Source organism: Prunus avium, chromosome 8 (assembly GCF_965620075.1).
Source record: "Prunus avium chromosome 8, drPruAviu1.hap1.1, whole genome shotgun sequence".
Lineage (NCBI taxonomy): Eukaryota > Viridiplantae > Streptophyta > Magnoliopsida > Rosales > Rosaceae > Prunus > Prunus avium.
The window spans coordinates 1976762-2033237 of NC_142291.1; the positions used below are offsets into that span (position 1 = coordinate 1976762).

At 41.0% G+C, this 56476-nt stretch overlaps 4 protein-coding genes and 1 long non-coding RNA gene across 5 annotated transcripts; 2 read left to right on the forward strand and 3 right to left on the reverse strand.

Annotated features, from left to right (window-relative positions):
* Positions 1–18465: 18465 nt before the first annotated feature.
* LOC110749883 (uncharacterized) lies at positions 18466–19959 on the reverse strand. Its single transcript, XM_021950085.2, has 2 exons — positions 19546–19959; positions 18466–19428 (listed from the first exon to the last, which is right to left on the reverse strand). The coding sequence occupies exons 1-2, from the start codon at positions 19957–19959 to the stop codon at positions 18466–18468; spliced, it is 1377 nt and encodes a 458-aa protein (XP_021805777.2).
* A 2031-nt stretch (positions 19960–21990) lies between these two features.
* On the forward strand, positions 21991–24190 carry LOC110749794 (Pentatricopeptide repeat (PPR-like) superfamily protein). The gene has a single exon (XM_021949978.2). The coding sequence runs from the start codon at positions 22237–22239 to the stop codon at positions 23863–23865; it is 1629 nt and encodes a 542-aa protein (XP_021805670.1). The 5' UTR covers positions 21991–22236; the 3' UTR covers positions 23866–24190.
* A 32-nt stretch (positions 24191–24222) lies between these two features.
* On the reverse strand, positions 24223–26135 carry LOC110749795 (thylakoid lumenal protein (Mog1/PsbP/DUF1795-like photosystem II reaction center PsbP family protein)). Its single transcript, XM_021949979.2, has 5 exons — positions 25718–26135; positions 25268–25371; positions 24992–25103; positions 24643–24870; positions 24223–24535 (listed from the first exon to the last, which is right to left on the reverse strand). The coding sequence occupies exons 1-5, from the start codon at positions 26025–26027 to the stop codon at positions 24471–24473; spliced, it is 819 nt and encodes a 272-aa protein (XP_021805671.1). The 5' UTR covers positions 26028–26135; the 3' UTR covers positions 24223–24470.
* An 8070-nt stretch (positions 26136–34205) lies between these two features.
* LOC110749790 (Exostosin family protein) lies at positions 34206–41174 on the reverse strand. The gene is made up of 8 exons (XM_021949974.2): positions 40573–41174; positions 40058–40204; positions 39846–39910; positions 37024–37093; positions 35741–35959; positions 34958–35101; positions 34724–34859; positions 34206–34605 (listed from the first exon to the last, which is right to left on the reverse strand). Exons 1-8 carry the CDS (start codon positions 40948–40950, stop codon positions 34376–34378), a joined length of 1389 nt encoding a protein of 462 aa, XP_021805666.1. The 5' UTR covers positions 40951–41174; the 3' UTR covers positions 34206–34375.
* Positions 41175–42047: 873 nt separating this feature from the next.
* Positions 42048–43429, forward strand: LOC110749793 (uncharacterized). Its single transcript, XR_002525639.2, has 2 exons — positions 42048–42535; positions 42712–43429. It is a non-coding gene; the product is annotated as an uncharacterized LOC110749793 (long non-coding RNA).
* The last annotated feature ends 13047 nt before the right edge of the window (positions 43430–56476 follow it).

Consider the following 56476-nt stretch of genomic DNA (forward strand, 5'->3'; position numbering starts at 1 on the left):
TAACAATCTTTTAAGTTTTCTAATTACCTTGTTTTACAGAGTCAGTAAAACGTTTGTGGGTATCGTATCTGTTAAACCCTCAGGAGACACAACTCCTCCTACTAGGGATGCCTAGAGGTTTAAAGGCTTGTTGCATATGCTCAATGCAATCGAGTTACCTACGAAAGTGGTCTAGTTAACTTCTTGTTTGTTTTTATCTTTGTTTTCCTTTTGTTTTGCTCGAGGACTAGCAAAATCTAGGTTTGGGGGTATTTGATCGGTGCATATTTACATATCATTTTGTACCCTTCTAGCTTATGATTTGGTTATGTTTTTGAGTTAAACTTGTGCTTTTAATCCTTTTTGTGTTTATCTTTCAGTTCATTGAGCTTTAGGTAATAATGAGGGCTTTGGATAGTAAATGATGCAATCCATGCATGTTAGGGCCTAATTTGGATGAATGGATGAAGAGCTTAAAGACAAACTCAATTTTGGCTACAGTCCCCTGCCAGCTCAGTTTCGTAGGTCATATTGCAAGCTTTGTTTCAGCAACCTACATAGCTCGGATGAGGCCACATTCTTCATGAAAGTTGTTCCAATGGGTGTGTAATATAACATATCCAAAATTCAGCCCCATTGGATAACTATGGAGTCTGTTACCTAGCAAACACAGAGCCATGCTCAGGATGGATTTTATCAGCGCGCAAAATGAGTTAGCAATTTGTTTTGGCCTTAACTTCTTCATCCGAGCTTGGATTAGGCCAATACTTGTGTGGTTGGATCAGACACATTCTGAAATTCAATTTGGAGTGCTTAAAGTCATCATTTGCTTAAGAGAAGCCCAATTTGTAAGCCCTTGAAGTTGCTGGTCATGCTGACCTCAGGATGAGCTATTGTTTCTGGTTGGAAGCTTAGTCATGGTGACATGAAGATGAGCTAGGGCTGCTGGTGGGATTTATTGGTGAAGTGCATCAACCAATTCTGATTTTCTAATACAAGTGCATCAACCAATTCAAATTTTCTAATACAAGTGCATCAACCAATTCAAGATTTTATAATACAAGTGTTGTATGCATTAGCCATATTGAATTCAGATTTTCACTTCCCCTAGGCCTATAAATAGGGATGTTCTCTAAGCTTGTAAACACACCCCAAGGGGGGGAGCTCTCAAACACTTCTCTAGAGCTCCCTTCCCTTCTCTCCCTCAAATTCTCTTAATTTTGCTCTCTAGTTCTCAATTCTAGCTTTCCTTTTGCTTCTTAGTTGTAATTTATTTTTATTTGTAATGTACATTCTTTCTTAAGTATTCAAGTTTAATTAGTTTCCAAGTTTCAATTATGGTTTTTGTTCTTATTCATTATGCTTATAAGTTAATATGCTAGTTTGAATGATTGATCACCACTTAGGCTTCCATGTTAGCTATCTTGGTTTGAATTAACAGTATACACCATGCTTTAATTCGAATTGAACTATGAATAAGAAGAGTATGTATGGACATTCGACAACAGGGATTAGATACATGCTTGGTTGTTTAAATTGTTCTTCTATGCTTAATGGGTTCCTAATGCTTAATTTTAGGTTAGACAACAAATGATCAAATTAGGGAATTAGGAACACAAGGTTAGGACCAAACACCATGGCCTAATCATACATTAGCTAGAATCAATCCATTAATCTAAATTGAACTTGGGAACTTATCTGCTTGAGTTAGTTATTTTCTTTCTTTCTTGTTGTATTTATTTCCTTTTTTTTTCATTTCTATTTTGTGTAGGGAAATGAATTGGATCATTCAATCACCAATCCTCGTGGGATCGACCTCGCACTTACATACGCTATACTACCGAACGGCTCGTGCACTTGCGAGTATCACAAGTTGAGGATGCAACTGAATCCATTTTGGTGCAGCTGTATCTACGCAACAGACAACAAATGATCAAATTAGGGAATTAGGAACACAAGGTTAGGACCAAACATCATGGCTTAATCATACTTTAGCTAGAATCAATCCGTTAATCTAATTGAACTTGGGAACTTATCTACTTGAGTTATTTTCTTTTCTTTCTTTCTTGTTTTATTTATTTTCTTTCTTGTTTTTCTGTTTTGTGTAGGAAAACTGAATTGGATTATTCAATCACCAATCCCTGTGGAATCGACCTCGTACTTACATATGTTATACTACCGAACGGCTCGTGCACTTGCGAGTATCACAAGTTGAAGATGCAGTTGAATCCATTTTGGTGCAGCTGAATCGACGCAACAGTTAACTAGCTTCGCACAGGCAGTTGGACTTGACAAGAAGCCTGTTTTAAGCATATTAGACACGGACTCACCCCCAGCAGGGTTACCACCAATTTCCAGACCAGCAGTTCGCACAGCTGAAGGACTCTTTGCTCGAGCAGACGACTCTTTAGCTCTCTTGGCTGCAACTTGCAACATCGAGTCAGCTCCGCGCTTGAGTGTTCGTGGCATTGCAAACGAGTCATGGTTTCTAGGTAGAGGTACAATCCTCTCAGTTTGATCTCCGGATCGGCCCAGACGCCTCAAACCTTGCTTCTCAGCAGCCTGCTTACAAGGCAAATCATGAGTTTTGGGTAGCACGGGCGGAAACTTGAACAGAATATCCCGAACCTCCTGCATGCCACTGACTGGTTTGCTGTTCGAGCTGACAAGGCGTTTGGTCCCAGCAGACGAAGTATGAGCAACTCCCACATGGAACTTCTCAACAGGCGAGACCCCCTTTGAGGAAGACTTGCTCATGGCAGAAGAAAGTCTCGGCTGCTTTCATTGTGGAGACGTGTCCCTTGATCGTGAGATTGTGGCTTCATCGCAGGCAGATCTGCTGCTAGCCTTCCTCTCCTCGGGAAACTCGGTCGAGGACTCTTCCTGCTCGACTGGCAGATCACCTAAGTTAGAGCCATGCAGCTTCCATCTTTCAATATCCTCCACAGGGGGCAGACCGCCGACCTCCTTCCGGTGTTCGCTCAGCAACCAACGCCATTCACTAAACCGAACAGGGATGTTCAGAGCTTGCTGAACCTTAGACATGTTCGGGTCAAGATCGAGCTTCTTGCAAATTTTATTCTCTGCAAGCAGTAGATGGAAGTCAATCAGATACACAGCAAAGTTTCAGAAAGGCTATAGCAGATCAAAGAAGTACAACTTACCATTACAATAGATGTGAGGAACGAGCGGACCATCGCTGACCTCCCATTCCCATCTGCCGATAACTTCCAGCACATCCGTATGCCACACATGATCGCCTTGACTTAGACTATCCCTAAGTTCGTGGCACAAAAAATTGAAGCAGTTTGGACCAACCCCAGTAACTAAGCTGGCCTGAACTGCCACCCGCTCTAGCAGCAGACCAGCGCACCTCTAGCCCAGTTACAACTAGACTGCCCAAGTCAAAGTCCAATTGGCAAGTCAAAAACCTCCTCCACTCAGGAGCCCAAGTCACAGAAGGAAACCCAATTACAGTTGAACAGCCCAACATCTAATTCACACCTCCTCCATGCCGCCACGCGCCATGCAGAAGCTAGGGGGCATTTGTGGAAGCAAAATATCTCATTCTAGGTCAAATAATTAGGCTAATCAATTTGGGAATTATTTGACCTAATTTGGGGTTACCAAACCTAATTGGGAGTTATCTGAATTAATTAGGAGGTTATTTGATTTAAATTAGATGTCTTTGATTTTTGTCTTAATTAGGGATTTGATTAAATCCCAAACCCCTAAATACACCAACCCCACCAACCACACCAACCCCACCAACCTCGCCAAATTAAAGCCTCTGAGACCCTCTATAAATATTGGCTACACACGAGGATTGAGGTACATCTGAATTCCTACTAAAACTCTGCATAAATTATTTCTCATAAACCCTTCTCCCTTCCTATTCTTTCTCTCTCTCACACAAGGCTCCGGCCACCACACACGGCTCCGGCCACCCGGTTTTCCTTGAAACACCCAACCTAACTTAGGCATCAGATGGTCTTTGGCCAACACCCCCCGGGTGTGGTTCTTTCACTCCAATTTATTTTGCAGGGAGAAAGAAAAGCGGAGAAGACGAAGGAATCTTGGGCGAATATTCTCGTGGGAGGAAATTTGCTCCCACAGCTCCCAAGAACAAAACTTTACAAGAATGAGAGTGAATTGTTGGACAATCCTTCTCTTTATAGAAGTATTGTCGGAGCTCTTCAATATCTTACTTTCAGCAGACCAGACATAGCATATGTAGTTAATTATGCTTGTCAATTCTTGCAACAAACTACGATCACACATCTCATTGTATTGAAAAGAATTTTGAGATATATACAAGGAACTCTTGACCATGGGATTCAATTTACTTCAGGATTCCTAGAGTTACAGGCCTATACAGATGCTGATTGGGCAAGTGACCCTAATGATTGCAGATCAACATCAGGTTATGTAGTCTTCTTAGGGAGAAATCCCATTTCTTGGGGAGCAAGGAAACAAATGACAGTATCAAGGTCTTCCACAAAGGCAGAGTATTGATCTCTTGCAAATTCAACTTGTGAGTTGGTTTGGCTCAAACAGTTATTGCAGGAACTCCACATCACTCTTCGCAAACCACCAGTTATCTGGTGTGACAATATTTCTGCAATTGCTCTTACTCATATTCCAGTCTTTCATAGTATGACTCGACATATGGAAATTGATGTTCATTTCGTTCGATAGAGAGTTCAAAGGAAGGAAATGCAAGTCTGTCATCTCTCTAGTACTGAGCAACTTGGAGATATTCTGACCAAAAGCTTAGCTGCTCCTCAATTTCAATATCTGCCCAACAACGTCATGCTTGGTAAACCTCGCATGAGTTTGCAGGGGGGGTAATAGCTGACCTGCCTCATCAACAATAGTTTGGGGTTAATTATTGTTTTATTGTTAGTTAGCTGTCATTGAGTTGCTATAAATAGCACTCCCCTTGTAATCACATTCATTACGAATAGAATCTAATTCTATTTCATCTATCTCTGATCTTTCTTCTCTCGTTTCTCTCACTCTTAAAATCTAGCTTTCTTAGCTATGCAATCCTCTCTCATGGATTCTAACATCTCTCACATCAATTTTTAACAATAAATGATATTTTCATAGCTTACCAAATGGGTTGGACTTCCCAAAAAATTTTAAAAATCATTTATCACCTAAAATAATCAATGTCAAATGGGCACTTTTGTTACGCCGAATCCCAACCAAGAAAGATGGAGGGTATTCAATCCACATCCTTGATAACAATATTAGTTAGTTTGTATTCAGTTAAGCTGTCACGTGTGTGCTCACGTGTTGTTAGTTAGTATTAGCTGTAATTAGTTAGGTTGTTAAGTCTCGGTTATAGAGATATATGACACGGTTGACACACAATTGTAATTCATTCTGGAAAATCAATATACAGAGCATATCATTTTTCTTGAATCTTCTTCTTCCTTCTCAACTTTCTCTATTCTTAAGCTTCCTCTTCTAAACTGTTAACATGGTATCAGAGCCCTCAGTGGCTATCACCAATTCGATCCTCATTCTCTAATTTTCTCCTTCTCATTCTCGATCCCCAATTTTTCTCTTCCGTTCTTCAGATTTTTCTGACTTCCATGGCGTCTCCTTCATAGTCTCTTTGATTTCTTCGTAATTTCTTCGTTCTTTCTTCCTACTTTCTTTGAATTCTGTGGTCTATTTCACTGTGTTTCTTCTTTCTTCCTGAATCTTTGTTCTCAATTTCTCTTATTTTTCTTCTCCCGGTTGATTTCCTATTTTCGATTGTTCTTCACTTGCTCTATCATGGCGTCTTCTCTCAAAATTGAAAGTCTCCTTGGTCTGCTCACCATTCGATTGAACGATGGAAATTATCTCAAGTGGAGCTATTAGCTCGAACTTTGCTTAAAGGTTATGACCTATTTGGGCATTTTGATGGATCAGTGGTTTCTCCTCCAAAATTCGCCATCTTGGATGAGGAAGGTGTTACTTCTAAGATTACTGAGGCTTACAAGGCGTGGTTGCGTACTGATAAAGCCTTATTAAGCTTGCTTATTGCCTCTCTCTCTGACGAGGCAATTGAGTATGTGATCGGTAGTCGCACAACACGAGAGGCATGGCTCAATCTTACAGATCGTTATGCGTCCGTTTCTAGGGCTCGCATCAATCACTTGAATACTAAGCTGCAGACGGCTCAGAAAGGCAGAGATTCCATAGAACGTTATCTCCTTCGTCTGAAACATGTGCGCGATCAATTGCAAGCTGCTGGTGTGAAGCTTTCGGACGATGATTTCATCATTGCAGCACTGAATGGTTTACCACCGGAATACGATATGATCAAGACGATATTGATCGCTCGTGATACCCCGATTTCTTTCAAGGATTTCAGAGCACAACTTCTTGCGGCTGAACAGACTGCTGAGGCGAGAATTGTTACTCATTCTGCGTTTACTCCACATTCCATATCCAATGCTTCTAATGCATTTGCCTTTGGGAGCTATGGCGATGCTTCTTCCTCTTCTATTCATCCTAGTCAAGGTTTGCTTGCTACACCAGTTCAAGGACCAATTGGCTATATTGGGAGTGCTCCTTCGAACTTCTCTGGTTCTCGTTCTAATTTCAATGGCAATTATGCCCGTGGTAAGGGTGCCTATGGCAGAACTGGTTCCTCCTCCACTAGTTTTCGTGGTGGTTTTTCATCAAATAAATCTGCTATTCCGGAGTGTCAAATTTGTAGTAAGCATGGACATATAGCTGCTAATTGCTATTTTCGCAATTCTTCTCCATCTAATGCTGCCTTTGCTTCTGTGCTTGAGTGTCAGATTTGTGGTAAGAAGGGTCATGGAGCGTTAGACTGTTTCCATCGGTCTAACTATGCCTTTCAAGGTCAGCGTCTTCCTCCCTCCTTGACTGCTATGACTGCTCAGACAACCTATAATCCAGATCAAATGTGGATCACAGACAGTGGTGCTACACATCATATGGTGTCTAATTTGGATCAGCTGACCAATGTGACTGCTTGTGATTCTGCTGAGAATATTACTGTGGGCAATGGGGAAGGTTTGCATATAAGTCATATAGGCAATGCTAAACTTCATTGTGCTGATTCTTCTTTACGCCTTCCCTCTGTCTTTCATGTGCCGCAACTCAAAGCCAATTTATTATCTGTATACCAATTATGCCAAGATAACAACTGTAATGTTGTATTTGATGTGTCTGGATTTTATATACAGGACAAGTTCACCAAGCAAATCCTCTTCCAAGGAAAGAGTAGTCACGGTCTATATCCCATCCCTAATTCTGTGAGGTCGTCTCTGCAGAAGTCAAAGCATTCAAATTCTGGTTCAAGTGCAGTCGCAGCTTTTCTTGGTCAGCGGGTTAAGTCTTCTCTATGGCATCAACAGTTGGGGCATCCAACTAATGAAGTGGTGCAACGTATGCTCAAGGATTACAACATCTCATACAGTGATGATTGTCAGTCTTTTGTTTGTCCTGCTTGTCTTCATGGGAAAATGCACAAACTTCCCTTTCCTACTACTCATGTAAGAGTCTCTATCCCTTTTCAGAAAATACATAGCGAAGTGTGGGGGCCGTCTAGGGTGAAGTCTGTGGATGGCTATAGATTCTATGTAATCTTTGTTGATGAGTGTACTGGTTATATGTGGTTATATCCACTCTATCATAAATCAGAAGTATTTCCTATGTTTCTCAAATTTTATGCCCTGCTTGGTAATCAGTTTAATGCCAATATCAAGTGTTTTCAAAGTGATGGAGGTGGAGAGTTTGTTAGTAAGGCTTTTACTGATTTTTTGGCTTCTAAGGGCATTGAACATAAGTTTTCTTGTCCATATACTCCTCAGCAAAATGGATTGGCTGAGAGAAAGAATAGGCACTTGATTGAAACTGCTATCACTCTTTTAACTGCTGCACATCTGTCTAGTTCATTTTGGTTTCATGCCACTGCTCATGCTGCTTATTTGATAAATCGAATGCCTAGTTAGAGCTTGTCTTCTCAGTCTCCTTATTATCGACTTTATGGTAGTGTTCCTGATATTACACATATTAAGGTGTTTGGGACTGCAGTATATCCGTATTTGAGACCTTACAATGTACATAAACTTGAACCTAGGACTGCTTCGTGTGTTTTTCTTGGTTATGCTCAAGGATATAAAGGAGTTATATGTTACAATATTCATACTGGAAAATTTGTGATATCTAGACATGTAGTCCACGATGAGACCTGCTATCCTTTTCACGATTTTCCAGAATCCAGTTCCATGTCGTCGTCTATGTCTTCATCTACTACAGCTCCACTAGTGATTTCTATGCCCAATTTAGTCTCTAGTGATTCTCATAGTTCACTGTCTCAAGCGCATTCAATGCCTCAGGATATTGGTACAATTGATTCCATGCAGCATGATATTGGTACATATGTTGTTTCTAATACTCTAACTGATCAGCAATTACAAGCTATTCTGCCTATTGCTTCATCTAGTGATGATAATTCTTCTACATCTAGTGTATCATCTACTCCTCAGTCTACTAATGTTCATCCTATGCAGACTAGGGCTAAGAGTGGTCTTAGTCAACAAAAGACTTTTCCTGATTATCATTGTTATCATACCAGCTTACCTATTATTCATGAAGAGACTAAACCCCTTTCTTATAAAGTAGCATCTCAGTCTCTTGCTTGGCTTCTAGCAATGCAAGAAGAGATTGATGCATTACAGATGCAAGGTACGTGGTCTTTGGTCCCTTGTCCTCAACAGAAAAACATTGTTGGTAGCAAATGGATTTACAAAATCAAGAGACATGAAAATGGTTATGTTGCAAGGTATAAGGCTCGACTGGTAGCTCAAGGGTTTAGTCAAGAACCAGGCTTAGACTTCATTGAAACATTCAGTCCTGTGGTAAGGCATACAACAGTGAGGTTAATTCTCAGTCTCGAAGCTATGCACAAGTGGTCTTTGAGACAATTGGATGTTAAGAACGCGTTCTTACATGGGGAGCTTGAAGAAGAAGTTTTTATAAGGCAACCTCAAGGTTTTGAAGATGCCAAGCATCCTGAGTTTGTGTGTAAGTTGAATAAGTCTCTGTATGGACTTAAGCAAGCTCCACGGGCATGGAATGCCAAATTTACAGGATGTTTGCCAGCTATAGGGTTCAAATCATCTCATTCTGATCCCAGCTTATTTGTCAAGCATGAAGGCACTGATATTGTCATTTTATTATTATATGTTGATGATATCATCTTGACAGGTTCCAATGCATAGTTAGTGCAGACAGTGATTGATAATTTAGGAGCTGTGTTTGAGATGAAGGACATGGGACGACTTACCTATTTCCTTGGCCTTCAGATATCTTACAATTCTACAGGTGACATTTTTGTACATCAGCACAAGTATGCTAAAGATCTGTTGAAAAAGGCTGGTCTGAGTAATTGTAGGGCTTGTCCTACTCCTTGCAAGCCACATAATCAAGTTTTAATGTCTGAAGGAGAACCACTGCAGGATCCTACATTTTATAGAAGTATTGTTGGTGCCTTGCAATACTTAACTTTCACAAGACCTGACTTATCCTATGCTGTCAATACTGTGTGTCAGTATATGATTGCTCCCACTGAGATACATTTCAACCTGGTCAAAAGAATTTTGAGATACATTCAAGGTACTATGAATTATGGGATTCAATTTACTCATGGTCCTTGGCAATTACAAGCTTATAATGATGCTGACTGGGCAGGGGACATAAATACTAGGAGATCAACTACAGGTTTTGTGGTTTTACTTGGACATAATCCTATCTCGTGGCAGTCTAAGAAGCAAGGGTCTGTATCCAGAAGTTCAACAGAGGCCGAGTATAGGGCATTGGCTAATACAGCTGCAGATTTGGCTTGGATTCGACAGGTTTTGCTAGATTTGAAAGTGTGCTTGCCTCAACCTCCTACCATTTTTTGTGACAATCTATCTGCTTTGGCACTTAGTAGTAATCCTGTTTATCATTCATGAATCAAACACTTGGATACAGATTTTCACTTTGTTCGTGAAAGGGTTCAAAGGAATGATCTGGTGGTTCAATATGTTCCTACTCAAGAGCAAATTGCAGATGTGTTTACTAAAGGATTGCATAGTCCTATTTTCTTAAGTCACTGTATTAGTATGCGACTTGGAAATCCAGAGCAGGATCCAGAGTTGGGTTTGAGGGCGAATGATAACAATATTAGTTAGTTTGTATTCAATTAAGCTGTCACGTGTGTGCTCACGTGTTGTTAGTTAGTATTAGCTGTAATTAGTTAGGTTGCTAAGTCTCGGTTATAGAGATATATGACACGGTTGACACACAATTGTAATTCATTCTGGAAAATCAATATACAGAGCATATCATTTTTCTTGAATCTTCTTCTTCCTTCTCAGCTTTCTCTATTCTCAAGCTTCCTCTTCTAAACTGTTAACATCGGTGTGGGAGCAAATTTCCTCCCACGGGAATATTCGCCTAAAGATTCCTTCGTCTTCTCCGCACCTCTCTCTCCCTGCAAAACAGATCGGAGTAAAAGGACCACACCCGGGGGGTGTTGGCCAAAGGCCATCCGATGCCTAAGTTAGGATGGGTGTTTCAAGGAAAACCAGGTGGCCGGAGCCGTGTGTGGAGGCCGGAGCCTTGTGTGAGAGAGAGAGAGAAAGAAGATGGTGGCTAGGGTTTGTGAAGGATAATTTCTGCAGAGTTTCAGTAGGAATTTAGACGTACCTTAACCCTTGTGTGTAGCTAGGTATTTATAGGAGCCTCGGAGGCTAGGGTTTTAGAGGAATAATTCTGTAGATGGAAAGGAATTATTCCTCCCCGATTAGGTGAGATTTGATTAATTAGGGATTTGATTTATCTGATTTAAATCAAATCCCTAATTAGGGTAGGAATCAAATCAATCCCCAATTTAATTGGGTAACTCCCAATTAAATTGAGTAACTCCCAATTAGGTCAAATAATCCCCAAATGGAAGGAATTATTTGACCTATGGTGATTTAATTCGGTTCCCACAAATGCCCCCCAGCTTCTGCATGGCACGTGGTGGCATGTAGGAGATGTGAATTATCTGTTGGGCTGTCCAGCTGTAACTGGGCTTCCTTCTTGGATTTGGGCTCCTGAGTTGAGGAGGTATTTGACTTGCCAATTGGACTTTGGCTTGGGCAGTCTAGCTGTAGATCTGCCCACGATGAAGTCGCAGTCTCACGATCAAGGAATACGTCTCCACAGCCAAAGCAGCCGAGACCTTCTTCTGCCACGAGCAAATCTTCCTCAAGGAGGGTCTCGTCTGCTGAGAATGTCCTTATGGGAGTTGCTCCTGCCTCGTTTGCTAGGATCAAGCGCCTCGTCAGCGTGAATAGTAAGCATGTCAATAGCATACAGGAGGTTCGGGATATTCTGCTCAAGTCTCCGGTCGAACTGCCCAAAACCAGTGATCTGCCTTATAAAGAGGCTGCATAGAAGCAAGGTTTGGGTTGCCTGCACTGATCCGGGGATCAAACTGAGAGGATTGTGCCTCTGTTCAGCAGTCACGACTCGTCTGCAAAGCCACGAACAGTCAAGCGTGGAGCTAACTCAATGTTGCAAGTTGTAGCCAAGAGAGGTAAAAAGTCGTCTGCTCGAGCAAAAAGCCCTTCAGTTGCGCAAACTACCGATCCGGGAGTCGGTGAGAGCTCTGCTGGTCAAGTTTGACACTCATGTTGAAGCCACGGAGACATCCAAGCATGAAATTGCTGCTAATGCATACAAGCTGGGATACTTGGACTGCAGGAACGGTGCTCCTCCTTGCTGCCCTCTCGAACATGAAGATGGTGAGCAGCTCTATCTTGACTTTCCCCCTGCTCAAAGTTAGCAGTTCAGTGCTGTGGATGTAGAAGCAGTTGAAGAGCAGGTAGCTGATGAAGCTGCAATGCAGGAAGACGACGCCAAAGGTGGTGCGGCTGATGAGATTAGGGCAGATGTGGAGGAGCAGGTAGCTGGGGCTGCTGAGCAGATGATGCCGGCTGAGCGGAATCAGGCTCATTTCTTATTGAACTTGGCTGGTTGGCAGCTTTGTAATGAAATTTTCAGTTGTCTTTCAAACTTCAATTCTCATTGTATCTTGTAAGTGTATGTCCGGAGACATAGCGCTTGAAAGAGACTCCATTGAATTTGTACCCGAGAAGTAGCTTGCCTACAATGGAGGTAAGGCTTGTAGCCTGTGTGCGTATATCGGGGACATAGCGCTTGTAAAAGGCTCCATTGAGTTCGTGCTTCGAGGAGCAGCTTGTCTGCAATGGAGGTGAGGCTTGTCGCCTACGAGCGTATGTCGGGGACATAACACTCGAAAAATGCTCCATTGAGTTCGTGCTTCGAGGAGCAGCTTGTCTGCAATGGAGGTGGGGCTCGTCGCCTGCGAGCGTATGTCGGGGGCATAACACTCAAAAATTTCTCCATTGAGTTCGTGCTTCGAGGAGCAGCTTGTCTGCAATGGAGGTGGGGCTTGTCGCCTGCGAGCGTATGTTGGTGACATAACACTCGAAAAGTGCTCCATTGAGTTCATACTTCGAGGAGCAGCTTGTCTGCAATGGAGGTGAGGCTTGTCGCCTGCGAGCGTATGTCGGGGACATAACACTCGAAAAATGCTCCATTGAGTTCGTGCTTCGAGGAGCAGCTTGTCTGCAATGGAGGTGGGGCTTGTCGCCTGCGAGCATATGTCGGGGACATAATACTCAAAAAATGCTCCATTGAGTTCGTGCTTGATCGGTTCATAATTATATATCATTTTGTACCCTTCTAGCTTATGATTTGGTTATGTTTTTGAGTTAAACTTGTGCTTTTAATCCTTTTTGTGTTTATCTTTCAGTTCATTGAGCTTTAGGTAATAATGATGGCTTTAGAGAGCATAATTCATGCAATTCAAGCATGTTAAGGCCTAATTTGGATGAATGGATGAAGAGCTTAAAAACAAACTCATTTTGGCTACAGCCCCCTGCCAGTCCAGTTCCGTAGGTCATATTGCAAGCTTTGTTTCAACAACCTACATAGCTCGAATGAGGCCACATTCTTCATGAAAGTTGTTCCAATTGGTGTGTACTATAACATATCCAAAATTAAGCCCCATTGGATAAATCTGGAGTCCGTTACCTAGCAAACACAGAACCATGCTCAGGATGGATCTTATCAGCGCGGAAAATGAGTTAGCACTTTGTTTCGGCCTTAACTTCTTCCTCCGACCTTGGATTCGCCCAAATAACATATGGCTGGAAAGAAGACATTCTGAACTTCAATTTCGAGTGCTTAAAGTCCTAATTTGATTAAGAGAAGCCCAAGTTGTAAGCCCTTGAAGTTGCTGGTCATGCTGACCTCAGCATGTGCTGGTTGGATGCTTGGTCATGGTGAGCTAGGTATGAGCTATCATTTCTGGTTGGAAGCTTGGTCATGGTGACATGAAGATGAGCTAGGGCTGCTGGTGGGATCTATTGGTGAAGTGAATCAACCAATTCAAGATTTTCTAATACAAGTGCATCACCCAATTTAGATTTTCTAATACAAGTGCATCAACCATTTCAGATTTTATAAAACAAGTGTTGTATGCATTAGCCATATTGAATTCAGATTTTCACTTCCCCTAGGCCTATAAATAGGGAAGTTCTCTAAGCTTGTAAACACACCCCAAGGGGGGGAGCTCTCAAACACTTCTCTAGAGCTCCCTTTCCTTCTCTCCCTCAAATTCTCTTAGTTTCTCTTTCTAGTTTTCAATTGTTATAATGAGATCTTTGTGCTGAAATTCTCCTTAAGTTTTTCTAAGTTCTACTTAATTTTCATTGTTATGTAAATTCTTTTCTTTAGTTTCAAGTTTGATTAGTTTCCAAGTTTCAATTATGATTTTTGTTCTTATTCATTATGCTTATAAGTTAATATGCTAGTTTGAATGATTGATCACCATTTAGGCCTGCATGTTAGCTATCTTGGTTTGAATTAAGAGTAGACACCATGCTTTAATTCGAATTGAACTATGAATAGGAAGAGTATGTATGGACATTCGACAACAGGGATTAGATACATGCTTGGTTGTTTAAATTGTTCTTCTATGCTTAATGGGTTCCTAATGCTTAATTTTAGGTTAGACAACAAATGATCAAATTAGGGAATTAGGAACACAAGGTTATGACCAAACACCATGGCTTAATCATACATTAGCTAGAATCAATCCGTTAGTCTAATTGAACTTGGGAACTTATCTACTTGAGTTAGTTATTTTCTTTCTTCCTTGTTTTATTTATTTCCTTTCTTTTTTCATTTCTGTTTTGTGTAGGGAAAATGAATTGGATCATTCAATCACCAATCCTCGTGGGATCGACCTCGCACTTACATATGCTATACTACCAAACGGCTCGTGCACTTGCGAGTATCACAAGTTGAGGATGCAACTGAATCCATTTTGGTACAGCTGTATCTACGCAACAGTGCTTCGAGGAGCAGCTTGTCTGCAATGGAGGTTCCATTGAGTTTGTGCTTCGAGGAGCAGCTTGTCTGCAGTGGAGGTGGGGCTTGTCGCCTGCGAGCATATGTCGGGGACATAATACTCAAAAAATGCTCAATTGAGTTCGTGCTTCGAGGAGCAGCTTGTCTGCAATGGAGGTTCCATTGAGTTCGTGCTTCGAGGAGCAGCCTGTCTGCAATGGAGGTGGGGCTTGTCGCCTGCGAGCATATGTCGGGGACATAATACTCAAAAAAATGCTCCATTGAGTTCGTGCTTCGAGGAGCAGCTTGTCTGCAATGGAGGTTCCATTGAGTTCGTGCTTCGAGGAGCAGCTTGTTTGCAATGGAGATAAGGCTTGTAGCCTGTGTGCGTATGTCGGGGACATAGCGCTTGAAAAAGGGGCTCCATGAAGTTTGTACTCGAGAAGTAGCCTGCCTTCAGTGGAGATAAGGCTTGTAGCCTGTGTGCGTATGTCGGGGACATAGCGCTAGAAAAAGGCTCCATGAAGTTTGTACTCGAGAAGTAGCTTGCCTTCAGTGGAGGTAAGGCTTGTCGCCTGTGGGCGTATATCGGGGACATAGCGCTTGAAAATGGCTCCATGAAGTTTGTACTCAAGAAGTAGCTTGCCTTCAGTGGAGGTAATGGAGGCTCGTTGCCTGCTTGGAGTCGAGCTGGTCAGCTGCAACTCGAACAATGGCCTTCTTGTTGTAGTAAGATGCCAACTGCTATTGGAAAGCTCGAACAATGGCCTTCTTGTTGTAGTAAGATGTGAGCTACTATTGGTAAGTTGCAACTCGAACAATGGCCATTTCTCGTTCTTCTTCGAGCAGATCAAGGTTGACTTTCATCTACTTGCAATTTTGGTCAAGACTGCCCACCTCAACGCTCATGGAAGGGACGGCGATGTGTAGGGGGATGATTGCTTCTGTCCCATAGGCTAGAGAAAATGGTGTCTCGCCGATTGATCTCCTTTTGGTTGTGCGATAAGCCCACAGGACTCCTGGTTGCTCGTCAACCCATTTTCCTTCTGCGCCTTCCAGTCTTTTCTTCAGGCAGTCCAGCACGATCTTGTTGGATGCCTCTGTTTGGCCATTGCCTTGCGGGTATCTGGGAGTTGACAGGTGCTGTTTGATGCCATACTTCGCAAAGAATGCGGTGATCTGCCTGCCTACGAACTGCGTACCATTATCGGTGACTATCGACTGCGGGCATCCGAACCGGCAGATGATGTTTTTCCAGATAAATCGTTCGACATCAACTTCCTTGGTAGAGGATAAAGCCTCGGCCTCGATCCATTTGGTAAAGTAATCCGTGGCGACGATCATCATCTCCTTGTTGGCAGGTGCTGTCGGCATAGGTCCCACCAAGTCGATGGCCCATTGCATGAAAGGCCATGGACTGTTCTGCGGATGGTATTCCTCAGCTGGCAAGCCAGGGATCGGCTTATATCGTTGGCACCGATCACATCTTTGAGCATACTCCGTGGAGTCTTGGCGCATGGTAGGCCAGAAGTAGCCTATGCTGAGAGCCTTCTGGGCAAGCGATCTGCCCCCAGCGTGATTTCCACATTCGACGTCGTGTATTTTGCAAAGAACCTCGAGCGTCTGTGGGTACTTGATGCAAGTAAGGTGAGGGCCGGAGTATGATCTGCGAACAAGCATGTCACCTTTCATGTAGTACCTCGCAGCCTTCTGTTTGATTTTCCGAGCCTCGGACTTATCCTTGGGTAAGTTTTCGTTAATCAGGTAGTCAATGATGGGGTCTTGCCAGCTAGGATCCTCGTCGATCTGCATCAAGTTTGGCTGTTCTGCCTTTTCTATGCTTGGCTGGTCAAGGTGCTCGACCGGGATAGAGCGTCTGAATTGGGTATCAAGCGCTGATCCTAAGCTCGCCAGTGCGTCTGCATGCGCGTTCTCTGCTCGAGGCACTTGTTGGATGGTGAAGGTAGGAAACGCCTTCAACAGCTCTTGGACTTTGTCAAGGTACAAGATCATCCTTGGGTGCTTCGCCATGTATTCACCTGAGGCTTGATTTGTGATCAGCTGGGAACCTGAGTAGATGGCCAGCTTCTTGATTGACAGCTCCTTTGCCAAGCGCAAGCCAGCGAGCAACGTCTCGTATTCTGCCTCGTTGTTTGAGGCTGGGAAGCCAAGCGTGATAGCTTGCTCCAACAGGGTTCCATCCGGAGTGATGATGACGATACCTACCCCAGCTCCTTTTTGGTTCGACGCTCCATCTACGCGTAACTGCCACATGTCTCTGGGTTGGTCAGGTTCATCGGAGGTCTTGTCTGCTCTCGAACTTTCCTTCTTTTTGCTGACCAGCTTCTCTTCTTCAGCCGATGGCGTGAATTCTGCGACAAAGTCTGCCAAAGCCTGGGCTTTTATTGCAGTCTTCGGCCGGTAGAGGAGGTCGTATTGGCTTAGCTCTATAGCCCACTTCATGAGTCGTTGAGACGCGTCAGGGCTGTGCAGGATTGACCTCAAAGGAAATTCGGTCATGACAATGACTCGATGAGCTTGGTAGTAGGGTCGTAGCTTTCTCGCGGAAACTACAAGGGCCAAAATGAGCTTCTCCAATTTTGGGTAGCGAGTCTCTGCATCGAGAAGGGCTTTTGACGTGTAGAATACCGGATGTTGGGCCCCCAGTTCTTCTCGGATGAGAGCTGAGCTGACGGCTGAGTTGGACACCGCCAGGTACACGAACAAGTCTTCACCAGGAACTGGCTTCGAGAGCAGGGGAGGTGAAGTGAGGTAAGTCTTCAAATTCTGGAAAGCTTCTTAGCACTCCTCGTCCCATTTATCTCTTTGCCCCTTCTTTAAAGCCTTGAAGAATGGTCTGCACTTGTCGGTGGATCTCGAGAGGAATCGGTTGAGGGCCGCTGCTCTGCCCGTCAGACTTTGTATTTCCTTTACTGTTGAAGGTGACTTCATCTCGAGAATGGCCTTGATTTGGCGTGGGTGTGCCTCGATACCTCGTTGAGTTACTAGGTATCCCAGGAATCGACCGGACGATACACCGAACGTGCACTTACTTAGATTCAACTTCATGCGATACTGGCGGAGCAGGCTGAACGCCTCAGTGAGGTTCTTGATGTGGTCTGCTCGCTTAGGGGCTTTGACCAGCATGTCATCCACGTAGACTTCCATGGTCTTGCCGATCTGCTCCTTGAAAATTTTATTCACGAGCCTTTGGTAGGTTGCTCCGGCGTTCTTCAGCCCAAAAGGCATGACCTTGTAGCAGTAGGTCCCTCTTTCTATGATGAAAGAGGTCTTCGCCTTGTCATCTTCGTACATTAGGATTTGATTATAGCCGGAGTAGGCGTCCATGAAGCTGAGCAGCTGATTGCCGGAAGTTGAATCCACGAGCTGATCAATTCTCGGCAATGGGAAGTTGTCTTTTGGGCAAGCTTTGTTGAGGTCGGTGTAGTCGACACAAACTCTCCATTTGCCCTTTTCCTGCTTTGCCACCAGTACAACGTTGGCCAGCCATTCTGAGTAGGAGACCTCTTCAATGAAGCCGGCAGCTAAAAGCTTATCGATCTCGGCTTCGATAATCGCAACTCACTCGGGAGCGAAGTTGCGTCTCTTCTGCACCACGGGTTTGCTGACAGGGTTGACATGGAGTCGGTGGCAGATGATGTTCGGGTCGATGTCAGGCATGTCAGATGGCGACCATGCGAACATGTCTTTGTTCTTTTGGAGGAAGGTGGTCAGCTCTACCTTCTCGTCTAGGCTTAGGCGCGAGCCGATCCGCGCTTTTTTGTCTGGCTGGTCAGGATCGAGGGGTACTAACTCAACGTCTTCCTCAGGCTTCCAACCTTGTTCAAGGGAGCCTTCCGGGCGGATTCCCTCGTCTCGATCCTTCTCGTTTGGATTCTGGCGCGAGCCGATCTGCGCTTCTTTGTCTGGCGGGCCAGGATTAGGGGGTACTAGTTCAACGTCATCCTCAAGCTTCCAACCATTTTCAGGGGAGTCTTCCGGGCGGATTCCCTCGCCTTGATCTTGGCTCCTTAATTGCTATTTTGAAGTAGCAACTCCCTTCCCATTCGGGCTTGCTTGTCTGCTGGGAGAGTTTCCTGCCACGTCAGTAGCCTGCATTACTGGTGTGAACTGCAGTTGTTTGCTCTTCTTGAGCCCTTGGGCTGTGCATCTCCTTGCCATGGCTTGATCACTGTTGATCTGCCCGATACCACCTCCAGGGATGGGGTAGCGGATCTTCTGGTGTAGAGCAGATGTGATGGCTTCGATCTTGCTGATCCATGGTCGGCCCAAAATCCCGTTGTAGGGAGAGACCTCGTCGATGACCATGAAGGTTTGCGAGTAGACCACTGGGGGTGAGTGGACGTCTAGGTCAATTGTCCCAACAGTGATTGAGGTGGCCCCATTGAAGCCGGTGAGTGATCTGGCAAGTTTGCTAATCTTGGGCTTCAATCCCATCTGTTGGATAACCGATAGTTGCAGGATATTGGCTGCGCTGCCCTCATCCACGTGAACTCGCTCGATCACAGCTTGTTCAATTTGGATGCAGATTACTAGGGCGTCATTGTGCGGCAGATCAAGCCCGATCAAGTCCTTCTTTTGAAAGCCGATGATGGGTGTATCTGCAATGACTGGTACGCCCGTTGTGACTTGGGAGACATAAGTCGCCTGCGCGATCTTTCTCTTACGCTCCTTGGTGGTCAGCCCGTACTCCTGGGAGTCAGCTAGAATGGTGTTGATCCGTATGACCTTTTGGAGAGGTTCCTTGGCAGCCGCATCACGATCCTCGATCTGCTGAATGGCCTTCTTTGCAACGAATTCTGTGCAATGGCTGTCTCTGACCAGCTCCTCAAGGTGCCTTTTCCAGGCGTTGCAGTTGTTTGTGTAATGACCGTGCTCCCCGTGGAATGCGCAGTATTTGTTGGTGTCCCTCATAGAGGGATCTCCCCTCATAGGTGGTGGTCTTCTCACCCACGGCTTGTTCTTCACTTGTGCCAGGATCTGGTGGATCGGGATAATGAACTCAGTGAAGGTTCCTGTTTCTGAGCCTCCCTCTTGGGGTCGCGATTTGCGCTTGTCTCGGGCTTAGTGCTCGAACTTGTTGCTTTTTTGGCTTGCCTGCTTTGTCGGGTGATCAGCTTGCTTGCCGGCTTTTTTTGCCGCAATACGATCGTCGTCCCAAAGTGCGTAGCGCTCTGCCATCGCGAAGACCTCTGCCAAGGTTTGGCTTGGAGTTATGGCCAGCTCACGGTATAGCTCATGTTCGGTTGGCAAGCCTTTCTTAAAAGCTGAGGATGCCACTTGGTCATTGCATCCTATGATGTTCGCCTTCTCAGCCTTAAACCGTCTGAGGTAGTCTCGAAGAGACTCATCTGGTTTCTTGTGCAGGTTGAACAAGTGGTCTGCATGCTTTCTGACCGTCTTGAAGGAGGTGTACTCCTTTGTGAAGATGAGGGCGAACTTCTTGAAGTTGCCTATCGACCCGGACGGTAGAGTGTGGAACCAGTCTTGAGCTACTCCTCTCAAAGTCATCGCGAACACTTTGCACATCAGGGCGTCGTCTGCCTTGTACAGGATCATGGCACTCTTAAAGTGCCTCAAATGGCTCTCAGGGTCGGAGTCTCCCTTAAACGGAGTGATGGATGGCGTTGTGAACCGTTTCGGCGGTGCAGCTCATTCCACCTCGTCCGTAAAGGGTGAGCAGTCGACTTGAGCAATTTCCTTGTGCAGGGCCTCATCCGTGCTTCCTTTAAGTTGGAGACTTTGGAGTCAGTCATTCACTAACTTCTCGACATCTTCTGCCCGCAGGGCTAGTGGTTCGGGTCGATGTCTTCGGTGTCTCGAGCGCCGCTGGTTAACTTCCTCCTCGGTTCCCAAGGGTCGATCCTCTTGGTTGTTCTGCCCGTGGGGCAGATTAGGAGATTGAGCTTGTGAGGAGTCCTCCACGGCTTGTTGCCGTGTGTTGGTCCTCGAGCGGGCTGGTGAGCGTCGATTGTTGCGCTCGTCACGTGATTGTTCACGAACTCGAGCTCTTTGTGAGCCCAGCCTGGATTGGTTACTTCCTTGTGGGCCCAAGCGGGCGTGGACATTGGATTGTGGGCCCAAGCGGGCATGGACATTGGACTGTGGGCCCAGCCTTTCGCGTACATTGGTCCTTGGACCTAACCTCGAACGGATCGTCGACCGGCTCAGAGTACGACTTGCAGATATCTGCGTCTCATCAGCACGATCTTGTTCTCTCCCCTGCCCGTTTGCCTGACTGGCTTAGGACCTCTCGAACTGCTCGCTGACATGCTCGTGCGTCCTCCTCTCCTCGTCACGGGATCCAAGGTTAGGGCCTTGGTTCAAGTTGATTTGCCTGAGTAGCTGGCCAATCAGGTTGTTCTGATCGTCGACTCTTTGTGTAAGTTGATCAACCCGTGAGTTAAGGTTCACCTGACCAGAGGTGTGCATTGGGCCCAATGGCACGTGGGCTAGGGCTCCATTAGACGCGTACACAGGTGCACACGTCAAGTGTGGTGGTAGAGGAGGGAGAGAAAGGATCTGCTCCAAGGCTGGGGAGGCACCAAAGTAGCCGTAGGGCTGTGCAGCAAGTCCGGCAGTTGAGTGGTGTGGCTGCTACTGTGTTCCGACACCAGGCGGGCGCGGCAGAGCAGCTCCAGCCGCTGGCACTTGCAGTTGCAAGGCTGTGCAGGTCACAGGACCACGTGGTGGCTGTTCTGCAATTCCAGCAGCTGTCTGCGGCGGCTGTTCTGCAATTCCGGCAGTTGGAGGTGGCTGCGAAGCGCTTGGAGGCGGACGCAAGGCGTTGGTAGCCACGATACCGTGAGGTTGCAGAGAGGCTTCCACCACGAAACCATGAGACGGGCCCGTCGTGGTGGTGTTACTCTTCGAACGTCTTATATCGACCATGGTTGATTGAAAAAAGTTGTGGAAAATGAATTTGGAGCACGCTTTGAGTATAATTTCGCGCTCTCAATGAAAGCACCAATTTGTGGGAGCAAATTTCCTCCCACGGGAATATTCGCCTAAAGATTCCTTCGTCTTCTCCGCACCTCTCTCTCCCTGCAAAACAGATCGGAGTAAAAGGACCACACCCGGGGGGTGTTGGCCAAAGGCCCTCCGATGCCTAAGTTAGGATGGGTGTTTCAAGGAAAACCGGGTGGCCAGAGCCGTGTGTGGAGGCCGGAGCCTTGTGTGAGAGAGAGAGAAAGAAGATGGTGGCTAGGGTTTGTGAAGGATAATTTCTGCAGAGTTTCAGTAGGAATTTAGACGTACCTTAACCCTTGTGTGTAGCTAGGTATTTATAGGAGCCTCGGAGGCTAGGATTTCAGAGGAATAATTTTGTAGATGTAAAGGAATTATTCCTCCCCGATTAGGTGAGATTTGATTAATTAGGGATTTGATTTATCTGATTTAAATCAAATCCCTAATTAGGGTAGGAATCAAATCAATCCCCATTTTAATTAGGTAATTACCAATTAAATTGAGTAACTCTCAATTAGGTCAAATAATCCCCAAATGGAAGGAATTATTTGACCTAGGGTGATTTAATTCGGTTCCCACAATCGGCCTCATCAATTTGCCTGGGAGAAAAAGGAACTTGCAAACCGATACCCAATTCAATAAACCAAAGTTATAGCCAATCACAAATGGCTCAGACTCCATGAACAACTTCGACTCAAACTTGGGTTTTGGGGGTTAAACTTTTCTGGGTATCATGATAGTTTGTGGATTTGGTGACAAAAAATTCATTATTTTTCAATTATTTTTCTGGGGCGTATTTTTTGTGGGTTTTAGCTTGGTTTCATGGCCTTATCCATGTCTGGTGTCTCAAATCAAAAGCACGTCAACCAAAGACATGAGTTCTTCTGCAACACAAATTCAAACCTAAGTCCTGCAAATTGGTCTTACCTTGTACAAAATCACCTCTCTCAAGGATCACCTAGACAAGCGCTTCTGGTTTACACCCGAGTTCGGCATCAAGGAATCTACATTGTAGGCCTACTCCCTTTGATTCTCAAGGCTTGTGCTTCTCTTTCCTCCATAAATCATGGGAAGGCATTGCACGCAGAGTCTATCAAGTCTGGTATGAATTGTGATGTGTTGGTTGGTACCTCGTTAGTTGACATGTATGCGAAATGCGGGGATGTTTTTGAGTCCCGGAAAGTGTTTGATTATATGCCTGAGAGAAATGTGGTGGCTTGGAATGCAATAATTGGAGGGTACTTGAGAAGTGGGGATACAGCGTCTGCAGTTTTCTTGTTTGAGAAAATGTCAATGCGGACATCTGTGACTTGGGTTGAGATGATCGCTGGGTTTGCGCGAAGTGGGGACACGGTGACTGCTAGGCGGTTCTTTGATCAGGTTCCACCTGAGTTGAAGAACGTGGTTACGTGGACTGTGATGGTTGAGGGGTACTGTAGCAATGGGGAGATGGGGGCAGCAAGGGAAGTTTTTGAGGCAATGCCACAGCGCAATTTCTTTGTGTGGTCATCAATGATTTCCGGGTATTGCAAGAAAGGTGATGTTAGGGAGGCCAAGTTCATCTTTGATAGAATCCCAGTCCGGAACTTAGTGAACTGGAATTCTTTGATATCCGGGTATGCACAAAATGGGTTTTCAGAGGAGGCTTTGAAAGCATTTGGGAAGATGCAAGCTGAAGGCTTTGAGCCAGATGAAGTTACTGTTGTGAGCGTTTTATCAGCATGTGCTCAGTCTGGGCAATTAGATGTTGGCAAGAATATACACAACATGTTAGGTCATAAAAGGATAAAGCTTAGTCAGATTGTTCTGAATGCACTTGTAGACATGTATGCAAAATGTGGCGATTTGGTCAACGCCAGGTTGATCTTTGAGGGGATGACTGAGAGGAACAGTGTCTGTTGGAATGCTATGATTTCAGGTCTGGCCATTCATGGACAGTGCAAGGAGGCGCTTGAACTATTTCACATAATGGAAGATTCAAATGAAAGGCCTGATGACATAACCTTTATTTCTGTTCTGTCGGCTTGTGCGCATGGAGGTTTAGTGGATGAAGGCATAGAAACTTTCTCCAAGATGGAGAAATATGGTTTGGCAGCAGGGATTAAGCATTATGGATGCCTGGTTGACCTTTTGGGACGGGCAGGAAGATTAAGAGAGGCTTATGCTTTAATCAAGAGAATGCCAATCAAACCCAATGGCATGGTTTGGGGGGCTATGCTGGGGGCTTGCCGGATTTATATGGATATGGAGATGACTGAACAGGTAGTAAAGGATATTAGCACCCTAGATTCAAATATTGGGTCGGGTGATCATTTCCATTATGTGCTTCTGTCAAATATTTATGCTGCTTCCGATAGATGGGAGACGGCTGAAAGGATGAGGATTGCCATGGTAAATGAAGGCTTTCAAAAGACACCTGCTCACAGTGCATTTGTGGCCAGCGGCACATAGCATGTCTTTCGTGTGCCTCTTCTTGGTAAATCATTGCTCTGTGGCAGATCATGACCACTAAGCAATTACCAAAATTGATTCAAATCATAAGCGCAACTCAAACATACAAATTGTGCAGTGGCTTAAGACGAGGATTTTGCATGATGGTAGCTCCCGTCCCATTAGTTCATGTCAAGAGTAGAGTTTGACTGAGTTTAATTTTGGTGTTAAAACAAGATGCTTCATTCCAATGAAATTAGGCACCAGTTGCTCAAACAACCTGATATAATGTGCAAAGAATTGATTTGCATCAGAATGTCTGGCTCAACCATTGTCAAAAACAAAAGTGGAGTCGTCAAATCTTGGATTGTTTAGGCATTGAATAAAAACTGGAGTAGCATCAGCTTCTGGATACTTCTGAACATGAAATCACTGCAAGGGTTCTTAAAAATCCTTTAGCAAAATGTATTTTGCACATTCAACACAATTGTGCTGGTTTTCAGTTACAAAGAACTCGTTTTTGCTGCACAGACTTTCATTCTTTTCCCCTTGTGTATATTACAAGTATGAAAATCAAAATGGAGAACTTTATCTTTATGCTACCTCAGGTGACAAAAAAATCTCAGTTAGACGACACGAAAGGAGTTGGCTATTTTTTTCAAATCCTTGTAATGCCTCTTCCACTGAAGACCTACAAAATACAAACCAAGTATACAGTTAATTTTGTCTTCAGTTATGGCTATTGAATAAAAAAAATTCATAGTAAAAAGCATGCCAAAAGAGTATACGTATCCTTACCACTTCCGGTCACATTAAACAAGTACAGGCGATTCCCAGCTGCAGTTGCTGTGATCAGAGCATGAGGCGGCTCCAACTCATACTGGTAATATGTTCTTCCAGAGTCTCGTACAACATTTATGCTCATAACCTTCCCTTCAACGTTCTCCCCAATAACTTCCGGTCCAAATGCATTGATCACTGTCTCTGGACGTCCAATTTTTTCAATTGTGGCATCTCCATCAAGATCTGGGCATAACAAGCAGAGTTTAAAAATCAATATCTAGAGACTGACTTCGGGACATGCATCCAAGGGCACTTCCCCAATTGCAGAAAGAAAAGAGAAAAACTAGATTGTATCAAAACTCACTATCTGCAAATCTCAGGACAGGGGCAACAATGACAGAGAGGCGCCCCTCCTTGGAGCTACCGAATCTCAAATCGATCTCTGTACCACCTAGATCTGCTATTGATACAGGAACCTGTTGCATGGTAAAGCAGACAGATAAGTAAACTTGAGGCAGTTTTCAGACAGAAGGTAAAGCATGTGCAAACTTAAGCTCATGTTTAAATCTTTCATTTTGTTTAGCAATACAAGTATCATGTACCAATTTAAGCTCCCAAGTTTGATGGATTAGATTGCTACCTCTTCCCAATCTTGAGGAACTGAAAAGAGATAAGGGATGATAGGGCTCCAACCAACGCCATGACCTCCAGACTTCTCATCTGGTCTGCGGTATGTCCTCCATCCTGTCTAAGCATATACTTCTCAGTGAATGAGACCAATATACTTGAAAACAAAAACAGAGAAAAGCAACTGTAATTTGCAGGACCCTTTTTTTTTCAGCCCTGTAAACTGTTCAGTTTTTGAAAGGGCAGTCTATGCATGATTTTTAGCTCATTGTGGGCTCTGCATATTATAATTATGATGTCCAAATTTATGCAATATGCACATAACACAATGCCATATTACAACTAGAAAGAATGTTAGAATTAGAAGAGGGTAAATCTTATAATCTCTTTTTTTTTTCCTTTTTTTAATGATATTTGAACTCTTGTTTGTTGCTATCAGAAGTGTAAGATGAAGGATACCAACCTTGTTCATCCGGTTCAGACAGACCGGGAATCCTGCCTGCTAGAAGACCTTGTTTTACCACTGCCAAGCCTTCCCTTGGAAAACCCAATACTGCAGAAGAAAACAAAGAAACTCCAGCAGACAGCAGCACTGATCTTCTCTTCAAAATCCCAGAAAAGTTCTCAGCTTCTTCATCAACCAAACCATTCTCTGCTTTTGTCCTACAAGTTCCATGTTCCAATGAAGATTGAACAACCAAACTCTGGGAAGGGACTGCTTGCGGCTGATAAGTCCAGCAAAAGCTGCCACTGGTAAGTAAAGCTGTTCTCATTTCCTCAACCACTTCAGAAATTGAAGAGAAGTGAGATACTTTTAGACTACCTGTAATTTTTTAGTCTGTGTTCAGAAAATTTAAGACCCAATGAGAGAATGTTGTAGAAGTTGAGGTTCTCAGTTGCTTCTGGATTTTTGTAGTATTTGTGGTGCAGAAATCCCAGCGATTTTTTCCTAATCGTTTTAAGACTGACACGTGGCATTCTATATCACTTGTGTTGTTATTTATCTCTTTTGCGCTTCCTTTTACTTCTGGTCATTAACTTTATGTCTCCAAGTTGAAATTAGATTGAGTAGTTGATCCCTCACTTACGCAAGAAAGTTACTAGTTTTACAAGCGTTAAATATTGGGAGTTTCACTAAAACACCCAAAATGGGGCTGAAATTATAAAAAAACCCAACATCCAAAACACTTTATAAACACACCCAAAATCCATCATTACACACACTCAAAATCCATTTATAAACACACCCAAAAAATATACAATTGTTGATTTTGGGTGTGTTTCTATGTTTAAATAGTGTGTGGGTTTTTTTATAAATACATGTCAAGGATTGGGTTTATTTATAATAATTTATTAAATATTTCTAACACTCTTATCAATAAAATACTAATAAATAAATAAAATAAACAAATTTCCAACACTCAAGTAATATTGAGAAGACAAATGTCATAAGCATTTTTTAATGACGAAAAGCCTTTTTTTTTTTTTTTAGGTCAAAAGGGTAATTCCAACTTAGATCTCTTTCAATATTGAGAAGCTAGTGACATTTTAAGATAAGATTGGTAAGTTGATCCATGCGATCCTATATTTTCGAATAGTAATTTTTTTTTTCTAAATAAAAATGACGTTAGAGGAGGGGGAATTGAACTAAGACCTGGTGGAGGAATAAATGTTGTTAACTACAAGCCCTCTAATTTTTCAATTCATCCCCTTCTTTTTTAATAGACTTTTTATTTTAATGAATTCTCTATTAAAAAGTTGAAATGCACCAAGAGCCACTTGATATATCTTTCTTTTTTTAACTTGTAAACAGACACTTGACTGAAGAACCATAATTGATTACCACAAGGTCAAATTTTCAGATACCTCTCTGAATTTCAAGAATGCATGCATACGCGTTTGTCGCTTGAACCATAAGCTAAGATCAGTCACTTGACTACATTGATTTCCTACTTTAATCATATAATCACCTAATCCTTTCCTTCAAATTAATTCAGAAATAATTAAGTACAAAAATGATTTTTCTTAATTTTTCTATAAAGGTAGTGTTCTTATTTTCCGGGGAAGTAACTGTAATAAACTCAAAAATAATATTTGGTTTTATTATTTTTGTGGAAAATCTTATTAAGTTATGTGACTATGTTGGGAGTTTTATGGATTTCAGAAACTTCATCTTAACCCGGAGGTTAGAGAGCTCGTCGGAGAGGTGATTTCCGGCGGCTGCTGCGATAGTGTACGGTGGAGGTGATTGACACCACCCACCCAGATCGAAAGCTTGATATCTCGTGAGTATAGCCCAAGAAGAATCGGGGCCATCGGAGGTGCGGTGAAGGCACGCTGACGCCATGAATTTGGTTCGTCATTAGTGAAGTCAACAACTTCAACCGGCAGTTTGAGCCACTTACACTTCGAATCGGACCTTGAGGTAAGAATTAAAGTTGTTCTACTCAGTATTACTAACATTTTGGCGTAGGTCTTGACCGTCGATTCTAGGGTTGGTCCGTCGCCATAATAGTACCCCGAACCACCACCGGAGGTGGCGGCTCGTGGTGGGGATTCTGAGTTAGGGGTTTAGAGACAGATTGTAGTCCTGGAGTTACTGAGCATGTAGTATGTTTAAAGTGTTGAGATTACGTCGTTTGGTCGATGATCAGAGCCTCACAAATCTGGATCTTTGATCGGAGATGATCGGACCGTTGGATTGTGTCCAATTTTAGTTATGTTGTAGCTGGTGTTGTCAGGAGTCTGTAGGTTCAGACAGATTGATTATCGGAAGTCCCGATCTGAAGTTATTATGTTTCAAAGTTAAGGCTAGAGATCGTCATTCGATCGCGCGATCTAGAATGATTCGACTGTTGGATCGGGCCCAAATTGTCGCAGGGTGATGTCGGGACTATTTAGAGTCCATTGGTGCGATCGAATTTGGAATCTGAGGTTGTGGGCCCAAGGCGAATTTTTGGGGTGTCGGTTAGACATGTGGGACCCACAGGACCCAAATAGTGACCTTTTGGACAATGGGTGTCATTGGTCATGATTCAACGCCGATAGCATGTACGTCACAGTTTTGAAGTTGATTGGACGAGATTTGATTGCTTTGGATCCTCGGTTGGTCCAAAGGGCGTTTTCTTCATTATATGAAAAATCTTGGATTTTGGAGTTTTGTGCTAAGTTGAGTTATGTACTTTGCTTAGGTACTGTTGGAGTTTGAGTTGCTCGTTGAGGTTTGAGATTGAGGATTCGTTAAGTTGTTGAAAACGCAGCTTGGACGAGAAGTGAGTAAAATCATCCTAATCATGAGTAAAATCACGAATTATTATATCTATTATAATGTGACCTTGGATAATGTTAATGGCTATAATTAACATGTTGTCTGTGATTTTATAAAATGTTTTAATTGATTTAAAACACATGAACTTGTTCATCAACGATTCATGAGGTAAGTGAAACCTATTTTGTTTTGAATTGATTCTTTTATTGGAGATTTTGGTGTTGAACCATATAACATATGTTGTGGATGTATGGAGGAAATTCATTCGTGAATAACCACATAAATATATATTGTTGTGATTGGTGTATTTGGCGATAAAACAATGTTTAATGTGAACCGACATTTTATATTATTTTGGTGTTGGTGTTGGTGTTTTGGTGTTGGTGTTTTGATGTTGATGGATTTATGTGAGAATACCTTGAATCCCTTTTGAGTTTGTCAAGTGGGCATTCTCGTGGCAAATAATGAGGGATAAATTACCCTGGGAGCAAGACCCAAGAATAGTTAGAGCTCTAGTCTGGCGCCATCTAGTACTCATGACTGGAGTGTAATCATGAGTGAACACTACTTTGGAGGTTTGTATTGTCATAGATTAGAGGTTCATAGTATTCTCTCTTCTATCTGTCAAATATTTGACGTGTGAAAACTACTTTGAAATAAAAGAGTTTTGGTGTGGTCACAAGTGGTGATCGAAATAGTTCTTTAAATAAAATAAAAGAATTGTGGTTGTGATGATATTGGTGATTATGATTACCTTGGTTATACAAGGATTGTGATATGCTAATGAAAGTGCATGTCTTTGTATATTATGTGTAAATTGACATATTATACTCTGGAAGTGGTTTACTCATACAAGCTTTAGAAAGCTTACCGGGTTGTTCTGTGGTGAACCCGGTGCACTATTCGATGGTGTAAGGGAAAATCTTGCAGGTGGTAGAGACCGTGAGCATGAGAATTAAGGCGAGGAGCAGGAGGCCTGTTGGTGGTTCCACATAGTGCAAAGTGTAATGTGAGAGTGTTGGTGAGTGTTAGACTTCCGCTGTGTGAAATGAGTTTTGAGGAGCAGATTTTGTAATATGATGATTGTTCATTTTATTATGTATGTAACATCCTGACCCAAAATAAAAGGAATAGTAAATTAATTAATTTCAAGCATTATGAATTTACAATTTTGCCCTCAGAGTTGGGTTAATATGGTCATTTTTAATCATGGAGGATTTCGGGGCAGTGGCTGGCACCTTTACGTAGGTCATACTGAGACGAGTCCATAGACATGCGGTAGGCTTGAATCGGAGTCGTAACGAGAAAGTTACGAGCAAAACATCACCAGTGGCATAATCGTAAAAAAGTTGAAACAGGTTTTTAATTAAAAATCAGAAAACCCTCCCATTTCTCTCTCGCTCCCCTCTGTGCGCTCGACCCCCCCCCCCCTCCCCCCCACCGGCACTGTTCATCCGAACGGATTTTGAGCCAGCGCCGTCACGTCCGGCCACCACCTAGGCCGGGACCGGTCCCAAATTGACCGGGCCACCTCCCTCTTCCCATCCCGACCAACCTCAGCCGCTGGAACCACCGAGGCTGGCCGGAAATTGAAGAAATCCGGGCTGTTTTGGACAGTTTTGGACAAATTTTTGGGAAGCTCGTTCGGGTGTTTCCGAATGTCAAATTTTGTGATCCAGGTATGCTTTTCTATCCTCTCGACATGATCTAGCTACTGGTTGTCTTAATCTGGAGAAATTTCTACGTTTTGGTAGTTAAATAAGCGATTGAAAATCTGCCAGTTTTGGGCCTCCGATCCGGCCATTTTTCGAGGTAGGTCCAGGAACAAAAGTGACTCCAAATGAGGTTTTACACCTAGGGTAGGAAGGTTGGCCTGCGGTTTGGAGTTTTTCCGGCCTCCGAAATTTTATATAAACACCCATGTGCTGCCAGCGCGTGGGCAGGGTAGTGGGGCCACTCTCTGTCCGAGAATGTTCCATGTGTCCTCACGAGCGCGTAGGAACTTACGGATTTTGATTTGGACAACGTTTGAACCCTGAACGAATCTCGCATATTGTGCGATTTCCAGGTTCTATACGTTAGAACCTTTGGATCGCTTTCAATTTAATATATATTGTTCTTGGCATTCCTAGGATCGTGTAGGATTCAACATATCGCGAATCGGAGCTCCGGATGTTCCGATTCAATAACTTAAAGTTTGTAGTTTACGATAACCGTTCGATCGTGCGATCGCGAGCGAACCGACTGGCCGATCTGAACCAAACTTGTAGGACGTATTTCCTAAACCTTGTGGAACCCATAGGAACGTTCGGATCGTAAAACCAAAGTCGTGGGCCCCGCGGGCCTAAAAACTCCAAACTGTCGGCCAACCTTCCTACCCTAGGTGTAAAACCTCATTTGGAGTCACTTTTGTTATTGGACCTACCTCGAAAAATAGCCGGAAGTGGCCGGATCGGAGGCCGAAAACTGGCAGATTTTCAATCACTTATTTAACTACCAAAACGCAGAAATTTCTCCTAATTAACACAACCAGCAGCTAGATCATGTCGAGAAGATAGAAATGCATACCTGGTGTTGAGGCCCAAAAATCCAGGGGTTAGGCCCAAGCTTATTGTCAGCCCGGTGCAAATAATTAATTACAAAAGAAACTCGACCGGGGCATAATAGGGAATTGTAGGACACCTACACGAGCCACGGGTCACACATCACGCCAAGCAAGCATGCCAAAAACGCAACGGCTATATAAGTTCACGCTCATGAACCTATCCGGTGTTATTTAATTCGAGCTCGGCTTATTATAGCATAATTAAACTCAAGCACAAGCACAACGAATAAACATGCGATGCCATCACGCCATGCTACAAGCTCAAGTGGGCCCAAGCCACGTAATCACCCGGGGCTTGCTGAGAAGGTTGTGGCATGGATGGGTACGGGCACTCACAGGGCCCATTGAGGGAACGAGGGATGGAAGCTTTAGGCTACTTAGGAGTACTAAAACTCAGGCCCATTCCTCGGGCCCAAATACATGGGTTAGCATGAGAGAGAGAAGAATGGGGTCCAAAGCCTTAGGAGAACATCCCATAGGCTGCTGTAGCATTTAGGGAAGTCCATGATAGTTAGAATGCCCAAGAACGAGCAAAACCACTTCCAGCAGCTGGACGAAAGCGTGCGGGCCGCTGGAAGGGAAAACACCAATAACCTCAAAACTGTACTCGAAGCCCAGCCCAGCGTCTCTTAGAAAATCCAAACATCGAGCTCCACCCATACCAGAGCTCCCATGTGGTCAACCCAAAATCACAGCAAGGACCATAGGAAATCCATAAGTGTAGGAGAAATACCCAGTGGACAAACAACTTCCTCTGTTCTCAGTTTTCCTTTGTAAGCTCTGATTTGAAAACCAAGGGAGAAAGCAGGTGGCGCCTTACCCCCATGGAGAGGCTCAGCCGCACAAAGCCTTGGAACCACAAGAAGCCATTGATTCAGGCGCTCTGGTCAATGATTTTGCACAAGAAAGGGAGTAATCGGAGAAAGGGAAAGAAAAGGTAGGAATGGATGATCGACGAAATTAGGATCCCAAACGCCTATAAAACAGAGCTTCTTCTACCCAGCAACACACACCATTCCAGAGCAAGACCAAGCTTTGTCAAGCGAACTGGAATTTTCCCATCTTCTACTCCCAACGTTTCTCTCTGTTCTAAGATAGAAGCCATCCTAATTCTCCCCTCTCCCACTCTAAAACCTGTTTCTCTCCAAGAAATTCATGCTTTGATCTCTCTCTCTCTCTCTCTCTCTCTCTCTCTCAAATTGCTAAACCTGTGAAAGTTCAGCTCCCATGCCACATGCTCCTCATGCCAAGTCATTAACAAATTTCATGCGTTCCTTTGGGTGTTGGTGAAAAGAACCCGAACGTATTTTTCTAAGGCTTCAACAAGTCTTTTAAAAATTCTTTCGGGAGTCTGGTTCTTGAACTCAGGCTTCAGGAGGATCTTTTTGTTCGCTTTCTTCTCACAGTAACCCAAGCCCATTCGTTAGGCTGCTGGAACAAAAAGACCCCCACACCTGGATCGCAAAATTTTGCCTTCAAAAACAGCCGAACGAGCTTCCGAAAAATCTGTCAAAAACTATCCAAAACAGCCCGGATTTCTTCAATTTCCAGCCAGCCCCGGTGGTTCTAGCGTTTGAGGTTGGTTGAGATGGGAAGAGGGAGGTGGCCCGGTCAATTTGGGACCGGTCCCGGCCTAGGTGGTGGCCGGACATGACGGCGCTGGCTCAAAATCCGTTCGGATGAACAGTGCCGGTGGGGGGGAAGGGGGGGGGGGGTCGCGCGCACAGAGGGGAGCGAGAGAGAAATGGGAGGGTTTTCTGGTTTTTAATTAAAAACCAGTTTCAACTTATTTATGATTATGCCACTGGTGATGTTTTGCTCATAACTTTCTCGTTACGACTCTAATTCAAGCCTACCGCATGTCTACAGACTCTTCTCAGTATTATCTACATAAAGGTACCAGCCATTGCCCGAAATCTTCCCGAATTAAAAATTACCATATTACCCCTACTCCGAGAGCAAAATTGTAAATTCATAATGCTTGAAATTAACTAATTTACTATTCCTTTTATTTTGGGTCGGGATGTTACAATGTAAGTTTGTAATGTAATATTTGACTCAGAAGAGTTGAGCCATTATTGACATTGTGGTTCGGAACAGTGGTGTCGTATCAAGAAAGAAAAATTTAAATTTCTAGATACTTTTGATGAAAGTTCCGAACTTAACGTCCCAGATTGTTGGTAGTCATTGTTGAAATTTCGGGGTGTGACAATAACAAATTGAGAGAATTGTTATGGGGGAACTCATGGTGATAATTATGATGGTGATGATCAATGTTATTGTGCTTATCTCCTCAGTATCACTAGAAGCTACTGATCATAACCCTCTTAATTTCTCTTCACTTGCTTCTAATTCTAGTGTAGACTTTAAAGTTAAAAAATTTCTCCAAAAGATAGAGGAAATTGCAAGAAAAAGGTTCTAGGAAGAAAAACAAAGTCGAATTACGTAAAGGCTTATCATCAAACACTGCCATCAAGAAAAAAGAATATATCAGCGAAGCCTTTCTCTTCACTTTGCGCCTAAATTGCGTTCACCCTGAGGTGGTCTTAACTTGAGAAGCCTTCCTCTTCGAGGAAAACATTCTTCTAGCTAGGCAACGTGATTCTAAAACAATACTTGAGGACCTCGACCCCAAGACAAACAAAATCGATGATGAGCACAAATGCGTTTTCTAATTCAAAATTGGTATAAAGACCATTGGATCCAAAATCACATGAATCGTCAAAATTGACCCACAAGACTCATATCAGTAGTAAGAAAAACTCATTTAACAAAGATTGAAATGCCGAATATATCAGCGAATCTACAAATGGTAGTAAGTATAAGGCTATTCTCATTTCCTCTACCACTAAAAACACCCAGCAGCCCAGAACTCCTAACCCAACAGCCACCTTCCCCCACCCCTCTGTCTCTGGGCAGGCGGGAGGTTTATTAAGGGAATGGCTTTAACAGATGAGCTTGGATGGGGGCTTTGTGTGTGTGTGTGTGTGTGTGTGTGAGAGAGAGAGAGAGAGAGAGAGACAGAGACAGAGACAGAGACGGGCAATATTTTTCTGATAGGAGATGTTCTGTAGTATGTAAAGTCGTAAACACCTGGAACTTTTCACTAGACTAAAAAGATATATCAATAAACTGTATACAACAAATATTTAGTTATGAATAAAAAAAATTAACTTATGAACTTTAGAAAGGCACAGAGACTATACAAAGAGGCTGTATAGATCGGCATTCCATGCATAATATGATAATCAAGGCAAAGGCATTGGCGGTCTCCAATCAGAAAACTGTACCCAGTTTCTATTTACAACAGATCCATTGTGCAGCCAGAATGTTTCAGTTGACTGGTGAAACAGCCTGACTTTCCTCTGAAGTTCCCAAAGAATTGCATGCATTGCAGAACATGAAGCTGATTCAGAAGCATAGGCCCATAAACATCTTACTTGTCTGCCACGGCTTATCATCCCCTCTATATTTTCATCTGCCGGAGAGTAAAAAACAAAGAATCGAAACATAAGAAAATGGACAGAAGTTTTTGCTATGATATGCTGAAATAAAGATTGACCAGAGCAAGATGTAAATGGAGTGCTGCATTTGACCTGGTATTGACTCTAGGTACTGCAAAAGCTCGGGACCTATTCGAGTGGACGGCCATTTAATTGATATCTGGGTGTAGTCAACAACATTCTGGAAAGGCAATTCTACTTGATCTGATAATATCACAGGGACACACTCCTGTAGCAGCAAGAAAAGCATTATTTCTACAGATCTAACATCTTATGTGCAGGCCGAGAGAGAGAGAGAGAGAGAGAGAGAGAGAGAGAGAGAGAGACCACAAAGAAAGCCTCATAAAAACGAAGAGTCCAAGATGACTCCCCACGTGGAGCAAGGCAGAACTTGGCGTTGCGCAGATGTTCAAAATAATCTATCCTTCCCAATTTGTCAGGACCACTGAACTTCAGCTCTGGGCATTCCAACTGTTCATAATATTAACAGACATATTTTGAATATCTCTCCCTAATAACAGTGTACAAGAATTAAAGTAATGTAATCATGTCCAATGAGACTTAATGACAATGATATGGCCATGGTAATCAGCCATTTTAACCCAAAAACAAACAGAAATTCCACCAAAAAAACAAAACAAAGCAAAAAACACATAAAATAAAGGAAAAGGACCAAGTCGCTAACACGATGCAAATTCTAGTAAACTCACTTACAGCTAACTGTTTAGTTTGAAGTTCAAAATCCAAGCATTAACAGGACTGACAAGTTCTAACTACTTGTGTAAGCTCTTCAATTCCAGCATATAAACATGTCAAAGATTATATAGAAAACATCCGTACTTAGTACTTACAAGTTCTAACTACTTATGTGCATTCATAATGCTTTTCAAGTAAATGCGCCAAATGGGCTTTCTGCTTTATTCCACAAAGTTTTTAAAAAGTGGATTACAGAGTATCTTTTCCACAGAAAATACCCATAGCGTAGATAGAACTCAATAAATATCTCAAACTTCAAACTTGAATTGAACTCGACATCAAAGGTGGAAACTAGATAAGATGCATGAAATTCCACAATTGAGATAATCACATTCCGCCAATCAGGTGTCATACCTTATCTGGAAATTGCTTTGAAAGCTCTATCAACTTAAGACGGCCAACCTTTCCTTGTGCACGGCCTAAATAGTTTGCTAAAAACTTCCGTTTTGACAATGGCAAAGGATGAACCAAGGTGGCCCCATTTGTAGTCATCCCGTCCTCAACATTCCCAGGAATAATGATATCTTTCCACGTATTGAAGGCACTTGTATCTTTCTTATCAGTGCGATCACCCTGCACTAACATATAAATTACGTATCTTTTATGTATTTTCCCTCTCATAAATAATCTTTTACGCCATAATAAAAGCTTGCAATAGAACAAACTACATTCGATGTATCAATTCCATTACCAAAGTGCTTTAAATGTGGAAACACAGGCTAAAAAAACTTCTTGTCCTGTAACATAAATGATTTAGAATATAAAAATTATGGGAGAAAATAGTGACAATGACTCACGTCCAATATTTCTTTTCCAATTGATAAATCCTTCCAGGTGCATTCTTCTATATAAAATAGTAAAACAAAGTCGGTGGATGTATCAACACCTCCAATCAATCATCTCTCAAGAGTTATACCATCATTTTCTCTGCATTTGCATTCCGAACATAAGTTCCATTTTTCAATTGTTTTTTGAACCTTTCCTTCTGCCCTAATTTAATTGGATTGGATGCATATACTCTAACATTTCATACTTATCGAGCAATAACTCTTTTTTATGGTAACAAAAGACAAAACAAAAACAAAAACTTTTTATATGTAGTAGTTGGAAATATTTGTATCATACAAAAAATTGTTTGAGATGGTAGAATATTATTGTCCCTAGACCTAGACCAGAAGTGAACTAGAGTAACAATTGTTTATAACATTCTGCTAAAGCAATCTCCAAAGATTCTTCTTCTTGTACAATAGAAAAATTTATTCTTACACGATAATGTTTATATCAAATTGTATAAATAATATGCAAGGCATGTGTTTGACAATCCTGTACATCATACAGGTTTCAGACTAATTTTAATGTAGACTTTAAATCCAAAACCCATAAAAGTTCAAACCAGATTTCTCATACACAATGTCACACGTAGAACTCCTATAGAAAAATATCAGAAGTAAAACAGACCCACTCTGTGCCCCTTACATGAACAGATTCTTAACATGGACATTTATGACCACTGTGTTTAAGGCCCAAATTGACTTGACACTAAATAGCTGAGTCCTTATAATGGAAATTTTAGTCAATCAGTAGCACTATTAAATTTGTAAAATAACTTAAGCATAAAGGATGGAATAAGTAAATACCTCAGGGGTAAGAATAATGGAACGATTTATGTATGTTGCCCAAGATCTAAATAGGTGAGCTCCAGCACCACTGTGAAAACAAGAAAGTCAGCATCATTGACACAGCTTGAAAAGTTTGGTACCTTTTCTTTTTTGAGAAGAACAAAGGTTTGATAAGGAATAATTTTTTACAAGTCCATCACAGTCATAGGATAGACTTTAAACATTTTTCTTCAACTTTAAATAACAAGAAAGATTATAAAATTATCACGTTTACCATGGCTACTCCATACAAATGAAAGTTTTTATCCTTTTATCCTAGGCCAGACATAATTCCGTGCAGGATATAAGCATTTTTTGATGTAGAACAAGTAATAAGACTTTGAAAACAGACAGGGATTTCAAAATTGAAACATCAATGGATTCCTGAATAGGAGGAGCATCAATCACTGGGTTCCTGATGGGATGCTGTTCACCCTGGAAATGGTACTTTTTGGAACCCCTGGAAGGATATCTCCTTGGGGTACCAGCCCTTCAATGTTGTGACTTGATCATTGGAAATGGGAACCTGGTGTTGTTCTGGGAGGATACTTGGTTGGAAGAGGGTTCTTTGACGGAGTTGTTTCCTAGATTGTTTGCGCTCTCTAGGAATCAACAACATTGTGTTTCCAGTCTCGTGGATTGATATGTTCATCCTTACAATTGGAACTTCGGTTTCAGGAGAAATCTTAACGAGGTGGAGGTGAGTGAGTTGTTGTGATGGATGTTGCAGATTTTGGATAGGGTTCGACTGTCCCAATGTTGCAGTGATAGCAGAAGGTGGAAGCTTGATGGGTCCGGGTCGTTTTCCTGCAAATCCTATAGTTCTTTTCTCTGTAATAATGGCAACATGGAGATTTTTTTCTCCCGCTTCCCAGATTTGGAAGTCTAAGGTCCCTCCTAAAGTTAAATTTCATGTGTGGTTGCTAGCTCTCAGGAAGCTCAATACCTGTGACCGTCTTCAAAAGAAGAGGCCTTATATGTGTCTTTCTCCCCACAGGTGTGCTATGTGCAATCTTTGCGAGGAAAGTGTTGATCACGTGCTTCTTCACTGCCCTTTTTCTTTACAAGTTTGATGGAAGTTGTTCAGGGCGATTGATGCTTGCTGGGTTATTCCTGAAGGTGGTTATGATTTTTTGAGTAAAGCTTGAGGCTCTAGGCAAGGGGAAGAAAGCCAAAACTCTATGGGGTTGTCTGGTGTACGCAGTTCTGTGGAATATTTGGGTGGAGCGTAATAGAAGAATTTTTTAAGATTACAAGGAGAGGGGGTTGACGAAATTTGGAACAGAGCTAGATTCTGGGTAGCTTTATTGGCTTCAGTTTCTTCAGACTTTTTGGATTATTCCCCTACTATCATTTTGTTGGATTTGGTGGCAGCGGTAAAATGAGGATACGGTCCTCCTTTCCGTTTGTTTCTTTTTCCTTTTCCTCTTTTGTGTTCATTGGTTTTTTTTTTTTTGTGTTCATTGTTCTGGTTGGCTGTGGATGCCTTATCCACCTTTTTAATATATCGTTTCTCTTATATAAAAAAATCACTGGTAGGACTGGCTCAAAAATAGGAAGATCTTGCTCAATCTTCGGTAGGATTGGATCTGTCAGTTCAAGAACAAGAGAAGCTTGGTCAAACATTGGTAAGATGGGGTCTTTTGGTTCAAGAATCAGATCCATCAAAACAAAGAGAAGAGAATCTTGATGGATCATTGGATCATTAAAGACAGGAGCACCTTCAGGCTCCAATAGAGTGGATGTTTTCTCTATCGTGCAGCCATGTAAGCTTGACATGCTGAAAATTGGGCATCCAAGGTGTCACGAAATTCTGCTCTTGTTTTTTTTTTCACTTTTTGTGGTTTTATTAATCCATGTGTAGTGGCAGCGAGATGCTAGGTTGAAGGAGATGGCTTGTTAGAGCCCAATATCCCACATTGGAAAAATAGCACTTCTTGGGATGGTTTAAGAGCTCTTCCGGACCCTTCTCTTACAAGCTGATTTTTAGGGGCAAGTTCTACCCAGGGGCTCTCAATTGGTATCAAAGCCTAATTTCAGCACACAACTGGGTCAGACTGTGCAGAATGGGTGACCTATAGGCTGGATTAAGATTATCAGTATTTGTATCGTCACGTTCTTATTACTTTCCAATTTCTAGTAGATAGAGGATTACTGTCCTGTTTGTAGCAGGATTAGGTTGTCATAAATGTGTTTTGTAATTCAATAGTAACAGACTTGATTGAAGAATGAAATTATCTCTTCTTATATTTTCTTTTGTATCTCTATCATATAAACCCTAATATCTCTTCTCTTCTAGATTTCTCTTCCATCTATCTATTTCTCTCTGCACCTGCTCTTCTACCGTTATAATTTTGTTTCTAATCCTCTGTTTTCTTCTTCTAATTTCCTTGTTCTGTCTTTCTATTTTTTTATTTTCTATTATCTTGAACCGTAATTCTCTTATCCTCTAAAATCCTTTCTAGTTTTTAAGCTCCCATTACTTGCTTTACATCAGTTTTCCTTTCAAAATTACACACATATAGTGGAAGGCAAGAAACCACTCAGTTAAATCATTTTAGGGACTGTTCTACAGCTAAAGATCCATATCAGTTATTTTTTTACCCTTCTTCCAAGATGTGTGCTCAACATTTTGACCCAACCATTTCTCTGATATAGATATACAACAAAATTATGGTTATTTACATAGTTATACGTATTCCACAAAGAAAACAATTAAGGGTGGAACAATGTATGATTTCTATTTTCAGGCCAAACCCAAAAGAAAAAAAAAAGTTACTGACCAAACCAAAATACCTTACCTAGGGAAAACAAATATGTGGTCACGGCCGCCAGATCGCCTGAAATATGGCATTTGACTTAACACCTGTAAGAAACAATTTGACTGAATGAGCATAACATAACAAGATTTTAGACTTATCCCCATCAATTATAAAGCTCATCACCGCGCAAAAGCACAGCTACAAGAAACGCCTAGACTTTAGGTTTCTAAATGAAATGAAAAGGAACTTACCTTCACATATGTCTGGTTAATCTCCTTATCATTAAGACCACCCATCATTCGAACGCATTTAGCATACGCAGGCACAAAAAATAGGTCTGCTTCCTCTTTCTTCCGTGTTCGGAACCTCGATTTTAGCAGTAGCCTGTGTATTTTAACCTACATTTGATAACAAAGCAAATTCAAAGCCCACATAAGATTTTCTTTCTTTTCTCCATTTAGAAAGTTTCTCAGCAACAACAAAAGAACCTATAACCAATGATTCTACCCAAGTTAAGGCTTAGAAATTTAAGCACAGGCAGTAGTCAGGATTTCAAGCAAAGCACTAGTATAATAAGTACTAGCTTTCATATATTACATTTTGCAAAAACCTAGACTTGGCTTCAATTGCAGCATAAACAAGGTTAGTTTTTTTTCCTACACATTTTTCAGTTGCCAACAGAGCTTGAATTCTAATCTACCCAAATTTAAAACAATTTATAAAATCAAATCAAATCAATTTCATCAAAATTGAGAAAGGAAATTACCTGAGTGCCCCACTGACCTTTCAAGCAAGTACTGGAGTCGATAGTGCCATCCCTCCCGTGCATCAAGGCCTTGAGGCCATCGATCTCGCTGTCATCGTAGACGTAGATTTTGAGGTCGAGGTGGGGCCCGTACCCCCGATGGGGCCACAAGAGATCTCGACCGTCGGAGACATGGACGGAGCTCCGAGAAGTGGGGATGAGATCAACGGTGGAGAAGTGAGAGGCGCAGGGGCGGAAGGAGCGGTCGAAGAGGCTTGTGAAGAAGAAGGTGGCGGCGACCAAGAGGAGGGCTCCGATCTGGTGCGTGCGGGTGCAAAGAGGCTGCTGGTGGTGGTGCTGCCCGCCGAAAGGTCGGGCTTTGTTGTTAACACTACCCATTTTCGGACTCTGGGAATGAGTTTCAGACTGTCAGTGGCTGGAGTTGTTCTTCCGCTTCTGGGGAAGAAGGCATTGGATGAAAACGACGTCGGCTGGCACTGTGTTTAATTATTTATTTATTTTTGTTAATGAAAAAGGGTAATTAGAATTTAGATCGTCTTTCAACATTAGCTAGATGCAAGCTAGTTGATCATCTTTGGACGTCCCTAAAAATACTAATTAACAAAAAATCTCATATGCAAAGGCAGAAAGCCTTTAAAGGTGAAACATTCAAACTCTCTTAAAATACCTTGACTTGTAAATTCGAGATCTCAAATTTGAACTCCTATGAAATTTTAGTTGTGAGTGTAAGAAACCCTCATTCCTCTATAATTTAGACTATCGTTTGTACTCAAAAAAATCCCTAAAAATACCTTCTCATACATAAAGGCCAAGGTGAAATATTCAAAATCCTTGAAAATACCTTTAATTAACTCAAGATTCTTAAAAATAAAATGCAATATGGTGAGGGTAAAATAGTAAAACAATACAACTACAAATGGTTAAAATGAAAAGAAAAATAGGGTAATTACAACAAACTGCATAGTTGAACTTCCCATGTTGCAGAGCGGGTTCAATCGTCTCCACCCACATTATTTTTTCCTGTTTGATTTTCAATTTATTTTATTTTATTTGTTAAATTATAAAATAAAAAGGTCAGTCACACTCGTGACCATAAAATAATTTCTCTAATGGCATGTTTACTAATTCATAATCATAATCAAAATAAGGAGATGAATTCCTATTTTCTAATTACTCTCATGTTTACTTCACTTGGATGAATTCCTGTTTTCTAATTACTCTCCAACCCATTTGAGGCTAAACCCAAATTTTCCCCCTTCAAAAAAAAACTATTTGGAATTTGCCCGGGCTCAAACCATTTTTTCTCCCAACCCTCCAGACTCAAATTTTAAGACCGCAACTTTATTAAATTGTTTAAAAATGGTTTAAGTCTAATTTTTTTTTATGGATAATTTTTCTTCATTTAATCTTTTTAAATAACTTCATAATTTTATTTTTTTTAACAATTTGACCTAAAAAAATTGAAATTCCACAAATATAATTTTATTCCAAAGAAAACACACGACATAAAAGAAACACACAACATAAAAAAAACACACAAGATAATTGAAACACAAAAGGAGGATTGAAACAATTGTCGACCTCATTCACCATCTCCAAAGCTCCTCCAAAGGTGATCGATCAAATCATGTCGGAGACTCTAATGCACATGTGGAGATCGAACTCTATTATGACGAATCATGTAATCAGAGAGAGTCTGCTTATCTTGGTGGTACTCGTATGTAACGCTTGGCTCCAGCTCATATTGTCGCGCTCTGGCCCTCCTGGATCGTTGTGGACACGTATCCTCATCATCAGATTCCTTTTCAACATATTCATACTCATCCTCCACAATCATGTTGTGCAAAATTATACACGTCAACATGATTGAGTGGAGGTTATCCTTGCACCACATATGTGTAGGGCCCCAAACAATAGCCCATCGAGCCTGTAGTATTCCAAATGCTCTTTCAACATCCTTCATGTACGCTTCTTACATTTGTGTAAAAATCCTCTTCTTTGGGTTATCAAGAGAAGAGATGGTCTTCACCAAAGTTGATATAACCATTATTTCATACATTTTTATTATCTTTCTCATAGATTCTTGCTATGTTCTTGAGTGAGTTTAGTCCTTTTTTACTTAGTTTTGTGTTTTACTAGGTTTGAAGAGTAAAGATGGTAAAGCGAGCAAAAGGAGCAATTTTGGGATTGAAATATGATGTGCAATCCTGGGAGCAGAATGTGCTGTGCAGAACAGTCAACTTGACAGAATATACTGTACTTCCTCATAGTGAACCAGATGTTGAGCCTTATATCTTTGGAAAGATACGGATGTTAGCTTTTTGTAGAATTTTACGGTTCGCGATTCGGACGTGTGTGGAGAGAGTTGTGGCCGTTTTAGTACAGACAGTTCGGGCAGAATGTGTTCTGCGGGTTTTGCAAAATAATCCTTTTGAAGTTCAATCCTTGGAGTTTAATTTGTGTCAATCACATTTGGGAAGTGTCTACAAAGATGTGGAGTTATTTTCTAAGGTCTGATCCTATATTTAGTAGGATTTTGGATGCCAACTCATCAAAGACAATTGAAGCCAAACTAGGAAAGCATAGTTACCAAGTCAAAAGAGGATTTGTTCCTTATTTAAAGAAGACCAGAAATTAGGTTCTGGGATGCTGGAGTTTGAAGGAGAGTCAGAGCCGCTGCCATCATCAAGTTCTCGAGCATCATCACAATCTATAAGTTTTATTTTATGTTTTCTAGTTTTTCAATTATGTTTTCTTTGAACATGAGTAACTAAGTTATTCTCTAGGGCGAGGATGACGCCCGAGCATGGATAGTTATGATTTCTAATGTTATTTAATGGATTCTAAGTTTCTTTTAGATGAATGTTTAATCACTATTTTAATTGTTGCTATTTGTTTAAGTTCTTTGACTGATCACCTTAGGGCTTTGCATCTAGTAAATTGGAAGATGAATTTGAGGCAGAACTCGCAATATAATTCAATTAGCTTCTTGTGATTAAGTGTGGTGAATTACATTATTGCTTGACGAAGAATAATGGTTTGCTTGGTTCTCTCGTTTTCTAGAACGTAATGAATCCAACTTGTTAAATGTATGCCTTAACCAGGATAGATTGCAGGATTGGGTATATGATCTTTGTCTGAACTAGAAAAGAATCTTACACTTACGGAAAACTATGGTCTGAGTGCCTGAAAAGGACTTAGATACGGGAATTATCATCTAAAGAATCGAAAGAATCTGTTGAATGCATTGAAATCTAACTTGGATTGCTTGTGGTTGATTCCGAAACCCTAGACCTTCATCATTGTTTGTTAACCTTAAAATTCAACCTTTTTATTCTCAATTGTTTTTATTAATTTCTTTGTTTTCATAAACTTTCACAACAACAATCTCTACAAATTCACTTGCGTATCAGTTAGATTTAATTTAGGTATTTGAATATTAGATTAATTTGGAATCCTCGTGGGAACGATACTTGGACTTGTCAAACGCTATACTACATCAATCTTGTGCACTTGCAAGGACAGACCAAGTAGCCAACGGGGGTAGATCCCATTTGCCAAATAGTAGCCTAAATATATTCAACATGAGGAGCCACTCCATGTACCACATCATTGAACAATAGAGAACGAGCTAAAATGTTGATATCATTGTTGGATCTAGCAGCTTCAAAAAAGGCATGCCATATCCATGTGTCGTACGAGGCCACGACCTTTAGCACAACAGTTTTGTGATCGGTAAACTGGCCTGCCCAAGCAGATGGCAGTTCTTCCATTCTCAGTGCAAGCAGTCAAGACTTCCTAACATGCCTGGGAAGCCTCGATGACTTGCCTTGTGAAATAACCTGTCAAGGTCAGTTGGATTTAGAGACCTGAGGTACCATTGTCCAAACACGGCTTCAACAGCGCAACAAAACTTACGGAGTGATTCAAGAGCTGTGCTTTCACCCAATCTACAATACTCGTCGATCGCATCAGCCGAGCATCCCCATGCGAGCATACGAAAGACAGTAGTTAACTTTTGTCAGGAGATAGCCCTTGTCGGCTAAGCCTGTCATTTTTATGGCAAAAGTATGGCTCGTAGTTGACAACATCATTCAAGATGCGGTAAAACAACTTTTTCCGCATTTTGAACCGCCTACAAAAGTTCGTAGTATTAAAATGTGGCCTTTCAACGAAGTAGTCGGACATGAGATTACAAGAGCGATCGTCCTTCTCACAGTTCTTGTACTCACGACTGACTACTGGCCCACCATGTTTGGTGGCTTCATTCTCCAGTGAAGTATGATGAACAATGGCTTGTATCACTCTTTGATGATGTTCCTCATCATTTGAATCATCATCAAACATAAAGTAAGTGATGGCCTTACCACGGTTATCCATTGAAAGCTTGAAATGATAAGAAAAGTATGAGAATGAAGAAGGTGATGTGCTTGAAATGATATGAAAAGTATGAGAATGAAAAGAGATTGATGAAATTGACAAAGGAAAAATAAATTGAGAAATAGAAAAAATATTTTTGGTAGATTAATTGAGAAATGGGTGAGTATTTATAGAGTTTGGAGTGAGTTTTGGGGTTGGATATGATTTAGATTAATTTAAAATATTATTTTGATCGTTGGATTTAAATTTCAGGCATTGGATATTTTTCTTTATTCCTTTAATATAGCTTAGATTTAATCTAGATCGTTGATTTAAATTACTATTAGAATATAAAAATAAAAATAAAAACGAAATTTGAATTGTTGTCGTTGGATTCCAACAGCAACATAACCAAAATGCGACACTTGGCAAGCTGATGCGTCAGGCAGCAGACAACCATTGCAGCGCAGGCCCCAATCTAATTGCTTGCACATGGGTTGCACCAGCAGTAGGTGGGCTCCACTGAAATTTTTTTTGGGTCCAGGCAATAGCTGGACTACTATTTGGCCCCAAGTTTGGGTTTCCCAAATTTTTGCCCCTTCATTTTCTTGGGTTGAAAGAGGTTTTAGGCTATATTTTGGGTTTGGCCTCATGGGTTGGAGATGACCTAAGGAATTAGTACCACTCCTACCCCAATTTCATATGATTTACTAAGTAATTTCAATAGGAATCCGGATTCTAACTCTCCTCAATCCAACTCCTCCTTAATTAAATTCATCATCAAGTCAATTCATCCTCATTCGATTACGCATTAGTAAACAGGCGGCACGTGATCGGTGCATATTTACATATCATTTTGTACCCTTCTAGCTTATGATTTGGTTATGTTTTTGAGTTAAACTTGTGCTTTTAATCCTTTTTGTGTTTATCTTTCAGTTCATTGAGCTTTAGGTAATAATGAGGGCTTTGGATAGTAAATGATGCAATCCATGCATGTTAGGGCCTAATTTGGATGAATGGATGAAGAGCTTAAAGACAAACTCAATTTTGGCTACAGTCCCCTGCCAGCCCAGTTTCTTAGGTCATATTGCAAGCTTTGTTTCAGCAACCTACATAGCTCGGATGAGGCCACATTCTTCATGAAAGTTGTTCCAATGGGTGTATACTATAACATATCCGAAATTCAGCCCCATTGGATAATTGTGGAGTCTGTTACCTAGCAAACACAGAGCCATGCTCAGGATGGATTTTATCAGCGCGCAAAATGAGTTAGCAATTTGTTTTGGCCTTAACTTCCTCCTCCGACCTTGGATTGGCCCAAATGATATATGGCTGGAAAGAAGACATTCTGAACTTCAAGTTTGAGTGCTTAAAGTCTTAATTTGCTTAAGGGAAGCCCAATTCGTAAGCCCTTGAAGTTGCTGGTCATGCTGACCTCAGGATGAGCTATTATTTCTGGTTGGAAGCTTGGTCATGGTGACATGAAGATGAGCTAGGGCTGCTGGTGGGATTTATTAGTGAAGTGCATCAACCATTTCAGATTTTATAATGGAAGTGTTGTATGCATTAGTGAAGTGCATCAACCATTTCAGATTTTATAAAACAAAGTGTTGTATGCATTAGCCATACTTAATTCAGATTTTCAGCTTCCTTAGGCCTATATATAGTGAGGTTTCCCAAGCTTGTAAACACACCCCAAGGGGGGGAGCTCTCAAACACTTCTCTAGAGCTCCCTTCCCTTCTCTCCCTCAAATTCTCTTAGTTTCTCTTTCTAGTTTTCAATTGTTATAATGAGATCTTTGTGCTGAAATTCTCCTTAAGTTTTTCCAAGTTCTACTTAATTTTCATTGTTATGTAAATTCTTTTCTTTAGTTTCAAGTTTGATTAGTTTCCAAGTTTCAATTATGATTTTTGTTCTTATTCATTATGCTTATAAGTTAATATGCTAGTTTGAATGATTGATCACCATTTAGGCTTGCATGTTAGCTATCTTGGTTTGAATTAAGAGTAGACACCATGCTTTAATTCGAATTGAACTATGAATAGGAAGAGTATGTATGGACATTCGACAACAGGGATTAGATACATGCTTGGTTGTTTAAAATGTTCTTCTATGCTTAATGGGTTCCTAATGCTTAATTTTAGGTTAGACAACAAATGATCAAATTAGGGAATTAGGAACACAAGGTTATGACCAAACACCATGGCTTAATCATACATTAGCTAGAATCAATCCGTTAATCTAATTGAACTTGGGAACTTATCTACTTGAGTTAGTTATTTTCTTTCTTCCTTGTTTTATTTATTTCCTTTCTTTTTCATTTCTGTTTTGTGTAGGGAAACTAAATTGGATCATTCAATCACCAATCCCTGTGGAATCGACCTCGCACTTACATACGCTAAACTACCAACGGTTCGTGCACTTGCGAGTATCACAAGTTGAGGATGCAGCTTAATCCATTTTGGTGCAGCTGTATCTACACAACAAGTTTTTGGCGCCGTTGCCGGGGATTGGCAACATAGTTTGGTTCTATTTCTTTTCCCTACTTGTTTTATTTTTATTTTTCATTTTCATGTTTTTCTAGACAATTTCAAGTTTTAAAGTTAATGACGTTAATGGACAAGTTGTGTTTGTAGTCCAACAGAAAAGGACAATTGCCCAACAAGCAAGAGAACTGGGTTTAAGTCCCAGCTTACACAACCCATTGGTGCTTGTTGCTTTGAAGCATGGAATTGGATGTGTGTTGATTTTCCTTTTCATTTTAGTTTTTATTTCCTAATCCTTTTAATTCCATTTCAAGTTTGTGTGTTTGTTTTAGCAATTTATGATAGCTTAATAAAAATGGAGAGAGATGGCAACCTCAATCATAAGAATGGGAAGTGTGGAGCAATGGGAGAAGTCGCGACCTCCAAGTGCATCACATTCGACCTAATCGCTTCAAGGGGGAGCATTTCAATCCTTTCTCTTCTTTGAATTATGTTTATTTCCGTCATTGTTTTTACCTTTTGGTCCGCGTTGAGTTCTTTGTTTTTCTGTGCTGAATCCAACCATATAAAGAACGTGAAATTTGGACTTACGGTTGGAAAGTTATAGCCTAAACACTGAACACAGGTCGAAGCTGAAAAATAGAGAAACGAATCTGTCCAAATGGTGATAAACGGGTGATAGAAAGTGCTGTTTGTGTTTTTCTTTGGTTTATTGGTTTGTTTCTTTTAGTACAACAATTTATGTTGTTTGTTTGAATTTGTTTAGAGTACTTAGTTCATTTTCATTTATGGTTTGTTGTTCCATTTTATCTTAATTTTTTTTTGTTTCTTATCTTAAAAATTTTAAAAAGATTTTTCATATGAGCTGACTTATGGTAACTCCAGTGAGCACTTCCGTCAATACAGTGTCTAGGAGTTCTATAGGCGACACCTTCGGTGTCTAAGAAGTTTGGGTTTTAAGCGGGACCATTGTGACCCCTCCAACCTTCCCGGATCCCCTGGCTGTGTTTTCTGAGGCCCTTAACTGGTCATCCGTGAGTTGCTTGTATATTGTGTGTTTTTAAATTAAGTTTTTTTTATTTTCTTTGTTTTCTTTTTTGTTGAGTCTTTGTTTTTGTTTTGTTTTTGTTTTTGTGTTGTTATGTTAGTTTATTTATTTATTTACGTGGTATGGTTAGTTAGTTTATTTCTGAGTGTTAAAACACATTTTTATTTCAAACATTGCATAAAAAAAAAACAAAAAAAAAAACAAAACAAAACAAAACAAAAATAAAAACAATAAATAAAAAAAAACATCATCATCATCATCTTCTTCATCTTCTTCATCATCTTCATCTTCATGGCATGCCTCTGTTTTCTCTTACTTGCAGAATCTGCAGCAACTCCACATGGTCCTCATTTTTTCTCTGCAGTGCTTCCACGTGCTGATTGGCACAATAGAGCCGCTTCTGCAAGTCCGCCACCATAGCCTTCAAGGAAGCTATTTCCTCAATCATCGCGGCACACTCCCTTGTCCTCGCCAGTAATCGCATGCCCAAATTGGTAGCAGAGACCGCGTGGAGCACAGTTAAATTGTGGGACTCCTCTACCGCTGCCTTATCAGACCTCTGTGCCACATGCAGATGATCTGTCGGAGTGAGCTTGCTGCTAATCATGCCTCCTAGCAGCACTGCTCTGTTCGACAGTGCCTCAGAAAAGTTCGGTATTGCCTCAGCAAAGTTTGAGGCCGTGCCATGATGATATGAAGAGTTTGGAAAGACAGTGTTTGAAGGAGCCCTTGTCTGGGCATTCGGTGGTGCAAGTGAGAGCTCAAGGTTGAGATCATCAAGGTGAGTGCATGAGGATGCCATTTTTTTTTTCTGTTTCTGGATTTTTTGATGTTTTTCCTTGAGTTTGCAGGAAGAAATGCTGGGTATCATCCGCTTGTAGAGGCGTGCTTTAAATAGACATATGCTGATGAAGGTGCCAACACCATTTCGGATTTCCCGAGCATGCTCGACCTAATCGCTTCAAGGGGGAGCACCTTTACTTTTACTTTACTTTTCTTTTTTCCATGTTTTCTGGTGTTTAATGTTTTTGCCCGTTACTTTCATTTTCTAGAGCTTTGTGTTTTTGCTTTTCCCTTTCGGCTATCATCTTTATCTTATTTTAGTTAGGGAAATGTGTTTTCTTTTCCGTTTGTCGTCTTTATTTTATTTAAGTTTGGGAAGTGTGCTTTCTTTTCCGTTTTTTTTTTCTTCTGCAACTTTACTATTTTATTTCCGAAACAAAATAACGAAAATACAAAAACAACAAAATAAAATAAAAACAACAATAATGCAGTAGGAAATCATTTCTTCTCGGTGCTTGGTGTCTCGACCATTGGAGCTTTGAGTTTGGCCCTCTGGCTGTCCTCTTCCGGGGCTTCACGCACAGCTTCTTGGGGCTCATCACTTGAGCTCCCAAAGATCGCAATCTTAGCTTGAGCGTAACTACTCTCGCGATCTGCTTGTTTGCGTTTACCCGGTCGGTCTAGGTCTTCCAGCTGTTTTCGCATGTCGCGAGAGTACAACTCTACCATCTTTGATAGGTTTCTATTCTCGTCCCGCAATACTTCTAGCTGGTGTCGATTCACCTCCACTATCCTTGACCTCTCCCTTTTCAAGCTTTTTATAGCAGTCTGACACTCCTCAACCATACTTCGCTCCGCCGCCAACTGACCTTTCAGCACCTCTACCTCATGGGACTTCGCAAGTAGGCGATGACCCAAACTTGCGACTGTTGCCGTACTCTGCACGCTCAGTGCTAGGGCATCGCTCACGACCCGGTTGTCATCCCTTGTCCCCAGAACACGTATATCTTTAGGAGTCACTAAATTTCTAGCCACTCCAATAGCAACATCGTTGTCCAGGAGTATTGAGTCAGTTACTGTCACAGGCCCCCGTGCGGAAGCAAAGTAGGGCATCCATACTGGTGCCGCTGCTTGGCCTCGTGTCTGAGTCGGTGGAGCTAGGTTGAGATCCAACGAAAATGGGTAGTTAGAGGCCATTTGATTTCTCACTCTCTTTTCTTCTTTCTTTCTTTTCTCTTTTGTGTGTTTCTGAGTTTGTGTTTTTTTTTTTTTTTACCCTTTCTTTTTACCTTTTATAGACTTAGTCTGCTAACCCTAGCCGCTGCGGTTCTGAGTTCTGTGCGGCCCTTACGGCTTCTCTCTATATGTCGCCGCACCCGTTTCCCAACCCCCCTTAATTGCATTTTCACCTTTCACCACCTTCTAGTGAAAAAGTCGTCCCGCTTCACCCAAGAAGCCAATAATTCTGGCTTGGGGGATGTGACAGCTGCTTCTGCGCGGCGACACGTCCCTCACCCCTTTCACCCGTGACTTCCCAGGAACCAAGGCATCAGGGACCACACACTTTCTTTTCAGAAATCCCGCCTTTGCGCTCCCAATTCAAGTTTCATTTTATTTAAAAAATAATAATAATAATAATAATAACAAACGTGTGGGCTTCAGATTTCATTGTGGGTTAGGTTTTCACCGTTGTTAGGTTTCAAGGTGGGTTAACTTTCTTTTGGGTTGGGCTTTCAATCGTTTGGGTTTTAGTTTGCGTAAGACTGTCTGTTTAGGGCTTACTGTTTTGAGTGTTTTACTGTTTCGTTATTTATTTATTTGTTTGTTTGTTTGTTTTGTAATTTTTATTTTTATTTATTTTATTTTATTTTATTTGTGTATTTTAATTCAAGTGTGTTTTGTGATTTATATTTACTTTAGTACCTTTCATTTCTTGTTATGACATTGTTTGTGGCTAATTTTTAAACATTGAGGACAATGCTCATTTCTAGGTTTGGGGGTATTGGAGTTTAGCAAGTAAACTTGGTTTTTCTTAAAATAATTAAAAAAAAAATTAATAATAAATTTTAAATTTCTTTCTTATTTTGAATCTTGTTTTGTTTAGTCACTTTCCGAACACATTTGATGAGATTGTGATAAATGTTTGCATGACTTAAATGAAAATTGAATTTTATTTATTATTTATTTTTTTTCCTTGTAAATTTTTATTGTAAAAAAAAATTAATTAATTGATTAATTTGGCATCGTTCTAGCATGATATGTTCGAAACCTTCTTTGCACTTGCCATTTGTTTCATAATTCTCCAATTAAAGGATTTGCATGACCCAAAGAATTGTATCAAGCATAAATTAGACTTATATAACCATAAATGTGAGCTTTTGAGCCTTGTGCTTCATTTCATGAGTGTTATACACATACTCTTATTTTCTTGTCATCAAAGTTGTTGTTTGATCTCATTATTCATTGATTTGGTTGAATACTTAAAAGTCATTCATTCTTTTGCAATTCGATTTCATGACATTTAAGAAATGATATTAGGCCCTCTTTGGATCGTTTGTACCTTTCAAGCTAACCTTATGCATGCTTAAAGCATGATTTTCCATTGTTAACCATATTGAGCCTACATGTAAACCTTTTCTTTCATTTACCAATTATATTTCCTCGCCTTAGCCCGAAAAACAAATATTTACCTTTCTAAGGAACTCATAGGGAATGGGTGTTACATTTTGAAAGAAAAAAAAAAAAAAAAATATATATATATATATATATATATATATATATCACACAATTGGTGAAAGAAAAGAGAAAAGTTGTGATTAAGTGGTGGTTGAATGAAATTTCATTTTTGGGTTTCATTTTTGGGCCTTCAAAATAAATTGGTGGTTGTTCAGGAAAGGAGTGAATCAATGTAAATGAAGGTATAAGGAGTTTTGATCATGTAAAAGAAAAATAAATTCTCATTGTGATGATTCGAAGTCTTGTAAACAATTGTTTTATGCTCTTATATTTTGAGTTCCTTGGACTTTGTTTTATCCATACCTTTCATTTCTTACTCACCTTACACCCTTGGCCCCATTACAACCTATGTTAAAGACCTAAATTGATCTTAAATGTCATGTGGTTGAATTGCATTCATTTTTCTACTTTTAAGTGTTTGGCATCCTTCTTGAGATCATATTAATGCAAGTTCTTCATCTTTCTATTTCGAGTTAAGTCTTTATGGTTTAACTCTAATCTCATGTTTATAACTGAGTGTTGCATTATAGCCCTCTTCCGAGTGATTCATTTGTGAGAGGACAACTTTGGTGAGATTTGAAGTTGAACTTGTGCTTTGTATGATTTTTGAAATTGTGTGAAAACTAAGATTGGGGAATTTGTTGCATTTGGCTATCACACTACCACACTTTGAGCATATTATGTTTTGAACTTTGCCGCTTTGTGAATAATGTTTAAAATTGAGCTTTTATTGTTAAAACTTTTGAGTCATGTGCATGAGTCATTTCTCTTCAGAAAATGTTCGGAAAGATTGTTTTGAGTTCTTTTTATTTTTGTAATTTTTTTTTTTTTTTTTTTTTGGTTTTGTTTTGTTTTGTTCTGTTTTTGTTAATGTAATTTTTTTTTTTTTTTTGTTTTTGTTTTTTATTTTGCTTAAGGACTAACAATCTTTTAAGTTTTCTAATTACCTTGTTTTACAGAGTCAGTAAAACGTTTGTGGGTATCGTATCTGTTAAACCCTCAGGAGACACAACTCCTCCTACTAGGGATGCCTAGAGGTTTAAAGGCTTGTTGCATATGCTCAATGCAATCGAGTTACCTACGAAAGTGGTCTAGTTAACTTCTTGTTTGTTTTTATCTTTGTTTTCCTTTTGTTTTGCTCGAGGACTAGCAAAATCTAGGTTTGGGGGTATTTGATCGGTGCATATTTACATATCATTTTGTACCCTTCTAGCTTATGATTTGGTTATGTTTTTGAGTTAAACTTGTGCTTTTAATCCTTTTTGTGTTTATCTTTCAGTTCATTGAGCTTTAGGTAATAATGAGGGCTTTGGATAGTAAATGATGCAATCCATGCATGTTAGGGCCTAATTTGGATGAATGGATGAAGAGCTTAAAGACAAACTCAATTTTGGCTACAGTCCCCTGCCAGCCCAGTTTCTTAGGTCATATTGCAAGCTTTGTTTCAGCAACCTACATAGCTCGGATGAGGCCACATTCTTCATGAAAGTTGTTCCAATGGGTGTATACTATAACATATCCGAAATTCAGCCCCATTGGATAATTGTGGAGTCTGTTACCTAGCAAACACAGAGCCATGCTCAGGATGGATTTTATCAGCGCGCAAAATGAGTTAGCAATTTGTTTTGGCCTTAACTTCCTCCTCCGACCTTGGATTGGCCCAAATGATATATGGCTGGAAAGAAGACATTCTGAACTTCAAGTTTGAGTGCTTAAAGTCTTAATTTGCTTAAGGGAAGCCCAATTCGTAAGCCCTTGAAGTTGCTGGTCATGCTGACCTCAGGATGAGCTATTATTTCTGGTTGGAAGCTTGGTCATGGTGACATGAAGATGAGCTAGGGCTGCTGGTGGGATTTATTAGTGAAGTGCATCAACCATTTCAGATTTTATAATGGAAGTGTTGTATGCATTAGTGAAGTGCATCAACCATTTCAGATTTTATAAAACAAAGTGTTGTATGCATTAGCCATACTTAATTCAGATTTTCAGCTTCCTTAGGCCTATATATAGTGAGGTTTCCCAAGCTTGTAAACACACCCCAAGGGGGGGAGCTCTCAAACACTTCTCTAGAGCTCCCTTCCCTTCTCTCCCTCAAATTCTCTTAGTTTCTCTTTCTAGTTTTCAATTGTTATAATGAGATCTTTGTGCTGAAATTCTCCTTAAGTTTTTCCAAGTTCTACTTAATTTTCATTGTTATGTAAATTCTTTTCTTTAGTTTCAAGTTTGATTAGTTTCCAAGTTTCAATTATGATTTTTGTTCTTATTCATTATGCTTATAAGTTAATATGCTAGTTTGAATGATTGATCACCATTTAGGCTTGCATGTTAGCTATCTTGGTTTGAATTAAGAGTAGACACCATGCTTTAATTCGAATTGAACTATGAATAGGAAGAGTATGTATGGACATTCGACAACAGGGATTAGATACATGCTTGGTTGTTTAAAATGTTCTTCTATGCTTAATGGGTTCCTAATGCTTAATTTTAGGTTAGACAACAAATGATCAAATTAGGGAATTAGGAACACAAGGTTATGACCAAACACCATGGCTTAATCATACATTAGCTAGAATCAATCCGTTAATCTAATTGAACTTGGGAACTTATCTACTTGAGTTAGTTATTTTCTTTCTTCCTTGTTTTATTTATTTCCTTTCTTTTTCATTTCTGTTTTGTGTAGGGAAACTAAATTGGATCATTCAATCACCAATCCCTGTGGAATCGACCTCGCACTTACATACGCTAAACTACCAACGGTTCGTGCACTTGCGAGTATCACAAGTTGAGGATGCAGCTTAATCCATTTTGGTGCAGCTGTATCTACACAACAGCACGCCATAAGTGTAGCCTCAATTCCTCTTTGAGAGCACTATACAGTTGTGTTATAAAACGTGACGTGTTATCAGGACTCTCAATAAAGTCACATAGACAAATGAATGTACAACAATAAATCTCTACTCCCAATAAGGAGAGATAATACTCATAAGATATGATTGATCAAATCTTTGCGTAAAGTAGTGCATGTGATTTGGAAGAAGATGTTTTCAAATCATAACCACGATAATTACATAGAAAGATAATTCACATTAAGGTTTTGATATAAGCATCTATAACCTAATAATGTGAATCAGGAGTATTGAATTAGATAAGGATTCAATTGCACGGTCATTCCAACTTGAATAGGTTCTTCATCTTTTCTTATTAGCTTAGGCAACTATGGCATATTGTTAGGTATCAACCATGACTTGTGGAAGTCCTGTAAGGTTTAATTATAATTGGTCTTTACTAATAGGAAGAATTAAATGGTCACAATCAATTCGGAAGAGTTGAGACAACCCACTGCCACGCTAAAAGGAACCTACAGATTGCAGACGGAAAAATGTAGTTAGAGGCATATGAAGAGGAAAGAAACTCAAGATACAAAAGTCAAAGTCAATGGTCAAAGTCAAAGTCAAAAATGTTGACCAAGTCAAACTATTCAGACTATGGTTGGAACCAACTTTCCCATGTTCTATGATTCTAAGTAGAAGTTGTTGTGAGTTTTCTAGACATAGGGTGTACTATGAGTATTTTAGTAGTTAAATAGAGTATACTTAGTTAATTTTACATTTTGATTTAATTATTAGGGTGTACTTAGATCATAGGTTGTACTCAGTTAATTTTAGGGTTCGTTTAACAATACATTTTGGCTGTGTTTGATGGGGTGGACTGGATGAGACTTTTTCAATTAAAATGGACATGAGTCCAGTCTGTTGTTTGGTGGGCTTAATTGTATCACACACTGGCTAAGACTTAAATTTCTGTTTAAGATATGAATCCTGCATACGCTGGATATCAAAACCCACGTCGAGACATGGGTTCGGAAGACTCCCCGGCGTCGTCTCCTCTTGCCAAACGTGAAGTTTGCCTCATGTCGTCTCCATCACTTCGTCTCCTCGGCGTCGTCTCCCCCAACCACTTTCGCGTCGTCTTTGCTCTTACTCCTCTCCTCTCTCATCTCTCCTATCTCTTCTTCTTTTCCTATCTTCTCTCTTCAAATTTTTCTTTTTTAAAAACTGATTTCTCTGTTTGTTATCCATATTTTTCTGGGTTAGATATTGAGTGTTGTAGTTTTTTGAGTTTGATTTCTTTTCATACCTTTCATTGAAGATCTTTAGGGTTTCCCATCCAGAATTTGCATATATTTTTTTTTTTAATGTTGTTTGTAATTTGTATTTTCTTGGATCTGAAAGTTATATTGTAGATTTTTTCTCTCTCGTAATTATCTGTTTTATAAATATTGTATAATAAAAAAGATAGATTTTCTTCTGATAGAAAAAGAATGACCTTCTTTTCTTTTTCTGATAAAAAAGATGAATTTTGGGGGTTTACTATTTTGATATTGCTCCAGCCTGGGTTGACTCCTTTATGCTGGATGATCTGCTTAGTATTAGTAGAGCTTGTCTTGTGGGTATTGGGGCTACTTTGTTTGTTTGTTGTTGGGGTTTAACC

Excerpts from the sequence above, each read along its gene's own strand:
- LOC110749883 (XM_021950085.2), bottom strand. The coding sequence starts at position 19,959 with ATGACTTTGAGAGGAGTAGCTCAAGACTGGTTCCACACTCTACCGTCC. Across the intron at positions 19,429-19,545 it reads CTGATCACCCGACAAAGCAG|ATCCTGGCACAAGTGAAGAA; the intron begins GCAAGCCAAAAA and ends CCGATCCACCAG.
- LOC110749794 (XM_021949978.2), top strand. The coding sequence starts at position 22,237 with ATGGCCTTATCCATGTCTGGTGTCTCAAATCAAAAGCACGTCAACCAA.
- LOC110749795 (XM_021949979.2), bottom strand. The coding sequence starts at position 26,027 with ATGAGAACAGCTTTACTTACCAGTGGCAGCTTTTGCTGGACTTATCAG. Across the intron at positions 25,104-25,267 it reads TTCCTCAAGATTGGGAAGAG|GTTCCTGTATCAATAGCAGA; the intron begins GTAGCAATCTAA and ends ACCATGCAACAG. Across the intron at positions 24,536-24,642 it reads GTTTAATGTGACCGGAAGTG|GTCTTCAGTGGAAGAGGCAT; the intron begins GTAAGGATACGT and ends TGTATTTTGTAG.
- LOC110749790 (XM_021949974.2), bottom strand. The coding sequence starts at position 40,950 with ATGGGTAGTGTTAACAACAAAGCCCGACCTTTCGGCGGGCAGCACCAC. Across the intron at positions 35,960-37,023 it reads CCATTATTCTTACCCCTGAG|GGTGATCGCACTGATAAGAA; the intron begins GTATTTACTTAT and ends ATGTTAGTGCAG. Across the intron at positions 35,102-35,740 it reads CAAAGCAATTTCCAGATAAG|TTGGAATGCCCAGAGCTGAA; the intron begins GTATGACACCTG and ends TATTATGAACAG.